This window comes from Numida meleagris, chromosome Z (genome assembly GCF_002078875.1).
Source record: "Numida meleagris isolate 19003 breed g44 Domestic line chromosome Z, NumMel1.0, whole genome shotgun sequence".
Taxonomy (NCBI): domain Eukaryota; kingdom Metazoa; phylum Chordata; class Aves; order Galliformes; family Numididae; genus Numida; species Numida meleagris.
The window spans coordinates 1,008,756-1,079,902 of record NC_034438.1 but is presented as its reverse complement, the minus strand read 5'-3'; the positions used below and the strand labels follow the sequence as shown (position 1 = coordinate 1,079,902).

The 71,147-nt window shown below is 44.3% G+C and overlaps 2 protein-coding genes and 2 long non-coding RNA genes across 8 annotated transcripts in view; 2 read left to right on the top strand and 2 right to left on the bottom strand.

Annotated features, from left to right (window-relative positions):
- ACAA2 (acetyl-CoA acyltransferase 2) lies at positions 19,222-31,803 on the bottom strand. Its single transcript, XM_021381229.1, has 10 exons — positions 31,712-31,803; positions 28,480-28,646; positions 27,472-27,600; positions 26,312-26,428; positions 25,585-25,732; positions 24,232-24,407; positions 23,436-23,565; positions 21,273-21,343; positions 20,590-20,744; positions 19,222-19,854 (listed from the first exon to the last, which is right to left on the bottom strand). The coding sequence occupies exons 1-10, from the start codon at positions 31,725-31,727 to the stop codon at positions 19,770-19,772; spliced, it is 1,194 nt and encodes a 397-aa protein (XP_021236904.1). The 5' UTR covers positions 31,728-31,803; the 3' UTR covers positions 19,222-19,769.
- LOC110389869 lies at positions 34,744-43,536 on the top strand. Of its 4 annotated transcripts, none has more exons than XR_002433423.1 (4): positions 34,744-35,286; positions 35,383-36,075; positions 38,220-38,322; positions 41,249-43,536. It is a non-coding gene; the product is annotated as an uncharacterized LOC110389869 (long non-coding RNA). The 4 variants fall into 4 exon arrangements; XR_002433422.1 differs by having other exon boundaries at positions 38,079-38,322; XR_002433421.1 differs by having other exon boundaries at positions 38,220-43,536.
- On the bottom strand, positions 42,605-47,357 carry LOC110389870. Its single transcript, XR_002433424.1, has 2 exons — positions 46,958-47,357; positions 42,605-42,904 (listed from the first exon to the last, which is right to left on the bottom strand). It is a non-coding gene; the product is annotated as an uncharacterized LOC110389870 (long non-coding RNA).
- Positions 59,260-71,147, top strand: part of LMAN1 (lectin, mannose binding 1) — a 19,289-nt gene continuing 7,401 nt past the window's right edge. For both annotated transcript variants that reach the window (XM_021380828.1, XM_021380827.1), the window contains exons 1-10: positions 59,260-59,480; positions 60,406-60,560; positions 60,645-60,752; positions 63,579-63,640; positions 64,353-64,452; positions 65,903-66,026; positions 66,401-66,459; positions 67,057-67,189; positions 67,477-67,670; positions 67,790-67,860. In XM_021380828.1, the coding sequence (XP_021236503.1) occupies positions 59,291-59,480; positions 60,406-60,560; positions 60,645-60,752; positions 63,579-63,640; positions 64,353-64,452; positions 65,903-66,026; positions 66,401-66,459; positions 67,057-67,189; positions 67,477-67,670; positions 67,790-67,860 (1,196 nt within the window). In that variant the 5' untranslated portion in view covers positions 59,260-59,290. The remainder of the gene's footprint in view (positions 59,481-60,405; positions 60,561-60,644; positions 60,753-63,578; positions 63,641-64,352; positions 64,453-65,902; positions 66,027-66,400; positions 66,460-67,056; positions 67,190-67,476; positions 67,671-67,789; positions 67,861-71,147) is intronic.

Here is a 71,147-nt window from a genome sequence, read left to right as displayed (position 1 = left end):
GTAAGTCAGATATCTCTTTGGTTAATTGGTCCCTGAGGCCACCGGCAGACAACAAGCATTTAGCCAGGGGGTCACGGAGAGGTGGGCAATGCTCCAGCAATACTCCAGCCAAGCTGTCAGGGCTAACGTGGTCCCCAACCTGGGCAGATGGGGACAGGACGTGGGGATGGGACTGCAGGAGCACTGAGCACAGAGCCAGGGGGAAACCCTCCTGCAAGCACTGCGGCTCTGGTTTGTAGCACCTGGCAATTTCATGCTAGCAGTGCCGAGCCCACTCAGCACTCACAGCCCTGTATCTCACCCAGGGCTGTAGGCTTGCGTTTCCAGCATGGCTAAGTCATTTTTTCCCCACCTTTTCTTTATTTCTCCCCCCACCCCGGTAGGCACTGCCCCATCTTCCATTTGCACACAGGCTGAACAGCACAGCACCATAGGCGCTGTAGTAATAACGCTCTTTTATGTGGGTTTAATCATTTCCCAGCATCTGCCAGACCGCAAACTTGAAAGTCTTCAGGAGTGTGACTCACTCCGAGAGCAGCGCTCATTGGTCGCCCAACTCTCCTGATTTCGCCCCGTAAAAGTCCCGTTCCCATTGGAAGAGAGGGCTGAGGTGTTCCCTCTGCAGTAATTGCAGGTCACCGACCCGCAGTAACCCCACACCGGTGTCACCCGATCTCATGCCCCGTACTCCGAATTGCCCATTCATCCCTGAGCAGCCCTGCAACAAACACAGAGCCCCGCCTGGAAAATTGCAGAAATTCCCCTCTGTAAGATGCGCTTCCCATTTTATGGCCGATACATTTTATAGGGTAAGACTATCTGCAGGGCTGGAAAAAAAAAAAAAAAAAAAAAAAAAAGCAATTCTCTTCAAGTGTATTAAGTGTCCAGATTGGCCACGGTGTGCTTAAAGGAAAGGGTTTTGATGAAAAGGCTCAATCTGTTCTGAATTAGCACAGGGTCCTGCTCAGGAGATTTGTCTGAGCTGGAGAGGAGCGCTGGAGATGAGTGCAGTGCAGACAGGGATGAATGGAGTTTAGGAACGTTTCTGGAGTCAGACATGGGCTTTGCGAGCCATTCATAAAGCAGAGAGCTGAGACGTGTGGGTGCTGTGTGGCTCAGCACCGCTCAGGCCAATGTCATTTCTGCACCTGTAAGCCATGGGGCGGATGAGAGACTCGTGGAAGAGATGACACTGTGATTTGTGCTTTCAGTTATATGCCACACGCCCCTCCTCTCACAGGAAAGGAGAAGGGAGAATGTTCCACGGTTACAAGGAACCAGGAAACGTCAAATTCAACAGAAGTGTCAAATTCCAGCCCAGGGCAAGGGTGATGGGCTCAGCTGCTGCAGAGCAAAATGCATTTTGGGGAAGGAGAGCCCCGTGCATGCGCAGCACAGAGCAATTCACGTTAAATTACAGACAGCCTGAGAGCTTCCTCCTGCCTCTGCACACATCCCTTCACCCTTCCTCCATCCACGGAGGCAGGTAATACAACGTTTGGGGGCAAGGCTGCATGCGAGAAGGATGTTTGCCTTTTAGAAAATAAATTAGCCAATGATTTTGCTCGTTAAAGCTTGACAGTCTCAATTACAGGGAGAAGAGAGGCATCGATTTCACTTCCTTCCCGAGCACCTGTTTCTCCAGCTCACTATGCACATGAGTCTGGAGAGGTCCCTCCTGTGTACGTTCATTCATCCACGGGCACTCATGGCCCAACAGGACCGGGCTCCTGTTCTGGTCACCTCTCAGGTCATCATTTCAGAACAACACAAACCAGCCCAAGAATTCTGGACCAATTCGCTTCAGTAACACATTTACACCAAGTGCCTTGTTAGAAAGCTCAGACCGAAGCAGGCATGAGAAGTCAAGGCATTCAGAAACCGCTTTTCCAAAGCGTAATAAAAGCCAACATCACCGCAGCCCGCCCTCCCCAGGCTGAGCATTGGCTCACACATTAAAGGAAGCTTCTTGGATGTCTCTGTGGAACATGGCCACTCACTGACAGCCCGCCATGAAGCTATGGACATGATTATTTTATCTCCCGATTAAATGTCCCCAGGGGGTTTGCTATATGAGGCTGTTGGATGATATCAGGCAACCTTACCTCCTCCTTTCATGGGCAGCTATTCTCTCCCCAGTTTATTCCAGGAATACACTGCTTAAGCAGGCTAAAATCTTAGAAGCATAACCTTGAGTTTACATGCTTCTCAAAGGCCTTCAATATCCTGCCGTATCGTGCGGGTTATGCTTGGTGATCTTGAAGGTCTCTTCCAACCTCAGTGATTCTGTGAGTGGGCATGGTGGGGATGAGCTGGGGGACCTGATGACCTCAGAGCTCTTCCCCGACCTTAGTGATTCTATGACTCTGTGCGTGGGGATGGTGGGGATGGGTTGACTTGCTGGTCTCAGAGGTCTTGTCCAACCTTAGTGATTCCGTGATTCTGCATTTTTTTCCCAGACATCTCCACTGAGTGGATTTCCTCCCTTTTCTCCAAACAGCGCTAGAAGAAAGCTGGTACCAGAGGAGAAGAGAATCCCAGAATGGATGGATGGATTGAGAATGAAAGCTGTCTCTTCTCCAGCTATCTGCTTCGGGCACAATAGTCCATTCACAATAAACTTTGTGTCTCATGGAAAAGGTCACTCACATCATTGTTTTTTCCATTCTGCATTTGCACAACACATTCAGCTTCCCAGTGAGCTGCGACGACGTCACTATTTGCAAACTACAATCCAATATTGACATCTTTTGCAAACATCCATTTCACTCCTCAAATGGCAATAAAAAATCATTACATTATTGGAGAGTTCAGTGGAGCTCGTATCACGCACATGGATATTTTCCAACGTACTCACAAACTGGAGAAAATTCTTAATTACCCCATAGTAGCAGACATCATCTGTTAACAGACTAAAAATAACCACTCCTAAATAGAAAACAAACACACTTATTTGATCATCATGACATTAAGGTCAGTCCCCATCCTGTCCAGCTCTTTGTCATCCAACCTTGCAGAAGACAAACGTGCCTACAAATTGTTCTGATTGCAGTCATCAACGTGCGGTCAGCAGTTGGGCAATGCTGGGAGGCACTGCTGCACGGCATCCAGAGCATGTTTCAAGGCCTTGAACCCTGGCCAATGTCCTCCATTGCCATCATTTTGAGCAGGAGATGGCACAGGGCAGCTCCTGAGCCTCGAAGTCCAAGTGCTTGCTTAGGAGATGACACAAGAAGAAGCGAGGTGCAGAGCTAGCGTGCACGGCTGACTTTCCTAGAAGCCTTCTCCAGGAATTTCGTTGTCAGCTCATCACTATTTATGGATGTTCGCAGAAGACAGATAGCAGCAGTCATTGCGGAGCAGGAAAGCACAGTCTGGATTCTATCCTGACCACAGCGGCTGCATAACCATCAGGTCCAGCTGTCTGCCTGCTGCTGCCCTCAGCAGTTAACTTCAGAGAGATCATTATGGAGAGATGTGCTACAATAGAGGCAGTGGTTTAATTTTATAAAAAGCAAATATTTTGGGAAACCTTCCAAAGCAGCTAGAAGCACTGAGCTGGACACGCCAAGACATGATGCGTGCTGGACACTGCTCTCCACCACAGCCTGCCAGCCGCATTCTCCAGCCAGCTGCTTTACGAGATGATGAGTTTTTCCATGCACCAGGACTGAATTTGGAAGCAATGATCGAAAAAGCAGTGAGGCTCACAGATGGTTTCTTTGTCAGGACAGCAGCCGTTACACAAACCCAGCCCACGGAGGCTCGGGGCTGTCTGCCCTCAGCTCTCTCCATTGACTCAGATCAACTGTTCTTTTTCCTAGGAAAACTTTAACAAAAGTCGATGGGATTCAAGATGGAAGAGCCAAACCCACCCCAGAACTTGAGCACAACTGCAAGTAAAGGCAGAAAGAACGAAAAACATCCCCCTATGGGGCTCTGCTTCTGGCTTAGGCACTCCTCTTCTGGCCTTCAGACAGTGGCAGCTCAGCAGAATGGGGGGAGCTCACCTCCACTGCAGGTTGGGCACGTTGGACAGCCCTTATTGCTCCCATCACGTGCACCTTCATCAGAAGATCCATATAAATATTTGCTCCACAGATGTTGCTGACTCCCATCCTCCTCGTAGAGCCACCACCTGCTCCGAGAGATATTAGTGACTGCTGGTTTCCAGTCATTATGCTCACAATAAAACCTGAGAAAGACCATAAAACCACAGGGAAAAATCCCACCCTATGCAGGTTCAGCCCTGGTTGAGACAAGAGTTACGATGGAGTTAGCTTGGAGGTGCTCAGAGCTCAGCTTGGCCTCATTGCCAGCTAGAGAAGTTCCTGGGGACCTGGTCTGGAGGTAGAGTGGTGTCGTGGCCTGACTTTGAGGCATCTTCATAGGCATTCCAGCAAGGCCTGTGGGTGATCTGCCTGGAGAAAGTGACAGACAGCAAAAAGTCTTCAGGGCCCAGCAGCCAGCTGCTTTGGGGCCCTTCAGCCAGGCAGCTGCTGGTGGCGGCTGAGACTTCTAGAACTAGAATCACAGAATCATTAAGATTGGAAAAGACCATCAATCCAACCACAGCCCACCCCATCATGCTCTCTGACCACGTCCCCAGGTGCCACATCTCCACAGTTATTGAGCATCTCCAGGGACGGTGACTCTGCCATTTCCCTGGGCAGCCTGTGCCAGTGCATCACCACTCTTTGGAGAAGAATCATAGAATCATGGAATGGTTTGGTTTGGAAGGGACCTTTAAGATCATCTAGTTCCAACCCTCACCGCTATAGGCAGAGAGACCTCCCACTAGGCCAGGTTGTTCAAGAAATGCTTCCTAATATCCCACCTGAATGTCATATGTGGGATCAAAGTATAATTGCAATGCAGTTATAACCATTTCCCGTAGTATTCTGGCTTCTTTCTCTCAGCTGAGAGCATTTTGTGTGGGTTTGTAGGAGATGGAGTGTCCCTACAAGAAGGCCTGCTCATGCCACCGCTGTTCCAGGACAGCTCACACAGCCTCCAAACACCATATTTCTTTCAGGAATGCAACAAAGAGTGTGGGAAGTGTGGAGGGTCCAACACACTGATCTACACCCTCAGAAAAACCCTGTCATGCTCGCTTCTTTTCCCTTGCCTCTGCTCCTTTGTAGTCATGACCTCTCCCTGGTGAGGCCAGTCTTCTCCTTGATGGTATTTCAGGGCGCTGCATGAAGAATTAGCCAGGACACAGGACTCTTTGTTCAAACACTTATTTTAACGTATGTAAATGGAGCAGGTTACTTCTCAGACCCTTACACCCATCAGCAGGTACAGACCTTTATGAGCAGCAGCAGTCAGAGCACAGCCAAGCACACATTTGTACGTAATGCAAGATGCATTCCTCCATCACAGCCTGCCCAGCAGGTATTTTGCAGGGCGACATCTCCATTTATCCCTCCCAAGAGGCACCACATTTTTCTATAGGATTTGCCCCGTGCTTGGGTCAACCCTTTCAATAAACACAAAGATCAGTGTTTAATGGAGGGATGTGGACCGTGCACACATGGTCTGAAACAGCGCACAGCCATTCGTGCCCTGGTGTTTCAGTGCCTGTCCCACAGCAGAAGGCAGCAGTAGAGCCACCAGAAGGAAAAGCAGGGTGGGATTTCGTTCTGCACATCCCCTGTTGCACTGAATACAGCCATTTTTTGCTTTCCGTAGCAAATTCTGGTGCTAAAAGGCAGCAAAGAAGAAAGCAAAGGGAAGAAAGGAGAACAGACAGAGGGGGAGGAGGATCAGAGGCCAAAGGGCACACAGAGCCTCGTACAAAGCACTGCTTTTGTTTTTTGATCTCGTTCTTCATCAAGAAGATCCTCCCCACTTTGTACAGTCATAAGCCATGTTATGATTTGCTTTCTTGACAGGAAGAAACATACCACCAGCAATCTGGAGAGGAACTTTCACATACAAACCTGAATAAGGGTCACGTTTTCAAAGAGAACCCAAAAGATCCGGGGGTCGCCTGCAGCTCTCCAATATGCTTTGTGTGAATGTAGATGAGCAGTTCTGGGCCCCTCTCCTCTCCATCGCATCTTGGCCTCCCTGTTCTTATCACAGTGCATATCCCTTCCTCCCAGAAAAGGTGTTTGCAAAATTTGTAACCAGAAGAGCTGCCCTTATCGCGTGTCCATCTGACACCTTCACGGTCCCATTCTCAGATGTGATCCTCTTCTCTGGTGGGGTTTTAACTGCAATACCAGCTGAGTTTAGGTTTTGAGCAAATTGCTCAAAGGATGATCTTGAACTAATTTTTCTACAAGGTTTCTGAACATTTGTGTTGGGGAGAAGAGAAAAAAAGATTCTCTGTGCGTGCATCCACTCAGATAAGAGTAAATCTGTGAGTCCATACCCTGTTAAATATTGGAGAGATGTGAACCAAAGTGCTCTGACCACCAGAAAGTTTTCAGTCAGAGCTCATACTTCCTTAAGCACCAAACTCAATCAGCTTCAAGACACAGAACCATAAGAAATCATGTTTCCCAGCTGCAATGCTGAAAGGAATGGTTCATCGTCTTCTCTTTTGGGCAAGATACAGGAAATACCTGGGAGGTGGGAGGTATCCCTGCCTATAGCAGGGGGGTTGGAACTAGTTGATCCTAAAGGTCTCTTGCAACCCAAACCATTCTATGATTCTATGAAATTAAAAGCGTATAAATCCAAAATGGGCAGAGATCTTAACTGGGAAAATACCCACAGCAAATTAGTAAGCTCATCTGGCAACCTCAGCATTAGGTGTATAGGACAGAAACTGAAGTTCTAATGGGAAGTCTCCAGTCCAAGCCCCTGCATGAAGCCAGGTCAGCTGTGCAGTCACACCAGGCTGCTCAGGACTTTATCAGTTGAGTCCCAAATGTGTCCAAGGATGGAGGCTGCGCAGCCTCCCTGGGCATTCAGTTCTCTCTCTCATCCATTAGTTGCAGTGTTTTTGGATGGCTGTGTATAGGTCAATGGCAAATGAATGAAAGAAATCTCACACTCAGGGTGCCGACCGATCTCTGTCTTGGGGTTCCTTATCAACTGGCACAGGTTGCCTAGAGAGGAGGGTTCCCCATCCCTGCAGACACCCAAGGTCGGGCTGGAGGGGCCCTGAGCACCTGATGGATCTGTGAGTGTCCCTGTTTATTGCAGAGAGTGGGATCAGATTGCTTTTAAGGGTCCTTTCCAACTCAAACGTTTCTATGATCACTACATTATCAGCAGAAGGAATAATGGTTTTGGTGGAGTCCAGAGTGCATCCTACTTAAAAAAAAAAAAAAAAAAAAACACACCACATCTCTACAAAGTTGTTCTCAAGGGAAAGTGCAGAGCACAGCCCTTTCTTCCTGCAGCTGCATGAAATGATTCCACACAATGATCTCAGCCTCTACGTTTGCACTAGGAAATAACTCCGCATTGACAGAGCACCATCGGTATTTTCAGCCTCCGACGAGCACGGCTCCTGACACAGCTCCATCGCAACAGCAGAGCTCTGGAGATGTGCACTGCCTTATGTGGGCATCTGGCCTCCAGGGAGCACACCGCACGAGCAGGTTCAGCTGGTGCGAGAGAAGAGAGGTGCAAGTCCTAGCCCATGCTGAGGCTTTCTACACATTCCATGCCATCCTGCAAGATGCCTAACCCCTAGAAAGGTTCTGGCAAGACCAAACACACCTTAGAGTGGTTACTAAAGCCAGAAGAAAATATTACAACCATAAACGCAGCTCCATGATCTCAGAGCCTATCAGAAACAAGGACTGGTCTCAGGGAGCCAAGAGGCTCTGCCAGCTGCAATATTTTTACATAGTATTTCCTTCATTGCATACATATTTGCATGCATATTTCCCTCATGAACAGAGCCTGCTTCCAGGAACTTGATGTACGCTTTGTGTGGAGTTAAGAGACAGCAAGAATGGAGGAGGGCAGGTCCTGATGCAGTGAGCATGGTGGGGATGGGTTGTGGTTGGACTTGATGGTCTTGGAGAGGTCTTTGCCAACTTGAATGATTCTATTTAGGGACATGGTTTAGCAGGCATAGTTGGGATGGGTTGTGGTTGGACTTGATGGTCTTAGAGATGGTCTTTGCCAACCTGAATGATTCTGTGATTCTATTTAGGAACATGGTTACTGGGCATGGCGGGGATTGGGTTGACGGTTGGACTTAATGATCTTAGATGCCCTTCCCAACTTTGATGATTCTATGAAACCAAAGTCAACCACACCATTACTGCAGCCCTGCTCTTGGCTGTCTCCTAGAACTTTCTGAACCCAGTGACAAGTTTCAGCCTTGAGCGACACAAAGCAGCCCATGTGCCAAAACTTGGATCTGATAAGGAAAATGAAAGCGTCTCGGTACAAGAAGCAACTTCTTCTCCCAGACATACAATTGCAATGCGCAACCGTATGGTTGGGAGAAGCAGGGCTAATTTTCATTCTTGTGTTATTCATGGGCTTGTTTCATGCCTCAAAGGCAGCAATGAAGACTGATACGTGGGATTATCCCCATTAATAAGTGAATGGGAAAATGACTCTTGGTTTCCAGATGGAGCTTTGGGGATTGGCACTCACAAAACCTATCTATTTATCTGCTATTTGAATTAGTTTTAGTTGAGGAATCTTGTTTGGGCTCAGCTTCATCTTGCCTGAGAGTTTCTTGGGATTAGCACACACATATTCACATGAGACCCAACTCCATAACGCTCTCACCCTTCCCTTCACACAGAAGTGCTGCTCTGGTGACACAAATCTAAGCACCAGGTATCCAGGACCACCTCACCATCGCAGAATGACAGAATGGCTTGGGCTGCAAGGGATCTCAAAGATCATCCAATACCAAAACTTCAACACCACCTCTCCACTTTGCCTGTAGCAATTTCCATGACACTTTCCTTCCCTCCTCTCTATTCATCGCTACTTCTTTCATCTCCAAATGCTCAAACTCAGGAGTTCCATGTGTCTACCCCCACAACTAAAATTCAAATTCCTCAGTACTCTCATAGACCTCATCACTCTTCCCCCACAAACACCACCCAACATCCAACAGCTTTCTTCTCCCTTTGCCGTCAGTACTGAGCTCTGCTCCACGCTTCCTGGTTCAAGAACAATGGTCAAAAGATCCATTATTATTTTTTTTTAATTTCAGGCAGGATTTCCGCAAGATCTTACTTAATTACCAATTGCTTGCGAAATTCAATTTTTTCCATTTGAAAACAGCACACGTAAGAAGTCATGAGCCACACTCAAGAAGCGATTGGAGGTCACGGGTTTGTAAGTACGTGGGAATATTTCAAATAACACATTGCAATATTAAATGTGTAATTTATTGGAGTTACTACATGCTTTAAAAAAAAAAATCTAGTTATTTATTTAGGAACCTAAAAGCTTTTTCTGGCAGAAGGAGGCAATCAGTTTTGGAATCTTGGTCCACAACTGGAACCTGCTGATAGAGTCATTGCCTGTCCTAACAAAATACCTTTCCCATCCATGAAGAGATTAAAAAGTATTTCTATAACAAAGCTGCGGATGCAACTTAACACAAAAACTGTTTAGAGATTATGGTAGAGCTGGGTACTTTTTTGCTACATCTCTTTCAGTCATTTCTTGCATTTTTTCTTCCAATAATCCCCTCCTGAAAGCCCAGGGGCAGAAATGTCTTTCTTTTCTATTAATTTCTTGAAACAAAGAGACTCCATACATCATTTGGCAGCTCAGTGCAAGCATTTTGTACTCAGATTTCCAAAAACATCATGTGGTATTTACACTGCCAGTTGCAACACTTCTTCTGTGCAAAAGATCCCTTAGGTTTCACCAATCATTGCCTTTTTTTGAATAAACAGTGATGGCAAGAACACTGCTGGATAGAGAGAAATCACAGCTGCTCTCAGAGATACAGACACTGGCCTGAGCTGAGAAACTTCTTGGAACTGGAATCGTAGTAAATCCCAAGTTGGGAGGGACCCGTAAGGATCACTGAGTCCAGCTCCTGGAATTCTGTGGTCAGCACCAAAAATCTCAGCTTCCCAGTGATGATGCACAAAATTCCTGTCTCCTGATAGATCGACATGGTATTTTCATAGAACCATGGAATGGTTGGGTTGGAAGGGGCCCCCCCCCCCCCCCCCCCCGCCCCACCCCCACTGTGGGCTGGCTGCCCCACCAGCTCAGGCTGCCCAGGGCCCATTCATGGCCTCAGGCACCTCCAGGGATGGGGCACCACAGCTCTGGGCAGAAGAGAATTTCCAGTGGGATGTGTTGATTATCCTTGTTTACAGATAGTATATAAATATAGATATTCTATATATAAATAGATACTATATATGTATCTATACTAGATAATGATATAGAGATATACAGATATTCTACATAGATATAGAAAAATACTGCTCACCGCTGGTTCCCTGCCTTGTGTTTTGTGATTCTCAGATGAGACAGCTGAATACAGAAACAGATCACATCAAATCCTGCAAGACACGACTTTGCAGAAATAAGATGCGATACCAGAAAAGTTCCCAGGAAGCTCATTTTTTTTTTCCCCCACTCTAGAACTTCACACTTCCAAAACCTCCCCTAGAGCAATACAAGAGCAGCACAGGTGGCAGCAGCCCAGTGGGGACAACGTGGCTCATCCCACTGCCCCAGCCCACACTCAGCAGCATCTGTATTCTGCAAGCAGCAGGTGCAAAGGGACCCATTTCCCTCAGCATAAGCTATGTAAAAAAGATTGGCATCAGTGGATGATGGTCATCTTGCCTTCTTTTCTAACACAGACTAAAGGAGGTGCCTTGTGGGGGTTTCTCTTTCCCTCCGTAGAAAGCACCCAGGCGCCAAACTTCAACAGGGGCTGAAATTCGAGCAGGGATATCCCACACAGCCCTGAATGCACGGGCTCAGCCAGAGCATGTCGAGTCCCTGGAGAAGTCCCAGGGTAATTCTGGATAGGATCTAACCCTCTCTCCTGCTGTTGCCCACGGGGTTGGGATGCATGGATGCCTTTTGCCCTTTATCAGTGCCACTTATTCTGCACGCAGCTGTGAGGGCAAGGTGCACGGCGAGCAGAGAACAGGCAGGAAGGAGCTCATTCGATTAAAATAATAAAAAAAATTAAAACTCGTGCAGATGCCGGTTTTCCACACGCCCTGCCAGCTCCACACAAGCTGATCTTACACGTTTCATTGAGAAACAAAGCTCCGACGGAAAGCCCTGCCCCGACGAGATGTGGGAAGGGCCATTGCTGGCCGCCGCTGAGTGCTGCCATTCATCTGACTGTGTACATGTGGGCTTGGCGGGTCTCAAGTTTCCCTCTAGCAAGACATGGGCTGACTCCTCGGCAGCCAATCTCCGATGCCGGAGGGAGGAGAGGGATGAGCACACCCCAACGCACACATCCCAAATGCGGGGCTGTGTAACGCGGCTCCGCTGGGGCTGACCTCAGCTGCACAATGCGTGGCACCGCTCCCGTCCTCCTGCACCTTCCGGGGGAGTTGTTCAGCCTCCAGATCTTCACTCTGTGTTTCCTCATTGTTTTGCTTCTCCTTCGCCCGTTTTACAAGATCAGCGTTTCCCGCTGCTGCACGGTTTGCAGCAAAAAAACTTGTTGCAATTACAAGAGCAGCACCGAATTTCCCAACTCAGGTGGAGCTTGGCACAATACAACCAGCAGCATAAAGGGAAATCCATTATGTTTTATGTTAAAAAAAAAAAAAAAAAAAAGCAATTAAATAGGAGCTGAAGTGATACCAAAAATGATGGCTCACTGAACTGGCCGAGTGGTGCAAGGAGGCTGAGCAAAAAAAAAAAAAAAAAAAGCAATTAAATAGGAGCTGAAGTGATACCAAAAATGATGGCTCACTGAACTGGCCGAGTGGTGCAAGGAGGCTGAGCAGGATTCCCAACTCAGACACAGAGAAGATCCAAGCCAGACACCAATCCCACAGTCCAGTCTTCTGGGAGGTGCAGACCACAAGAATTCCTGCTCCTGGTTGATGTGTCACTTTGATGTGTCACTGCCTGAGCACAGCGGGGCCAGCTGGGAGGAGCTGGCTGCAGCACGTTTTTCTTGGATGTCTAAAGCATTACGGACAGCTTGGTAGAGAAACCTCGTGGTATTGCAGAGATAAAGTCCTGTGAGCTTGACATGCCCTTTTCTTCGCCATATCCACATGTTTCCTTCTCCAAGATTTGGAATTAACTACAAACGTGGACTACCATAGCACAAATAACATGAATACCAAAATAAGTGACATCGTAGCGGTGGTTAAATGGTGGTTAATGGCCTTCTGAATGTGAGCTCTAAAGTCCTCTAGAAAATTTTAAACAAATTTCTAAATGCTGTTATTCAACGAATAAAAATCTTTTACTACCTTAGAATCACAGAATCATTAAAAAGTTGGAAAAGACTCCCAAAATCCCCGTCCCCAGACTGTAGGTGGTGGTGGCCTCAACCAAGGGCAGTTTTCTATATGGTCCCATAGCAGAGCCCTTCTGCTCTCTGCCAGCCCAGTGGAAACATCAGCAAAGCCTCAGGCAAAGCTCAGCCCAACACTGACCACACATCTTTGTAGGAGGAAATGCTGGAGACCTTTTAAGCAGGATCACCCTCGCTTCCACTTCTTAAGAAGAGTAGGCCAGCGACCATTCAAGGAGATAAAACTGAGATCTCACCCTTGCCACCCCACAGAACCCTGGTCACAAAAGTACCATGGCACATCCCGACCTCCCTTTGATTCTCTGCTTGACTGAAGGAAACAGCCCCAGAGCATTCAGCTCCTGAGGAACACCCCACAAGCTGTCATGTAAAGGATCTACAGGTGGTAGCCAAGCAGAGATGGAGGAGCAGGTATAACCAGAACTCAGCGACGGCTAAAAAGTTTGCTGCTGAGTAAGACCAGAGATTAAGCCCAAATCTCAGCCAAAATAAACAACAGAATTCACTTATCTGGGAAACAGTTTGTCTAAGTCACACTGCTGAAACCTTGAGAACATAACAGGAGTAACAGCTTCCAAGCAGGAACCTCTGCCTTCTGAAGGGCTGGTACTCATGAGTATCAAGCACAGCTACAGAACAGAATAAAGAGCTCAGACCCAGGAGAAAGGCCGTGCTGTATTAAATCAAAACTCATTGGGTCCTATTTGCTCTGATTGACTTCAGTGGTCACAGATCAGTGAGGGCAGACTACCTGCAGCTGTGGTGTAATTCTGTGTCTCCCAGGAGAGCAGTAACCTTTCTCCCTCCAGTTTCTCAGGAAGGGTACAAGATTTGTGCTTTTTTGGTCTGTACTGTTGGGGATGAGCAGGTTTAAGCCCAACTCGTAGGGACCCAGTGGGCTGGGAGAGCTTGCATCTGAAAGCACACTGCAGTGATCATCATCTCTGACATCTCTTTGGAAGATAAGAAAGGCTTCCCACTTGTTGGTCAGCCGGCCTTCAAAACCCCACATAAAGTTCCCTTATTCTGTCATTAAGCTGCACTCCTCTCATGTAACCCTTGGGCTGAGGCTGGATGAGTCCCATCACATTTAGCAAACAATTCCATGCACGTGCTCAAGTGTGCTGCCATTATCCAGGTGTTGGGAGAAGAAATGGGTGGAGAGGACATTCCTTCACTCCTCAGCATAAGGAGAACCTGGAGAACACAACCAAGAAGCCAGCTGGGTGACATCAAACTCTCAGAGCTGCAACAAACAGCCCTATAAACCACACAAAATACCTAAACATAGTCACTACCACTATAGCTCTGTTTTCCCCAAGAAGAGCCCTCCTTCTGTTTTTCAACCCAAATCTTATCAATAAAATGAGGCAGGGAGAATTTCAGTCGCAAGCTTTCTAGCAGCTGAGCAAACACCTTGAAAAACTTAGCCTAAAAACTTAGAAATAAACTTATTTATAGGGGCTGTTGACCTAAGGGGTTTCATTAGTATCAAAATAGCTGGTGGTCACTTCAAAATACACCATGCTGACCCTTGTCCTGGCCTCAAGCAGCCTCAGTAAATTTATGTAAGAAACAAAGTTTCCCCCAGGACAAACAGCAGACTACACAAATCTATTTGCTCAGCAAGTGCTGAGAACATTCATTTCTTCAGCCTTTGTGAGCGTGGCACACACCACCATAGTCTTGCCTTCCCTCATCTAGCGTTCAGACTACAGCACGCAGTGGTCGTGCTATGCAAAGAAGAGCTCAAGCAACAGGTAGCATGAACCAAGCATCTGCACAAAATTAAGAGTCTGCACTCACTGTTAAACCTGCAGCCTTTTCACGTGACAATAGCCATGTCACTTACTCTGAGAATTGGAGGATCCTGGGCCTTATGCACCTCCTTCCATCACCTGAATCCATTTATCAAAGAGATCAGCAGCTGGCGGTGTTGCTTGGGAGTGATGTGAGCATCGGGTGTTGGATCACGCCACCCAGCTCCCACCTGCAGCCTGCTCTTGGCTAACCTCAGCAGCAATCCTCAATTGCTCTGTCATTGGGAAACAGGCATCCAGCAATCCAAGTGCCAGGAAGAGCTGAAAAGCTGGAATGGAAAACGAGATTGGGGCCATGAATGTGAAATTCAGATGTTGATTAATTATTTTTTGGAACAGCGGTTGAAATACAGTGGATTCTGACAGTAGGGGCCCACTCACACCATCAGTGTGAATCAGAGAATCTCCTGACACAAAAGGTCTGCTGTTGTTAGCCCTTGAGAATTATGCTGAGGTGGGAGAGTACATTCTGGTGGAGTCACCAACACTCCTTCCTTCCCAGGAGAGCCTCAGTCCAACCCTTCCCACCCCAAGACCAGTGATCCAGACTGGAATCACACAGGTGGTAGCAGCATGCCACAGATTCTTCAGGTTTGATTGAATCAGGGCAGCTATTTTTGGGCCTGCAATTGCAATTTTCCAAGAGCACTCGAGGGCAGCCACTGATGGCCAAAGAGAGACCAGCCCAGCCTGGGAAACATCAACAGATGAGAGTCCAACGTTGAGATAGCAGGGGGCCATTTCTGGGGAGGACCAGCTTGCGCAAGACGAAAGGTGAAGCAACACAAAGTTCTTGAGAACCTGACAGATCACAGAAGCACACCACGGTTGGGGTGGGCAGGACCTCAAGATCCCACTGGTTCCCACCTTGCCCAGGCAGGGCCACCAGAGCTGTGCCCAGCCCCATGTCCAGCTTTGTGTAGGTGGGGAACTTCAGCCTTCTGACCTTGCTATTTGTGTAATGGTCAATTTAATGACCAAACGTCCAATAAATCCGACTTCTGAGCACTCTGCCATCTCCTCCTTACAGTTTTCTCTGTTCAAACTACACTGTCTTCTGCTTCTCACATTTTCTCGCCCTTGCAAATCCCCTTCTAAGACCTGAAGAAGAATTTCTGTTTATAAACAACCACAGCAGAGGACATAAACATTGTGGTGTAAAACATTCTTACAAACTGAGCAAATAAAACAGTGAATTTATCATGTGGAGGTTTTGGTGCAGCATCTTGTGCCAGAGATAAATATTTGTGAGGAAGGTATTCAGATTTTTTTTCTCCCTGACAACAGCTATAATAAATACACTGCTGGAAAAGACGAGGGAAATAGATTTTCACTGAACACCAATAAAACATGTTTGGACAGAGTACTTGCAGAAGAATCTTAACTATAAGAATTTGGAGCTCCAGCTTGCTGCCTGTGTTAAAATCACAGAACAGAACACCCTGGGTGAGTCCTCCTTTGAGATGCAGTCAGGTGGAGTTTCCAGGCTCCATACTCAGCAATAAAAGGGAGAGAAAAGGGTTTAGGGAGGCTGGTCCTCAGCTCAGGAGCTGTCTGGGCATCACTCTACCTATGGGAGGTGGTGAGTGATTGTTCTCTTTCACTCTTCTTCCACTTCTCCTTTGCTTATTAAGCAATTTTTACCTCAACCCACAGTGCATTTCGTCTTCCCTCTTCCTTTCCTATTCCCAGTGAAGAGCAATTGGGGAGCAAGTGAGGGTAACGTGGTGCTCAGCCCTCTTCCAGAGTTAACCAACAACGTCCATCCCTACACTGAGGGACAGCAATTCTGTCTGCCTGTTGCAGATGTCTAGTTTAGGTACCTCCAGTTTAGACAATCTCCTCATGAACTGGTATAGTAGCTGGCTAGTCACTTTCAACCTCCGTGCAGCAGCTCACCATCACACTGATCTTCCAAGAGATCAAAGCTGTGGTTTCACAATCATTCGTGCCACATTTGGGTAACTCCTGCTCTCCCAGCAAACAACAACTTCAGTCCAGGTAGGGTGAGAACACGCAGCTCTACTTCTGCTGGATCACTGAACAAGCACAAACGCTTGAGGATAAATAGTAGCTGCTCTGCCATAGCACCTGCCAGGATGAAAGTATCACACTGGCATTTGCACAAAGCTGTGGATTAGCTATTTGAGTTTACACCTGACCCACCGTGCAATTCTAAGGCCACAGCATCCTGACCTGGCGTTACTATTTGTTATCAAATGGCAGCCTTAAATGTGTTAAAAACGTTATGTTTTCTTAACGTCCGTTCCACGAGAAATATTTACCCACTAAAAACAACAAACACACATGAAATTCAAATTTAACTCGTGGTCTAATCTACCCATACATTTCAATTCATGTTTCATGTGAAAGTCCTTCAGTCAGCAGAGGTATTGTTAGAACTGTTTCATAATAGAAGAGGGAAATAGCACCCTTGTTATTAAACCCTGAGCCTGTGATCTCCAAGAAGGATTCACTTCCTCCACTGATCTCCCTCCAGCTACTCTATCAAGTCTCCACACCTTCTCCCTCTCTCTTACATGGGAACAAGTCTTAATAGCTTCTTTCAGGACACAGGAATCATATGATCTCTTCAGCTTGGGTCAGATATGGCACTTCAGTTACCATCGTGTTAAATAAGTCTCAAACCACAGCTGGAACTCACTCTAAAGCAAATATTATCCAATTACTTCAAAATCCAGAGGTACAGGCATCATGGCACCTGTCTCCAAGACCCAGGAGAACCAGGACCTGAAAGTTTGGATTATTCACTTTCAAGGTTAACCGAGACTTGGAAGAAAAGCATTGCTACTCGATGGAGGAGAAATGCCTCAGCAATCCATCGAGGTCTCTACAGTGTCCAAAACGCACCACCGAGTGGCAGAGAGCTGCATCTGCACCGATCAGGAAATGCTGCACAGCACTCCAGCAGCATCGAGTGCTTTCCACAAGTGCTTCCTTTTCCCACACTTTTCGAGACGGATAAAAATCCCTGTTTTTGCTATCCGGTGTCATGCAGACTAATCACACAAAAATGATGAATACTTCAGAGCCTAAGAAGAAAAAAAAAAGATGTATGCAATTGGTACAATCAACATAAATAATATTTCCCCTAAGACCAAATCTCCTGCTCCTTCTCGGACGCTACAGAATTCCCCTAATCCAGACTGCTGTCAGTAAGATGTCTTCATTTCCCAAAGGCAAGAGAACAGTTCCGTTATTGCTGTATCTGGGAAACAGAGCACACTTTGAAAAGCGTGCAAGGATCAGATATTACCGCTGTTCTTCTGTTTGGAAGTGCAACATATTAAGCTCCAGTAACCTCATGGGAAGGGATTTCACAATTTCATTTTGGTTTGACAAAGCCCCTCGTTAGAGGCCCTTACAGGAAATGAACAGGATGAAGATGGAATGATGTGGGAATAAATAGTTGACTTACGCAGCAAAGTAAGGCTTCTGGCAGGATGTACAGTGACCTGTGCTGATAACATAAGTTGCCTGTAAAAAGGAGTGAATATCATAATGCATTCTGCAGAAAACACGTTATTATTCAGAATGACCAAGTGCAACTCTCCCAGCAAGAACTACGCATGGATTTCAGATGCTTGAGTGATGGAAGATGGGAATGAGACATTATGTGCAAAATAAAGTGTGTGAAGGGGATTATTCTTTACTATATAGAATCATAGAATGGTTTGGGTTGGAACGGACCTTTAAGATCATCTAGTTCCAACTCCCCTGCTATAGGCAGGGACACCTCCCTCTAGACCAGGTTGCTCACGGCCCCATCCAGCCTGGATGGGGGCTGTATCTACAAAATGAAGAGTTCTGAAGCAACTGGAACTCCAAACAGAAGAGACCTTGGAAAAATTGGCCAGATTCCTGAAAATAAGAGTTCAATGATAATCCACAGTCAGAAATGTAAGAATAATTAGTTACTGTGGAAGAAGCCATGAATCCTGATTTATAAAATCCATGTGGCAACTCTATCTTGAATAATGAAACCCTGGCAACCCTAACTTATTGAAATACAGTAGAAAAAGAAGGGACTGTGTTAGATGAACATCTAGTTTGCTGCCTTATAGCAGCTAGGTTTTTAATGCACATAAACAGCACTATCATCATTACAGACACCAAACCCACAGGAAACACCAGGAGTAGCAATCAGCACACTTCAACAGTTATCCATCCATTCCCACAATAGTTGCCTTGACCTGAACTTCTTGTTTATCTGGACATTCTGGTTTTGAATGGCCTCCCTTCTTTCACAATCAGCACAGCTCATGGCAGTAACAATTCATAGATGAGCAACATTTCAAGAATAGACTGAAGACTGAAACCTTTGCTACTATTTTAATGTATGTAGCACAGAAGATGCTACAGAGAAGCACGTTCTGTCTCTGACTAGGGGTCTGCCCAACTCACTGTGAGCATCCAGTGTAGACACCTACACTGATGGATTGGTGGTTGGACTAGATGATCTTGGTCTTTTCCCACCTTAATGATTCTATTCTATGATTCTGAGGAAGCTCCAAGTTGCTCGACTGAGAAGTGAGCCTAGTGGACTTCAGAGACTACATTCAGCAGAGATCTCACTTCAAACAAATATATCCAACATGATTCACAACCTGAACTCTGCTCCCTGTGAGTGTCAAGGGAACTTGCTCAGATGTGGAATTCTCAGACAAGTTGAGAACAGCCCCACATGAGGTTGCTCAAGAGATGATACTATCAAAGGAAGTTACAAAATGGGCTGCAGTAGGTACACAGTAACATGTAACACCACTGCTGGATGCAGTGTCACCTTCTTGGAAGGCTGGCAGACTTGCTAGAGTTTTCTAGAAACTGCTCAGTAAGTACCAGTGACTCTGCAGCTACAAAAAAAGCAGCATTTCCAGTAATAAACACTGATGTACCAAGACTAAAAATTCTCACAGTGGTTTAGTTCTAAATGAAACCAACACCAAGCTTTTTTTATCAGTTCAATTTATTGTTCTGGAGAGGCACAAAAAAATTTCAACTTTTCCTCATTTCCATTTGCCTTGCAAAATAGCAGAGTACAATTCAGAGCCATCAATCTACAATTAACACATACTTCAGATAGTCTCCAAGGACATTTTCACACTTGCTGATGATAAAAGAGGCACATGTGCCAGACAGCAGCTGAAATTAGAAAAGTTGAAGCAGTACTTGCTTGAAAAGTTGCATTGCTATTTAAGGCAGGTTTGGTGAAAGTTTGACAGGCAATTTCCTCAGGAAATGATAAGAATTTTGCCTACAGCAATACATTAAACATGATTGAAAAGAGGCTTTTAGAAAATACTTCATCAGTGTGAAATTACATTGGTATTAGACATTACCGCATCTTCTTGTTTAGAATTCAGACCTCTCAGCCATTCCTTTACCTTGCAGGAATGGTACTACGTGAAGGGAGGCAGTGATGCTTTACTATCACAAAAAGCTGAAGTTTTTCAGAGAACTGGTAATTCAGGCAACACTGCCAGCTTCAGAACCTCTCAAGCTGTGTTCTCGATGAGAAGAGCAATACCTTGTCCACCTCCAATGCAAGCTGACCCAACTGCATATTTCCCACCACGGCGCCTGTACCAAAAAAGTAACAGTGAAAATGACTTGTATTAATAAATCCATAGTAGTAGTAGCCCTGATTTTATAAACAGAAACTAGCTATCAGCTTTTCATAGGTACTATTAATGATGAGGCTTTGGAATGTGTATGTTCTTCTTTTTCTAGAAAAATATCACAAAGCCTACACTGCTGTTGAAGTATTTCTGTAGAAAAAACAAAGAGTTCTAGGTCTGGGTCTTGGACCATCTAAAAGATGGCATATCCTATTGTTCTTAGAAGAACAAAACGGCAAGGAATGACACAAGGAATTCTTACTGCTTTAACACATATTAAAAATGGCATAATTCAAGTATAATTTTATTGCCATGGGAGTTTTTAAAAGCTGCATTTTCTACAGCCACACACACATTTTTTTCCAAGTTGCAAATTAATTAAAGCTTTATGGCTGAACTCTTGTATTGTGAATGTTGTGAGTACCACCAAAATATTCAGGGATCTCTGCCCTGAAGATAATGGAAGAGGGAAAGGGAAAGAAAAAAAATGGGAAAATTCAGACTAAAATTGTGCTAAGCATACCAAGCAAGTCAAAGCAATCAACATTTCTGAAAATGGACTAAAGGAGAAAGGTAATGACAAAGTCAGTGGACTGGAAGATTTCTGGCCACACAGTATATATGTTAAAACTCCTTTGCAGGTGTAAATACAGCAGTGCTGCATTCACTACCAGCAGCTATTAAGCTATGAATGTACCTTAATTCATGAACCAGATGAGCTGTGATCCGTGATCCTGAAGCACCCAGAGGATGACCCACAGCAATGGCACCTCCATTGACATTGGTTTTTTCAGGGTCCAGGCCCAACACTTTTTCAACAGCCAGATACTGAGGTGCAAATGCCTCATTCACCTGAAACATTGGAGAAACAACAGATACAACTGTTCACACTGACTTCCCACAAAAGCTGTCAGCAGCATGCGTCCACACAAGATTAAATGGGATGCACTTCTCCAAGTCATTTTGATTGAGAAAATATTAAACGTTGTGTTATGACATGTATTCAGATAACATATACATCATCAGGTCAACAAAACAAATTCAAATTCTTCTGGCATACATGATACAAAGCAAATATGCATTATCCTTTTTTAAAAGAAATGTTCTGATGCATGTGTTCATGACATACAGCCAACAGAAGAGCCTCATGTTGTGTTTTTTTCCCTACAGAACGCTATCAAGCCATTTTCAGTCTTCACATGTCTGAGACTCAGCACCTGTGTGGCTGAAACTAGCTGGACAAAGGTCAGACAGGCAAGCAAGGATAGGTGGGCTGCAGGCATGCAGAAACACCTACCTCGTGGCAACTGGAAACACACTGAGTGTAGTGTTTCCCCTAAAAAGACCAGTAACCCCACTGTCCATATTAAACCTTCTTACCTCTACCAAATCCATGTCCTTCAAAGTCAGTCCTGCTTTCTTCAGAACCTCAGTAATTGCAGGTACAGGGCCTGTTTGGAAAATGGTATGCACAATTGGTTAAATGAAAAATAAATAAAGCTTTATAAACATGCTATACATAGGATATCTTCATAAAGCCTCATCAGACTGCCTCTCAGAAGGTCCTGTGGAGGCAGTGAACTCTGAATGTGTCACTCACCTGCTCTATTATTGTGGTAAAAGAACTCAAAAATCTAAAAACTATTTGGCGGCCTCATCCACAAACTGCTGAGGAAAGAAAGGAGTGCCATTACTACTGCAGAGCTACGCTGGTAAACACACACATACGTTTCAAGTCAAGAAGATAGCTGCTAGACAAATAAGACCTCAAGGCCATTTTGAGGCAACTCCTCCTCTGCAGTAATCTTGGCTTCAGCTTATTCTTTCCTCATCACTTGCAGCCTCCAGATATATATAAAAAGGAAACGGCAGGTGTTCGCAGGTCTGACGGTCATGTGTTTAGTTATGGGTATTGATGTTTTGGTGTTGTTGGTAAAACTTAACTATAAAACTTCTGGTTAAAGAATAAATTTAAAAAAATTAAAATAAAATAAAAAACACCACACAACAAAACGTTGCCTCGAACCCAGTCTGAAACAGCCAGCTGAAGAACAAAAACAAATAGGAGTTTTGTGGATAATATTACAGAATTTGGCAATAAAACTGTCTCTAGAAGAAAGCTGACAGCTATAACCCAGTATAGCTCAGCAGGGGAGATGAATCTCAAAGCACAGCTACTTAAGGAAAGAGACATTCAAAGAGAATTTGAAAGGGCTATTTAGATTATGTGCCTGTAAGTCAAAGACTGTGATATTAGATGGGAGCTGATGGCTAGATGAACAGAAACAATCCTAAAACATGACTTCAGCATCTCACTACCAAGAAATGGTAATGACAACACATAGCTCAAAGAATAAAAAACATAAAAATGAGCAAATGACCCAAGAGACAGAAACATTAATAGAAGAAAGGGTTCAGGTCAAAGCTCAGTGGATCATTAGAAAGGCTCAGGCTTAATACTAGACCCTAAATGTTTCTCTTTATAGACTGATTTTAGTATGCTCGTTATGTGTGAGAGTAATGGGAAGGTCTCATGTGGACAATACAAAGACCATCAATGACAGCCAAGGGGACTTCCCTCCCCAGCCTCTTTTTCTAAATAACGTATTCTATCACTTAGACATTGTCTGCCCAACACTATCAGTACGTGAAAGGGCAGTGGCTCCGTCTGAGCTCCTCTGTTCTCAGATCTGTTGCTGTCATGTCTATGAATCTAATCTGTTTTTTTTTCAGTTGCTGTGGAGTTAAGGACTGAAAATGCCGTTTCTCCATATGATTTATGAAGTTTTTAAACAGGCTAAAAGAGTTGCCTGACCTGCAGACAATGGTCTGGTTTACAAAGCACAATGAGAGCATGAAGCCCAGCGAAAGAAACCCTCCCTCTGCATTTGCTTTGAAGGTTGGCTTAGTCAGATAGCCTGAGCAAGAAAGCAAGTCTGACAATGCTTCATTTGCATTTGTACTGACACACGAAACCAGCAAACAATGACTTCTCTGAAGAAAACAGCAGAAGGGAAAAGTAATGCTAGGGTACAATGCTGTCTGCAAACTCAACAGAAGGGAAAAATCCTGGCATGTCTGGATCAGCTTTGAAGGTTTGTTTGCATTAAGCTTACTTGATTAGAAAACATAAAATATGAGACTAGGAAAAAAATGATTAGTGGGCTTACCAGAATAATGTCTGATTAGATACTGGAACTCAGCCTTAACTTAAGCAATGGAGTAAATGCTGAAAGAGGTACACAGAGCCAGTATTCCTTCAGCAAAACAACTCATAATTATACAATAATGGGAATCTAAGGCAAATTTCAGGAGAAGATCTGTTGGGTTTTTTTGTTTGTTTGTTTTAAATGAAAGCATACCTATTTTCCTGACTTACTAACACACAGAATAAAAAAAAGGGGGGAAAAGTGGCTGCATGGAATGTGTGTCAGTGCTAATACTGTAGATCAGGCACTGCACATACTCCCTAGAATGCCCAAGAGAAGAACAACTTAACTCTGCTTAATGCTGTAAAAGAAAACGTGCTTTCTTGCAACTTACCAATGCCCATTATGGAAGGGTCACAGCCAGATGAGTGGTAGGCAACTATTCTTGCCAGAGGAGTGAGGCTGTGCTTTTTAAGTGCTGATTCGCTGGCAATGATGACTGCGCCAGCTCCATCACACACCCCCTTGCAACAACAGAGGAAAGTATTCTTAGTGGAGAAAAGTACAGACAAAAAAGTCGCTTTTTAAACTAAGAATGTCCCTCAACAAAAAACTTGAGTTCATGACGCTGTTCTTAAAACGTTATAAACTGTTGTACTGGTATTTACTTAAAACATACTGTGTTGTTTCACTATTCTGTGGACTACGAAAGAAATATAGATGATTAGATGATTAATTTTAATGTTTCAGAAAAGTAAAATACATTTTTGTCACTTGAGTCTCCCTTACATTGGAAACATAATTCTGTACATTTGCAGGGACCCTATTAATATCAGGTAACAGATGTACAATTAATCATAAAAGATATGTTCCAGACACTCATACTATGGTTATGATCTATTTTAGGCAGGAATTTGGATTATATAATCACAACAGTCATTCCGGCCCAAAGAATATTAATCAATTAAATAAGATAAGGACTGTAAGAGGAACTGTCTCTAATGACATGCTGCTAAGCTCTCAGCCTGCTCTGAGCAAAAGCAAAATGCAGTTTGGACTACAGAGGATACCAACTGTGCTACAAAGCCAAGCAGCAGCATGCCCGACAAGGAAATGCATGATAATACAGGGACAACAAATTAGAAGAACATTGAAGGTGACACTATAATCCAAGGCTGTAACGTACTCACTGAAGCATTCCCTGCAGTGACTGTCCCATCCTTTTTAAAGACGGGTGGGAGTTTTGCCAGCTGTTCCAGAGTGGTCTGGGGTTTCGGGTGCTCGTCTTTTTGCATACTTTCTTTCCCCTTTTTTGTTTTCACTTCAATTGGCGCCATCTCAGCATTAAAATGACCGGCATCTTGAGCTGTAACCACAAAAGGGAAATTAAAAGGTCTCTTACAAAAATAGCAGGAGATGACTGCCCAGCATGACTAATAATCCCATTTCCATGTGCACACGGCCTTTGATCTGTTTTAGCTACAACTTCAGAGACAGTACTGTTTATGCTTTATTTTGTTTAAATAAGCCATTTGGGGGTTTACTGTTTGTTTAATTTTTAGGACACAACAAAAACTGTGCAAATACATTCCAAAACTTCTCCAAATAAAGCCTCCGATATTGACGTGTTATTTCAGGTTTAAATAACTACACTCTTCCCCCCTCCTTAAACCATTAGATTTATTTTCTGTATACATACATGCATTGTTGCTTTATTCTGCAACTCTCAAGTTTATCAGAGGACCAGAAAGCTCCAGCTCTCAAAAGCTGACATATTTGATGTTGTTTGTCTACCTCTGGCATTTTTTAACAAGTTTTACATGATCCTTTTCTTTCCAGAGAAGCCATAGGGACTGTCTCTTTAGTGTAAATGCACAAACAGAAATAAAACCAGCAAGCTGGAGTCTTACACATCATACATAAAACAAGAAAGAAGCAAAAGCCTCTTCAATGGCACAATTGGTAGTGAAGGCTCCAGGAATTCGCTTAGATCAGCATGGAGGGATAAAAACAGCACTTCTACACCCACTAAAAAAAATTAAATCTACCTTCAAGAGTAGCAGCTGTTAAAATCAACATTATTGCAATCTAAAAGTATGCTCAGATCTTTTCTTCTTGTGGATTGCAATGTGTGTTGAAATCCACAAAGACCACTACACATCCTACTTTCTTTTACACTACGATCCTGTTTACACTAACCATCAACTCTGTAATAACTCAGTGTCCCTGAATTATGGCTTTGGCCATATAAAGTGTCCAACAAAGAGTTTAAATGCAAGTCCTGGGCAAATATACCCTCTTCAGATATATCTTCAGATTCTGTTTACTGTAGCTGTTGAATATATTCCAAATCAACCCTGCTAGAGTGGGCTCCTTGTATCACAGAGCAAAGTAAAGCATGAATTAGAGTCTCTTCAAATCAAAAGACAAATGACGCTAACATGCATGAGCTACATAAAACTTAAAAATAATTTGAGTTGTTGCTAAAAACAAGATTTGAAACTGGTCTCATATAAAACACTTCAATTCCTACATTTACTAACCAGCTTTGCACCTCTGTTGTGTTTTGAATGCATATCGGTCGCAGTCCTCTCGCGTGATGTTGTGTTTTGCAGCCAGATTTTCAGCTGTAATTGCCATTGGGATTTTAACATACGTGTCAGTTAGACCTTCCCACAATGTGTCTTCCAACTGCATGAAACATTATTAGAAGAAAATGTTAAAGCAGAGCAATATTAACATTTATTATTGTTAACTTCTCATGCCACCAGCCTCTTGGGAACTAATGTCACCTTGTAAAGTTAACCCAAGTTACCTACAGATACTTTACATAAATTAGAACAAACACACCACAAAGCAGCATGCAAGTTCTCATCTGCTATTTTAGTTTATACCACACCCTAGAGCGGTTCTTTCCACTCACATATGGCCCTGAGATGTTTGGGAAAAGCCTTTATATTATAGACAGTACTCCGATGGGATGCACCAAACGAATTACATTTTGGCTCTAAGAGTTTACTAATGTACTTATCTTGGAAAAGGAATTCAAACATTTCTTTGGAAACGGGAGAGAATTGGCATTCTTAATAAAATTATGTGAACCTACTATTTCAGTGATGTTTGAATACTGGGTATATGCTTTGAGCCTCTAAATCTGCATCTAATATTCAATGATTTCACTTCCAAGAGTGTAATGCCTATATGCCTGACACCGTATGTTCCTCTGCAAAATATTTACACAATAAAAGTTTAAAAAAAAAAGGATCAGACCTTGAGTTCTGCTCCTAATCTGGTTCCAAATCGGATGTTTCGAACTGCATAAGGCGCCTGGCTCATGCTTTCAGCTCCTCCACACAGAACCACTTCTGAGTCATTAAGGCAAATTTCCTGTTAGCAGCAACAACAACAAAAAAAAAAAACAACAGTAAACCCAAAGACCTAGGATGTAAGGCTTGCTTTTGTAAGGTAGTAACAACTGTTTCAGAGAAACACATTGTCACCTATAAAGCCACACACCCAATGAACTCCTGCTTGATTGCATATATTTACAAAGGTTTACCGTTCCAGAAGGACTGGGGCCTGTCTCTGTCTTACACACTCCTCCCTTGACCCGTAAGTGAGGAGTGGACATAACAGTGAGGAGGAAGAGAATTTGGGCTCACCTATGTGACAGGACTGAGAACCTGACGGCATCCCCATGGTTGCGTGGTTAGGTTAACAGATGTTTGAGCATGTGGTTTTGTTTTGGCTTGGTTTTAAATATCTCTGCCACAAAACCAAAACAACTTTAAAAAAAAAATTCAGAAAACATTAGCCAAGTAAACTGCCAAAAGAAACCCCAACCACACTAATTCATCACTGGTATAGTCTGCAGAGCCTGAAAGTCCTAAACTGCAAACAGACAATCTGACCACTAAAAAATTCTTTAAATGATTCACCTAGTTGCTATAAATTATCAAACCCATGAAAGAGTTTGGGTCTTTGAAGGAAGAAACACTTGAAAAGCACAGATTGCTGCTTACATAGCCAACTAGGTGGGAATATAAACAATGGGCAAAAGATAAAAGCCTTCATTTGTGGTTCTGATGCCCAGTAATTTTAATTCATGCCAAGAGGATCACAGAACACAACCACTGCACAGCTGAACTCTCTCTCTCTGACTAACACTTGTTGCATTCCTTACATTGAACTCAAAATAGCTACAATGGTGATTTTTAAAACCAGCCATTAAAAATGGCATTGTGGAGGCTGAACTCTTGCGTGCAACCATGCACACACAATGTGAAGCCTCTACTAGTGGTAGCTAAAAACCCATGCTAAGACTAATCTCAAACACACAGTATACGCTTCTACACATCTCTTCTCTGATGTCAAAGATGCAATAGAAGTTACAACTAATACAGAAATTCGGGGAAAAAAGAGCTTAGTACCTGGCATCCATTAGCAATGGACTGGAAACCAGAGCCACAGAGCCTGTTGACAGTGAGGGCTGGAACTGGGACAGGGACTCCCACACGTAAACCAACATGTCTTGCAATGTAAATAGCATCCGGAGAGCTCTGCGGGCAGAACAAACGGCAGGTTGTATTACACTCATTCTTTTTGAGAGTAAAAGTTTTTATCGAAAGTCAAAATGTTGTAATTGGATTACTGGTAAAAGATAGGTGGATATATTCAACAGAAGTCCTGCTAGTTGCAGGGGTTCTGATTCACTTCAAAAAAATAAACTCCTATGATCAAAAAGGACTAATGTCTGAACATGCAGAGATCGTGACATAAGAGTGAGGCACCATGACAAAAATGATGCCACAGATATTAAGGCTCTGAAGTCACCAGCTTTAAAAGTCTTGTGTTGTCTCTTCTTGCTTATTTTCCAGCATACACACCAGTGACTGACACGACACCAGAACCTGGCCAGGAACCAGCAGTTACTTCAAGGTAAATCAGAATTGCTGAGATTGACAGGGGGAAAAAAAAACCCAAAACAGTGTGAAAAATGCAGAGATATGACTGCTGCTTTGCATTCAATGAACCATGAAATGTTGTAAGTGTGATGCTCTAATTGGACACAGGCCTGTTCTAGCGACAAGATTTCATTCCAGCTCAAGGCATGAAAACAGGAAAAACGTGCTGGGGAATAGCAACTAGCCACTAAATGAATCTGTATGGTTGCAGTGATCGGCCTCTCCTACTTTAAACTATCTCTGCGGTCCTAAAAAAAGGAAAGCTAAGCCTTGCTCCCAGTAATGTCCAAAATCATGCAGGGTATGTCCCTTAGACACGAACAGGAAACACTACACTATGAATGCTACTCACCCATTCCATCTCCACCCCTCTGGTTTATTCTTGGCTGCAAAGCAGAGGTAACTATCTATAGGACCACTGTGCAGGAGATGACTGAAACATTCACCCACCGGCAAAATTTCCATGCTACCAACCTGCATGACATTGCCAACGATCACACTGTCAATGATCTCAGGAGGGACCTTGCCAGCAGCCAGCGCAGCCCGAGCAGCATGTTCTGTCAGATCAGTGGCTGACAAGCCCTTCAGCAGCCCTCCATAGGTGCCAAAAGGAGTCCGCTTTGCTGCGACGATGAATACACCTGTGAGAGAAGCAAGAATTATGCAGCTGGACCAAGCAGGGAATAGTTGGTCTGCCTTGTATATCTTTCTATGAGATAACAGATATATATGAGATACCAAACAGAATAATAACATAATAACATTAAAAAAAAATGGTACAGATCAACAGAATGTACTAAAGAGAAAATGAGCAAACAAGCACTCAACTGAGTAACATCCTAAATTTGCAAGAACCCAAGTAGTTCAAGACAAGGGTTGTAGGATGCAGCAATACTTTGGGTGGGGAAGGTATGCCAGGATTAATAGTCAGAAGGAAGAGTTGGGAAGACTCCAGGAGTATCCCTTTTCCACGGGAAGGTTTGGAAAAAGGAGATAGTTTGGCTATGGAGCAGACACACTACATCAGCCGTTAGTGACAGTGTACTAAAAGCAGAAAAGGAACATCTGTAAGATCCCACAGTGGACACACCCGTGAAATAATTTGTTGTTGTGTTGTTGTCAATGTCTTGACCAGAGGAAGCCCATGGGGATTTCAGCTCAAGCAAAGCTCTGCCCTAGGCAGAACACCTCCTGCCTGCTGCTCACAACAGCTCCATGTTGTGTGCCAGCACAAGTGGGAACAGGCTCTGAACTTTCCCCCAGTTGAACAACAGAGCTCATGCACCCGCTCCGCAGCTGCCATGGAATGCCTGCTGGTATTTTAAGTAATGCAGGAGAGATACATGCAGACAGAAGAATAATTGCAAATGGAAATGCCTGCGTATTAAGCTGCTGGTGAACACTGCTCTGACTGCTTCCAAGGTTTCTCATCCACTGCCTTTGTTAACAGAGCGAGGGTGCTCCTCCACCTCTCATACATTCAGATCCCAGACTGCATGCTCTACAGGAAAGGATTATCCAAACTGCTGAAGGTCAGCCCTGCTGCACTGACAGGGACTCAGCACTGCAATGGTTACGCTCAGAAGACGATTTGGGAAATCCCCTAGTGCAGACTAAGCAAGAATTGCAGTTTCAAGGACAAGGATGAATGCAAAAAAAAATGTGGATTTTTAAAACCATAAAAATAGCAAAATTAAGTGATTCCTCACAGCTAGGTGCTGCCCATGGGCTTATTCCTACAGTACCCAGAAGACCTCAAAAATAAGCCTTTGCTAAGCACACTACTGCTGCTTCCTTAAAGCACTGACATGCTGGCTATTCAAAAACAGTAAGATCCAGCATTTATTTTCTCCAAGGAATGATTATAGAGCCATTGAATGACTTGAGGTGGAAGTGACCTTAAAGATAACGCATCCAAAAAGCCCACTCTTCAGGTTTTTAGCCACTAAAACATGTATCCCTAAAGAAGTTCCTGTGTGTTCAGAACTCAAAAAGGAATGAAGGCAGTGCTGCAGGGAAGGTGCTGTACCAGACTTGAAACAAACAGTACAAACCTACCCTCCACATGCACACAGCTGGAGCAAAATGAGGCTGCCTGCTATATCCATTGTTGTTTATAACTCATTTAATCATCACCCAAACCCTCCTTTAAGGGCTTGCTGATGTTCCTAAGCCTGCTCTCCCAGCAGCACAGCCCTGACTGTGCCTCTTGTCCACCGCTCCACTGATTTCTGCCCATCTCCTCCACAACTGTGCCCACACAGCTGCTGCCAGCACAGAGTCCTGACCAAGTCAGCTGAATTTTTCTCTCCTGTTGACCAACAGGTTGGGTATCTGCATTATCTGCTGAATCACACAGCGTGGTTTTACAAACAGTCCGGGGTTGGGGACTTTGCCCTTCAGCCTTTGTTTTACAACACCTCTCTTTCTACCCCACTGCCCACATCTCCCGGCTGCTATGGGGCAGCTCTGTAAAACTAATTCCAGGCAAAGGGAGAAGGCAGGGATGAACTAGCAAGGAAAGAAGGAAACTACAACCTCACCAGGCAGGCAAATTATGCCAAATTGATCCAATCACAGTAGGTGTTGGAGTAGAATTACTCTGATTTTGCGTGATGGGAGAGACAGCTCCTACAGATGTTCCTGAACTTCAAGAGGAAGCAAGGGGCAGATGAGTCCTGCGTGAGGAAGGACCTGGGCCTGTGGCAGCAATTACCAAGTGCCCTTCAATTAGCACTGCCCTACCTTACCACGGCTGCCCCTGAGGTGATACACACTGCGCAAGAGCAGACATTACCACATGCATACGGAGCTGCAAAGCAGAGGTCACCCTGAACCTGTATCAAAAGCTCAACTGGAAAAGTATTTGAATGTGGTTTTAAGCACTCACTGCCTAAATTGGATCACAGAATCATAGAATGGCTTCGGTTGGGAGGGACCTCAAAGATCATCTAGTTCCAACACCCCTGCCAGCATGCTTGCAAGTGGGTTGATACCAAAGGCAGACTTCACAGATCCTCTACGCAACTGCTATTCTAGAGGAAGAGGGATAGTTCTGGGCCTGGAAGCAGGAAGGGAAGGTAATAAATTCTGTTTTACATCTGTTCAACCTTTTATTATTTTTTTTTTCTGTTCAGCCCAAGAGTTGGACTCGATGACCCGTATGGGTCCCTTCCAAACCGGGGTACGCTGCGAGTCTATGGAAAAAAAAAAAAAAAAGCACTCGGCATGAAAACATTTCTTCGCTATTCTGACTAAAAGCAATCATCGGCCCCGTGAGAAACGAACAGGGAAGAACGGTGTGGGGACAGTCGCGTGCCAGCAGCTGAGCGCGCATCCCGGGGTAGACACAGAAAGGCCACAACCAACACCCACAGCCAGCCCAGCTCCGCACAGCGGCACCGAAACGTCCACGCAAACCGCTTCAGGAGCTGCCGGAGCTCCCCGCAGCGCTCAGCCTGCGCTGTCACTACGACCACGGGCAGAAATTCCATCACGGACGCTCCGAGGCCCGCGCCCCAGCCGCGCTCCCCGGCCTGCCCTCACCGGGATCCCCCGGCCCGGGCCGTGCTGAGGAACCCAAAGACGGCAGGGAGCCGCCCGACAGGGTCCAAGAGCTGCCGAAAGGGGCTGGAAGGTGCCGAGAACAGCCGGAAGGTGCCGAGAACAGCCGAAAGGGGCCGAACAGCACCAGCAGAACGCTCACCTCTCAGCAGCGCCATGGCCCCGCCGTTCCCCTCCGCCGCCTGCACTGCCCACCCCGCCCCTCCGCCCCGCCTCGCCGCACATTCGCCACGCTGCGAGCGAGGGAGGCACTGATTGATCGGCGCCCGGAAGCCGCTTTAAATTTGATTTTATTTATTCGTTTTCGTTTTTATTTAAATCTGATTTGATTTTTCTCCTTCCTCCCAGCCCGCAAGTGCCCGGGGGCGAATCGGCTGTGGGGAAACGGCGGCTCGCAGCGCGTTGCCTAGCAACGGCGGTGGCGGGGGGATAGGCCTGCGGGGCGCCTGAGAGCCGCGGGGCGGGGCAGGGCGGTCTCGGGGTTCTGTCAGCCGCCTCTACCCGCACAGCCCAGGCTTCAGCTGGCAGAGCTGATTGATGAACCGCTCTCTATCATCTTTGAGAAGTCTTGGAGAATGGGAGAGGTGCCTGAAGGCTGGAGGATAGCCAGTGTCACCCCGGTCTTCAAAAAAGGGCAAGGAGGAGGATCCGGGAAAGTACAAGCCAGTCAGCCTCACCTCCGTCCCTGGGAAGGTGATGGATCAGCTTGTTCTGGATGCCACCTCCAGGCAATTGGTAGAGAAGAAGGTTGTCAGGAGTAGTCAGCATGGGTTCACCAGGGGAAGGTCACCACTGGCTGGGTGGATGGGGGGAGAGCAGTAAATGTAGTCTACCTTGATTTCAGCAAGGCGTTTGACACTGTCTCCCACAACATCCTTATAACGAAGGCTAGAAAGTGTGGAGTAGATGAGTGGGGGTGGGTTGAGAACTGGCTGACTGGCAGAGCTCAGAGGGTTGTGACTGGCAGTGCAAAGTCCAGTTGGAGGCCTGTATTTAGTGGTGTTCCTCAGGAGTTGGTGCTGGGTCCGGTCTTGTTCAACATCTTCATCAGTGACCTTAATGAGGGGATAATGTCCACCTTCAGCGAGTTTGCTGATTATATGAAGCTGGGAGGAGTGGCTGACACACCAGAAGGCTGTGCTGCCGTTCAGTGAGACCTGGACAGGCTGAAGAGTTGGGCAGGGAGGAACCAGATGAGGTTTAACAAGAGCAAATGTAGAGACTTGCACCCAGGGAGAAATACCTGCATGCAGCAGTACAGGTTGGGGGATGACCTGCTGGAGAGGAGCTCTGCAGAGAGGGTTCTGGGGATCCTGGTGGACGACAGGTTAGCTATGAGCCAGCAGTGTGCCCTTGTGCCCAAGAAGGCGAATGGCATCCTGGGGTGCATTGAAAAGAGTGTGGCCAGTAGGTGGAGGGAGGTGATCCTGTCTCTTTACTCTGTCCTGATCCGGCTTCACTTGGGGTATTGTGTCCAGTTCTCATCTCCCCTGTACAAAAAAGACAGGGGTCTCCTGGAAAGAGTCCAGTGGAGGGCCACAAAGATGATAAAGGGCCTGGAGCACCTCCCCTATGAGGAAAGGCTGAGCAACCTGGGTCTGTTCCGCCTTGAGAAAAGACGACTCATAGGGGATCTGATTAACATTTATAAATATCTAAGGAGTGGGATGCAAAGGGATGAGGCCAGACTCTTTTCAGCGGTGCGTGGTGATAGGACAAGGAGAAATGGCCACAAACTGAAGGATAGAAAGTTCTGCACAAATGTGCATAAGAACTTCTTCACAGTGAGGTGACGGAGTGCTGGAACAGGCTGCCCAGAGAGGTTGTGGAGTCTCTTTCCCTGGAGATGTTCAAGACCCGCCTGGATGCCTACCTGTGCAACCTGGTCTAGGGTGCCTGCTTTGGCAGGGGGGTGACTGGGTGATCTCTAGAGGTCCCTTCCAGCCGCTACAATTCTGTGGTTCTGTGATTCAGTCACCATGGAGAGCTGCGGGGGTCTCCACACGGCTTTCCTGTGCCCCACTCCTGCTTTGGGTGAGGGATGTCCCCCCCCAGAACACCTCTCAGAGCTTTGATGTTTGAGGAAAGGTAGCATCTGTGTGAGTAAAAAATGTTGGCGGAGCAGTTCCGGCTGCCATAAAAAGGAAGATGGGTAAAAACACTTTATTACGTGTATTGCTGTGTGGCTTTGGTGAAAGAATTTGAGTTTTAAAATATGTATTTGAGGTTTGTCCTCAAATTGTTGTTTTTTTTTTTTTAAATCTACTGTTTTGCTTGTGTAATTTCATTGATTTCATAAATCTGGGTACAGTGTCATATAACAACCTTAAGGAGAAGGGGAGGGGGAAAGGCAAAAAGAAGATATTCTGTATTTTCTCTCTTTGTCACCAATTTACCTCAGATCACTTCAGCCCACGATCTGCACCAGCTCCATTCAGTGATGAGACCATCATACCTAATGCTCACTTCTATTTGTAATTTGGAAATAGAATGTTTCCAAAATATAAATACTGAAATGTTTGTTGATTGCATTCCCAGTTTTAACCAAAAGTCACTATTTCTTCAAAAGTGTTTATTTCACAATTATTTATCCACGGCAGGACATTACAGTGACTATCACAGCATTTTCCTGTTAACAAGTGTACAGGTGTGTAAAAAAATTGAAAAGTATTTAATAAAAAATATCTCATCACCAGCATTCACTTGTATAGATAGATCATCCTGCTTCTGCTGAGAAGGGGAGTTCTGCAGCTTCTCCAACTCCCAGTGAGGAAATTGTGAAGAAATGTTCCAAGCAATGTTCCCAGTGTGAAGAACTACCATGCAGCGGAGTGCAGCACCGCACATGAACATCATTACAGAAATTACTTTGTTTGCAATTCTCACAGCTAAAGGAAAACAAAACAATCTTTCAGGTCTGGGTGGTTTTTTTTGTTTGTTTGTTTTGCTGTGCATCTTGTTTAAAACAAACACAATCTCAGCATTTTAATCCAACCTACGAGACTTCTTGCAGCGATGATGCCTCTTTCATTTTGCCACAACCTGCAACATTTGGCATCCACAACACCTCTGAACGAGTCTGAATAAAATATAGAGGTTGATGTGAAGACCTAACTCTGAAAAAGCACCTCCTCCTGCAACTCACTTGGAGGATTTTCTGTGTTGTGTAACGCATTTTTCTGTCCACTGTATTTTTTGTAAGGTCTGGATGGTATAGAAGTTCTGTCACACAGAAATAAACGCAATGGTCGGCTCTTCCGCAACAAGGAAGCTCAGCGAAATACAGCTTTATGAAATGTAATTTGCAAACTCAAATGCTCTGGCCGAGAATCGCTGCGATTAGTGTCCCGTTCCAGATTTGGGGATGATGATGAATCTCTCAGAGCCGCTTCCTCGCCTTCCGGAAAAGCCCCTCGAGCGGAGCAGCGGCTGCAGTACCTCATTGGATCCGGATGGCGGCGCTGTTGCGCACGGACGGCGGTGGGGCGGGCGCATGCAAATCTACCGCAGCGATCAGCCAATCGGCTGCCACCGGGCTTGGAGCGGGGGCAGCTGGGAGCCACAGCGATCCGTTCCCGAGGTTCGCTCGGGAGCGCGTACGGGGAAAGAAGTAAGAAAGAGCGGAGAGTCGACGAGGGAAGAGCGTCGAGAGCTGCTGGTCTGATACCGCTTCTCGCTCTGACCGCAGAGATGGCTCGAGATGCCAAGGTGGAACAGGTAACGGAGGCGTAGAAATGACATAGTGTATGTGGACCACGCAGTTGCTGTTTTTTATTGCTGTGTGTTTCCGGTTGGCTATCTCTATGGTAATAGGTCCTCCCGGCTCTGCTACACGTCCGCCTGTATTCCCGGAAGTACCGTCTAATTGTCGTGAACTCCTACGCCGCCGCTCCGCTATTATCTATGGTCTTCAGTCCTCCAGAAAGTAAGACGCATGCGCCCGGCAACACGGAAGTAGCGTCTTTCTGCAGGAACAGCTGTACGCCAGCAGTTCACTGGTCCCTATTGTAGCAGGCCCTCCTGACTGTACTACGCATGCGCACGGCAAAGTGGCCGTAGTGCCGTTTCGGTACGTGTAGTGCCGCATCGCAGTGAGCGGGGGGCAGCAGAGAGCCGCTGCGCATGCGGGGTGCGTGACCTTTAGGAGGGGTTTAGCACGCGTGCGCGATTCACATGGAGGACCGATGACCATAGAGCCTGCTGGAACCCGGAGCCTAGCGCGGCTTGCAGGAAGTCGCTTTGTTTACTTCCTGCTGCGTTGGGTCGCGGGTACGTGGCGGCGCGGCGATCTCCGTGTGGATTGTGACGTCCATCAGCAGCACGGGCCCCGGACGCCAGCGATGCCCCGTTCGCGCCCAGTTTAACCCTTCGAGCTCTGCCTCGCGCTCTTTTTCTCAGGGTGGTGCTGCAGCCGAGGCCCTTTGAGCGACAGTTGCACTGCAGCACCCCTGCTACCCACAACAGCCTTCCAGTTAACCCCTCACTGTATTCTTGAAACGCTTCTTAGTAAGTCCTTCTAAGGAAGATGATCAAGTCACTTTTAAACTAACAAGTTCAACCACACCACATAACTTCAACAGAAACATGTTGGATAGCATATTACTCCCCACCACAGGTACACCTCACCTCCCTGCTCTTATGTTGAAGCAAGTCTTCCTACCACCGACAACACTTATTAGTCCCTCACATCTCCCCTCTCTCCCTCTATGGACACCAAGGTCCCCTGTTGTCCCCGTGCTCTCCTGTGCATTCCCATAGGGCATGACGGGCCCCTCCCACCCCATGTCCCCATCAGCTCCACAGCGTGCTGCACGGCACCCTAGAGACCTCCCAGTGCACTCTTAAGTGCACTCTAGGGAACTTTCCCAGGGAATCACCTTCCTGCCAATCAGATCCCACCACTTCAATCCTCTCTCACATTTAGGGCAGCAAATAGCCTTCCTAGATTTCTCAAGAAGTCTCCTGGGGCCCTAGTGTGCTTTAAGGCATCCTACAATAGTCCTATGGACCCCAGGGCCCTCTGTTGTGACCTAGAGGTCTCTCAGGGCCCCACAGTGAACTCTAGGGCAGCCTAGATGCATTCCGGAGCTACTGAGTGCGGTCCCAGGTGCTCTAGCATATGTACATTACAAGTTACCACTGAATTCCAGCTGGCGAAGCAAGTATATACTTCATGATCCTTTATCTGTTTGTGTGCCTGTATATATATATATATATATGGATATGTGTGTGTAGAGCTATATCCATATACATGGCACTACCAGCATTAATACTCACCAAGCCATTCCCAAGAGCAGGGTTAATCAGTGCAGCAAGTGTTTCACACCAGAGATGGTCCACATTAAGGAGTCTGGAGTGTGCTGGGCATCCCATGTGAGGCCCCTGTGTGTCCAGAAGATCTGCAGAGGGGCTTTCTTCTATCTCTTATAAAGAAAGGTTGAGGGAGTTGGGCTTGCTTAGCCTGGAGGAGAGAAGGCTCAGGGGAGACCTCACTGTGGTCTTCCAGTACTGAGGGGAGCTTACAAGCAGGAGGGGGACTGATTTTTTATACGGTCTGATAGTGATAGAAAAAGGGGAATGGCTTTACACCAAAAGAGGGGAGATTTAGGTGAAACGTTAGGAAGAAATTTTTTACTCTGAGGGTGGCAAGGTACTGGCGCAGGCTGCCCAGAGGGCTTGTGGGTGCCCCATCTCTGGAGGTGCTCAAGGCCAGGCTGGATGGGGCCCTGGGCAGCCTGAGGTGGTGGTTGGCAATCAGCCCACGGCAGGGGGTTGGAACTGGGTGATCTTTAAGCTTCCCTCCCACCTAAGCCACTCTGTGATTCTGTGATTTTGTACAGGGGTTCATTTTTGGCTGAAAGTGAGTAGCTGTTTATACCTTTCTGAGGTACATATGTAAATGGACATAGGACACCAATTACTGTCTTTGCTCTTCATCATGGTTTCTTGCTTCTGCCCAATGTACCTTATCAGAGATATCTCAGGCTCCTCTGGAGATCTCCAGCGCATAGAGCTCATTCAGAATGCCCTGGAAACTGCTGGCTATGGAGATATCCATCTCTGTCTGTAAATTTACTGGACTGTCTTTTTGGCTGTTCTCTGCAACTACCACAGCGCAGCCAGGGATACAGCTTCTCCTCTGCAGGACAGCTCCCAAAAGGCAGTTCATAGGGCCCTTAGTATCAGCCAAAACATCTAAGCAGCTACTGAGAGATGCTCTAGAATGGGTGCTGCAAACAGTAACTGTTAACTACCTTTGCTCTTTTTGTCTTTACTCAGTGGCACAGAAAATTCAGTACTGCCTTGCAGCCCAGTAGATATTTCTAGTTATATGCTACTTACTTTTCCTTCATCTGTTCCTTTTCTTTGCCATATGCACAAAAACTGCAGACAGAACCTCTTAAAAAAAAAATTGTTTTGCAGGTGAATTACCATGGTTGGAGGGTTGAGTTAAGAACTAAAGGCCTTTATAGATAAACCAAATAGTTAACCATTTAATCTAATTTCAGGTGAAGCCATATTTCTCTTGATGGGAAAGATGAGCCTGCTGTTACTGACTGTGATTACAAACATAGTGTGTACCTGCATCCCTTCTAGTGAGGACTATAAGCAGTTACCACAATAGGTCAGTGAGAATATCTGTGTTTCAGGTTGCCTGGAACAGCGCTGCATCCCTCAGTGGTTTTTGTTCTCACAGCCATGAACTCTGCATGAGGAAGAGCTGACCAGCCTGCTCCGGTGGCATAGTCGTGGGTATGCATTATCCCCACTCAGACCTTCATATGCACAAACAAATCTCTCCACCCTCAGCAACTTCAGTCACTCAGAGCACTTATGTCTTCCCTCTCTCCCAAAACTTTCCTTTCTTGTCCCTACAACTCCTAAGACTCTTTTGTTCATTCTTCTTTAAACAATTTGACTGCAATCAACAATATCGGTCAAAAAGCTGCTCTTCAAGTTGTTGGATGTCAGGAGATTATCCTACAAGTGAATCAAACTACTAAAGTCATTGGATGATTCTAGTTTAATAGCATTTTTCCTAAGCTTTGACCATGGTTCCCTGTTAGGTTTTGTGATAAAAACTTTGTCTCCATAAGCTCAAAGCATAAAGGCATTACAGCTGGTGGAGAAAGCCCCTTTTTAACTCAAAGTGGTAAGGCCATGTAACAGCTTAATCAGATAGCTCTTTGCTGCTCATTTTCTTCATTGGTGTTGCTCTGCTTCTTCAAGGTATATCTTCAAAAGCAGTATGCATTGAGTATTTTCAAAACAGGAACCATCATCTTATTGCCTGCTAGTTTCCACTAATGTCACTGCTGTTGCTGTCTGGAGAACAATTCCTTTCACTTGCTGCCTCTTCTAACTCCTCTATATTTCACATGCCAATACACAATCTACTGACCTGGGTGGCATGCAAACCCTCCCCATCAATCACTAATTGCATTAATCACCATTGCATTAATCTCTAGCTTTCTTCTCCTGCAGTCACTCAGCCTACCAGTCCTGGGTGGTTATGCCACGTTCACCAGTATGTGACGTGAATTTCAGCCTGCTTTCGCCATAACCACCTTATTGTTGGAGATGGGGGGACGAGGCAGAATATCAGTGTCTGCATGTTGCTGGCTCTGTGTGGAACAGCTGACCTGCTTACAAAATGCAGGTCTTCATATCCTAACCTAGCTATACAAAGCAACTTTTCCTCTTCTTTCATCCACCTTCAGTTCCCACGGGCCTTCATTATGAAGATTTCGATTGATTGCTGCTAACATACACTTGAGTCCAAATATCTGTGCTATTCATAGCAAAGCACTCATTCAGCCAAATGCTTGGCTGTGTCAGCACTCCTTTGATCAAACTGAATAAAAGACTTAACCAGGTGTTCCTCATAGCCCCAGGTCATCGGAAGGAATTCACCAGTGCAGGGATGATGTGCAGAAATAAAATCTCTCTGAAGTATGGAGGGTAAATGATGTCCAGAGTTCCACCAAACAGGAGGAAAGATTTTGCCAAAGCAGGACTTTATCTGCCTTTAGAAGCCTTTCAAAGGTATCCTGCTAAGTGGAAGGCAGAGAGAGGTACTTACATGTGCCTAAGTTAGACTGTTCCTGTGCTGCAGGGAGCAAAGAGCATGGTGCACACAGACACGTTAGTTCATGGTGGTATTTCTCATACTCTTATACGATGTGGCAGAGATCTTCCACCTCTTCTCAGATTCCTTGATATGCCTGAGCAATGTGTGATCTTACAGCCATGTTTTTGCCAGAGTAATAAGAGGTTCTGCCCTGTGGGTGCACATGCCTCTTGGTTCTCTTTGTGCTGTTCTGGTGCTTTGTCACACGCCCTCCTGGCTTTGCCAGCTTCCCACTACATGCCATTTTCCCCACTGCAAAAGTCCCCTTTCAACGCTGTGAAGCCTTTCTGCCGTGCATGACTGATTCCCGTACAAGTCTCATCGGAGCAACAGGGGGCACTCTCGCACTGCAGTCTGCACGGCCGCATTCGTTCCGCGAACGCTGCCTGGAGTCTATCAGCACTGACAAGCAATCATATGTCACCGTGTGGTTAATTCTCCAGTTTGCAACCGACTGTCAGTGCAAAGAATACTCCTTGAAAACGGATAGCAAAGATGTGCTCCTCAGCTGTATGAGCTTCCCTACAGTTGCTTTATGCTGTCTCCTACTCAAGGTCAGACTAGCTGAGACCCTTCCATCCCATCTCATCCTTCTCTGCTGCTCTTTCTGCTTCCTCCTGCACAGCAGCACTAGTAACAGGAGGGCACAGCACAAAGAATTTCATCAGGGAACTTGAAAGTAACCTGTCAAAGCAGTAGGGAGCGTTGTTTTCAGTCTGTCTCAGTTCCTTCACATACAACATTGCTTGGTATCACTGCCCACTCTGCTGCCTCAGGGTGCTCACTGTGGGCCACCAAGGACAGAACCAGGCTGACCCTGCTGTGCTTCCTTCTCTTAGAGGAGCACAAGCTTCCCTGGAGAACCCCGTGCCCGGCCCATTGCTGGAAAGCTCTGCCAGCCTTCTGCCCTTCGTACACCTTTCCCTTGCTTCTCTCCTTACATCAGCTCTGTAGACACAAGTTCTGCCTTTTTTGCTACATACTTGCTGAGGAAATAAATGGTGTGTCACATCAGTTGATCCCTGTAGTGTTTTTCAGTTCTGATTCTTGCTGATCATGCCTGTGCTTCCCTTCCTGTGCCTTCTGCCTGAGCGTAGGCACCCATCAGAGGTTACATGTGTGTCCTACTATCTGTAGCCATGCAGTTTTATTTCGGGGCTTGCCATTTGCAGCTAGCTCATTTGGTGAACAGGCTCCTTAGCTATTCTCCCTGTCTGATACTCCCTAGACCAGAGGGAGAAGAAGCTGAGCTCTTTAGGTGACTCCTACAATCATGATATCCTACAGAAAGGCCATGAACCTTGGAGAAAAGGCTCCCAGCCTCTGTTCCTAGCACTGTATTTCACACAGACATGAAATACAGGGACTGTTTTTGGAGCAGAGATCAAATGCAGCTCCCAGCTGAAGGGTCCTGTCTGCCCTCTCTGACTGTTGCTGCACAAGACTGATGCACAAGACTGATGCTGCACAACAATGCCAGAACCATTCCTTACTCTTTCTCCTGGAAAGACATAGTGTGGTGATTTGAAATGTGTATACTTCCTACAGATGAAGAGAACTGGACAGGTTATCTTGAGCATATGCTTCAGTCACTGGACTAACGGAGACCCGGGAGCGAATGCTGCTGGATGCTAAGAAACACAAATTGGGCAGTATATATTACACTGAGAAAAATACCTGGACTGCGGCCTTCGTGTGGCTCAGAGGAACACTTAGTATCTGCACAATGACTGGACTTCAACTCACTTTTTGTAAACCACCCACACCATTGTGAGCTGACCTAGAACAGGAACTGGACTTTATGGCAAGTTCTTACTGCAAAATAAGCCAATGCCAGAGAACTAAGCTCTGCTTTTGGACCTGTAACAAATACTGCACAACATTTGGACCCTGCTAAATAGCAATTTATGAGAGAGATCTGGTGCACCACAGAGCTGGCAATGGACTGTGCAAATGAGACTGTGTCCGAACTGGTTCCCCAAACTCTTTGTGGCCGCCTTCTTCAGGTTTTATACTTCAAACCACATTGTACACCCTAATGCCACACTGCAGCAGGCAATGTATGCTGTCCAGGGATATAGCACTTGCTCTCTCTCAGGCACTATGAACTGGAAAAGCACACATGCAGAAAAACCCCATGTGTTATGAGAGAGCTCTCATGCAGCCCAGCTGAAACCCAGAGTTAGAAGTCAGATAATGGGGAGATATCTAGTTCTAAGTATTCCTGTGAGCGAACTGAAAGCCTGCAGCAGGAATTACTTGCATCTATAAAAATATGGATTAAAGCACTGTCATATTTTGAGCCTTAAAGGAGAGCTGTAGGTAAAGCCAGACTGAAATTTTACACCGAATCCTAACTGAAGAAAGAAAATCTCTCCCTAAAGATGCTGTAGTTCCCTTGCGTGCTTCAGAGGGCAAACCCAGTATTTTGGAAACATCCAAAAACCCAAAGACTTCTATTTGCTCGAGGATTCTCCTTCATTCCTTCCTGGGGTGAAACAAACAGATAATCCTCATTGTTAGAGAAACATTACACTTCACACAGGTTTATCAGTACATAAACACAATTCATTAAAAAATATATATATAAGGATGAGGCTTAATTTAAATCTACTACAGTTAATGAAAGCCCTCGGTAGCCCGAGATCTAGCTTCTCATAACCCAGAAGAGAGGAAACATTAGCATCGTCACACTTCTGCCCTTAGCAATGACCCCTTTGGCACAAGGTTGAAACGCAGAGGGAGGGCAAGCTGCACTGCAGCAACGCAGGGTACAGATTGCTGGTGCAGATGCAGGACAACCAATGCACACCGCCTTCTGTATAAACCTCACTACATTTTGTGTACAGAAAATCGTTACTGTGGAAATACATTCTTCTTTTTTTTTTTTTTTTTTTTTTTTTTCCCACGCTGCAACAGAAGTTTTCCAATACCTCTCTTCTTTTCTTCTGTCATTCAGTTCCGTTCCGGGTGAAGTTGTCCCCGTCTCTGTAAAATGTTATGAGTTTAGCAGTCCTCAATACTGGGAAGTACTGCACAGGTATGGAGGAAGGGGAAAATGTGGTCATGTGTGGATGGGGTGGTTTCTTCCTGACAGCATTAAGAACCCGGTAGTTCTTGCAAGTGAAAGGCTCCATCTTCCTGGCCATACATAAATAGGTCTCCAGCTAGACTTTGCGTGACTGTGACGTACAGGATGAGACCCTGCGTTAGCAAAAGTAACCAAGCGATGAGGTCAGTACAGGACAATGGGAAAAACTGAACTCCGTTACGACCGACCGTCACATTGATAAATGCAGCTTCGTTGTTTTTTATAAACAAAATTAAACTTAATTTGCTTCACAGAGGCTAAGGTGCCGTTAATTCAAAACCCACCAAATTACTCGCTGGACACAGTTAATAGTCAGCAGACCACATAGACCAGGCTTTGAAAGCATTTAATATTCACTGAAGTGCTGCTTGTATCCAATTATAACTCACTACTTGCCATCTTAATAATTTAAATCTGTCCACTCTTTAGAGAGGGGGAAAAAAAGCACTAATCAAAGACATGAATGCACCTTTTGCTTTTGACAGCATTAAATTAAAACTAAATGGTAGATCTTGAATGAGTTACTCTGCAAGAATAAAGGCATTAATGAGGTAATTTCATTATAGAGGCTCATCCAAGCCTATGTGAAAACAAGGGAAGTAAATGGAGAGGAAAGCCACCGAGGAAATTAGGGTTCCTTCCACACTAATTAATGTTTTGGGGCATTTAGTATAGGCACCAAATTAACTGCTCCAAAGAACTCCATTGAAGAAAAAAAATACATTGTTGCCCTGCCATGTAATTAGAAGACAGTACAAGGAGAACACTTAATGAGTATAAAGCCAGCCTTTAACTTATTCTGCCCAGCTTCTGAAAACATGCCATTGTGGAGGCCTAAGTTTAAGGAAGCAACAGGCGTACAATATAGGATTGTTTAGGTCCTTCTGTTCGGTGAGCTGTAAACAGGTAGCCCTGAATGAGAGACTCTGGGACTCCTGGGAGGCCCGGCTTCCCAGCAAAAAAAGACTTAAATGCATCCAGAGGGAAGGAAAAAAGGTGAATAGGCCCAGAGCAGCTCGCCCAGTGAATGCTCACTGCTGTCTTAAAAGATTACATGATGTTGTGCCACCCCCTCTCATTGAGTTATCTTTACACTGCTTTTGTCTCCTCTAATTGGAGCTGATGAGGTGCTAATTGGTTGCTTTTTAAAAAAAGCACTGCTTAAGCACTGGCAAGCAGAGTAAGACAGCGTGAGTGGAGTTAATGAGGGCTTAGCACCCCACAGACCTCAAGCAGCCCCAGCGCCATGTATAGGCATGCCTTCCTGTCGGCGTAAACGAGCACGTGAAGGGACATGACTGAATTTAGGTAAATGTCCGCGAGAGGGTTGTGAGAAAAGGGGCAGTGCCGGGCAGAGCCCCGCTGCATGGCAGGCACCCCTGGCACGGCCGTGCTGCGGACGCCTTTTTCCAACATACTTCGCGTGGTTTTTGTTTTTGGAGGGCTGACGGTTTTGTGCGAGGTGTTTTGATGTGAGGAGATGGAGCTCAACCTCTTGCAAGAGGCAGCGGTTGTTCCTACAACAGCCCCTTGGTCCTGGTTTTGCCATACCCGGACATGCTTGCTAAAGAAGGCTCTGAGTGATGCCGGCTAGTCTGCACCTTACACCGATGGTGGAGGGCTGATCTTGCCTCCTTCATTTCATAAAATCATAGGATGGCTTTGGTTGGAAGGGACCTCCAGGATCATCAAGCCCCAACCCCCTGCTGCAGGCAGGGCCGACAACCTCCACATCTGATACCAGACCAGGCTGCCCAGAGCCCCATCCAACCTGGCCTTGAACACCTCCAGGGACGGGGCATCCACAGCCTCTCTGGGCAGCCTGTTCAGCACTTCATTTCTACACCGATTCTGAAGTTCCCTGCTATTGAAAGTATTCCCAGTCCTAAATGGAGAATACAAGAACTATCCGGTCTGTTGCTGATGTCGCCCAGCAATAGGCAAAAATAATCCTGCAGGTTTACTGAATGTGACACTGCAAATGTATGTGGTGAGCACAATCTTCTGTCATGTCTGAATCTGAATCTGCTTATATGTTGTCTACACAGACGTGTGGCACGGAGTGATCTTTCAGTATCCATAAAGCTGTGTTTTTTACACGTAGGTGATACTTTGGGGCTCCAGGAAGGAGTTGGCCAACCACAGAACCATCTGGGTTGGAAAAGACCTTCAAGGTCAAGTCCAACCATCATCCTGACCTGAGTCCCTTCATTAGACTGTGTCCCTTAGTGCTACAGCCATGCGTCTCTTAAACTCCCCCCCAGAGGAAAGGGGACTTCCCTGGGCAGCTCTAAATATGTTACGTCTTGAATGAAAATTCTGCCAACTGTGCTAAAGCACTTACTTAACTGAAGTTCAGCTAAGCTACTGCACTGCTTGGCGCTCCCTGCTTTTACCTACACGAACCTAAACAATAAAAAAGGACTTTTCATGCAGCACTTTAAATTCTGTGCTTGGTGACTGTAAGACTTTAAATACAAGCGGTTGTCATAAAGACACGCAGTAAATAAATATCACAGAATCATAGAATGGCTGGGTTGGAGGGGACCTTGAAGCTCACCCAGTTCCAACCCCTGCCAGGGGCTGGTTGCCCCCACCAGGTCAGGCTGCCCAGGGCCCCTTCCAGCCTCGCCTTGAATATGACATCATAATTAAATATGATATCATAATTAGACTGAATGATAACTGATGTTCACTATCCTATGTTAGGAATAGTCCTAAATACAATTTCTTTAGACTTCGTTGGACTGAGAAGTCTTGTCTGGAAAAGAGAGTTATATGCAGCTATGACTTTATGATATAAAAGATGCACCAAGGTTAGGCTCTTTATGGCTCAAATACTATGGAAGTATGTCTGACACAGTAATTCAGAAGATGGATTTTGCATGCCTCTGTGACCTGTGGATTATCCTTTTTTAGCCAGCACTTTCACTGCTGTGTGGTAAAACCATACATCAATGTATGAACTCCAGCAGAGGAGCTGATACTGACATTGCAAACTCTTCTCCCCTCTTTCACAGCCTCTAAACCCTTCAAAATTCCTGGGGGGGGGAAGGGGGGAAGAGGCTGAAGCAGTTAAAATTATAAAACATACGGTCAGATCAAGAACATTATGTATCTCTTATTAAGACAATTCAGATGGTCTGTTTATGCTGAAGAGAAAATAATAGTGAAGGCTCCCCTTTCATCACTTTTTTCTTTTTTTTTTTTTGCCTATGTGTAACCACAATTAGAAAAACCAATTAGTTTGCAAACAGACAGTTACTTGGATATGTGTTTATGCTTGGTAATTTGTACTCCTATTCACATTCTAAACAGGATTCTGTTCACTCTTATGCATGGGCACTTGCTTTTCTTTCTGTTGTCATGAAAACCGGGGATTTCTTGCAGGCTGCTAGAAAGAAACTTCCTAGTGGATGAAGTTAGGATTAATTCCTCTAAACATTTGTTCCAGGAGCTATCCATCTATAGAAGCTCAGCAAAGCAGAGCTCTTTGCTTTAGGGGGTCCCAAAAGATGCAGAGCTAAAAAATCTTTCGGTTCCCTTTAAGTCTAATTGAACAAATGTCTTATCTTCCTCCTGCCCCCAATTTATGCACTTAAAAATCTTCATGTGTTTTCCATGGTAGGTATAATTGTGCCTGCAGAGATCTGCACTCTCATCACGGTTACCTGCTGAGTTCTCACAGAATCCTTGCAGGAGGTAGTACCTTGGGTTTCCTTTGTTTCCCATGGGATTAATAGCTGCTGATTTACCCCTAGCCAGTGTGACTTGGGTTGTAAAATCACATGCTGTGCATGCAAGATGTAATCCTTACATATATTCTACCCTCTTTCCATTTCCTCCTCCAGTTCATTTTTTGCCTTGCTCCTGTTGGGCAAGGTGCTTCCCGGACCCCCTCCCTTCCTAATGAGCATGGCCACAAATTGGTACACAATGTGGCCAATTTAAATAGAAATTACCTTCATTTTCTGAAGGTGATCCTACTCTCAAGAAGCAAAGACAAGCAGGCTGGGGTACTTCCCCAGCTCCTAGTGTTCCCAGCCTACAAGGTGGTAGCTTCATTGCTCTGACTGCTGCTTCATCAGCTGCAGCTTAGGGATGCATACAGAGGATGAATGCAGCCCTACCACACCAAAGAAGGAAGAAAAGTAGGAGCCACTTACCTTAGCCCATAGGATGGCAAACCTCACCTTCTGCTAATGAGCAGTCTAAAAATGCCTTAAACCACCCCCCTCTTTTGGTAGATTTGGGTCTGGAAGCCTTATCTTTTCCTCCGGAAGTGGTGAGCAGTTTAGTGGTTGCAAATAGTAGATGTCACATGGCAAAGGCAAAATCACATTTGCCATTAGTGTTGCACCTGCTAGAGCAGAAGTGTCTTTCTGTTTCTGCCGAGAGTTGTTGCTTGGGGTACTTTCAGGTCAGATCACGTGTGAGTCCAAACCAGTGGCTCCTACCTCCAACTGACGATAAATCTCCCATCTCTGACCTCAGAGGGGATTTATCAGCCATCCCTTCATATTCCCAATACAGTGGCATAGCACCTGCTGTAGAAAAAAACACTTTCCCATGTGTTAGTTAGGCTGTTAGTAATGCCTGCAGGGAATGCGAGCAGCAGAAGGGAGCTGGGTGAGTGAAAGGAGAGCTGGGTGGGCTCTGGAACCCTTCTGCAGCAACCCAGTGCTGTGACGGGGGCTTGCTGCTGTTGGGAGCCCTGACATCCTAGGTCCCTGGGTCCCGTGAGTCAGTCCAGTGACCAGGATGCTGTCAGCATGTCTCAGGGTATGAGCGTATGTTTTCCTCTGAATTCTGAGCGTTGCCTCCGCTTCAGGCAGTAGTCTCAATGAAACTAAATTGAACAGAGCTTTTATCTGACTAGTTATCCCTTTGGGTACCAGCATTGCTGAGAATTCCTTCCTGCTTGCATATAAGAATAAAAGCATGCAGAGCACATGCTTATGCTGAAAATGATTTGGATGGTCTTCCATCCAACAAGTAATGCTTTAGAGACTGATCATTCCTTAAATTATCTTCTCCATTACAGTTGATGGCTGTATTGCATTAGAGAAACAATGAGGTAACTAAAAACGTGCCCAGCTCTTGTTGTCAGGAGGCAGACAAATATAATGGGGAAAGGAGAGAGGTTAAGTAAAACAAATGAGTTAACAGGAGCGTAACGAAGGTGAGATCAAAAGTATGGGGCAGACATCTGACAGGTGAAAAGGGCTCACTAAGCAGAAGAGAAGAAGGAGTAGGAGGAGTGGGTGGTTCCGGTTGTGCAGCGCTGAGCATCACACGAGCTCAGGAAGCCAGAGTCCAAAGCTGGGGATGCTACCGTGTTTTTCATGATTCACTTCCCGGTCATTTGCTTTAGAAGATTCTAAATTTGATGACTTCTGATGCTCAAAGCAGTTTAAGTGTTCCCAAATCAGTTCTGCTCATCCCTGCTTGAGATAAATGTGAATGGGTCAATTTCTCCTTTTAATAAAATACAGCTCACAACCAGGGTGGCTGGAGAGGTGTTAGAAGGCGGATCTCACTGAAGTTCTGCTCAGTATTTAAAATGCTCAATAAAATCAAGGAAGAGCTGACTGAACATCATTACTTTGCGGTCCTAAAATAAAGCACAAAGGGAGGAGAGTATGCAAGAGGCTGAACTGCTGTGCCACTGTGCCCCTCCACTTGCCCCTTGGGGACCAAAAAGGATTCTCACGTGGTGAGATGCACCCACCAGTTTCCAGCGGATGTTTATGAAAGCTAAAACTATAATTAATTACTACCATGGGGTTTCTGCAGCTTTAGGCCGCACTTAGGTTAAGTCATTTGACTTTTGAAACACGTTAAGCCCTCGGCAGTTCATTAATTCTTGTGTCTGTGGATTTAGCCACCCAATTTATGCATCTTTTTGAAATCTAGCCTCTTCTGCTAAGCAGGTCATAGTTGATGACTGAGCATTATTTCTAAGGTTTAGTCTTGATCTGGGAGTAGTAATTAGCAAATGATGTCTTCTGTTTTGTTTTGTTTTTTTTTTTAATCTGTGATAGCATCCCTGGAACTGGTGCCTTGCCTTTACCTCATCTCCATAACTTTGCTAACTATCGTACTATTTATTGTGAGAATTTGAGTAAATAGGAACCTAAATGCTTCTGAACAGTGAAAAGCATTTGCTTCCTTTTCTTGGATTTTCTTTTTTCTGTATCATTAACAGTGAGTATTTCCTTAACAGAAGTGCTGAAAAGAAAAGGCCTGCGGTCACTTTGGAAGTCAAGGGCTTGCTGAAGAGTATCTGATACCCACTGTGGAAGCTACAAAGCTTCATCATAACCTTGTTTGCATGTTTCCCACCTCTTAATCTGTGGAACATCTCAATTAACCCCAGGGTTCATTTGTTACCCTTGGTGAAATTTTGGCTGGTACATCTGCCAGATCAGATGCTGACTGGAGAATCAGGTTAATCTAAATGTTTTCCTGATATCTCTGTGTTCCAGTGGGGCTGGGATTCTGAGACTGCCTAAAACCACCAGCATGAATAAGAAGATAAGCACCAATGTTACTTTGCAGCCTGAGCTCTATTCTGTCAGGCAGGATGTTTTTGTTTGTTTCACACCAAGAAGAAATAATACCAGTGAACCTCCAAGTCATTTTTGGCACATCTGAAAGCTTCCCAGCTTGCAGTCACATGCAGTAGGGCACTATGCACCACAGCACTGTGTGGGAGACACGCAGCCAAGAGCAACACCACAGAACACCTTCTGGAACAAAATGGCCTCAGCATAATGTTTGAACCAGGATATGCTATTCCAGAGGCTTTGATGTTAGTCCAGGCCAGGGGATCCAAAAACACAGTGTGATTGCTGGGTTTTCCAGATGAACTTAATGAATTTATTTAAGTATCTTATAGTTACTTTTTATTCTTTACGATTCAAATAACCAGAGAAAGAACCTTCTTTGTTCCTATCTCGGTCTGTATGGCATTTTCACATGCAGACCAAGTATCACAACACCACTCATGTCCTTTTTCCCTCCTGGAAAAAAAAACACTTGAGGAGTAAGATCCTATTGTGATTCTTTCAGTTGGAACTGTGAAATATGAAGAATAAAGCAAAGCAAGGGTTATCACAGGAAGCAGGCAGAAACAAAGGGATTCTGAGGGGTGATCTGTCCTGCTCAGAGCTAGGCAGGCACTCCAGCACGAATGCTGCTCCCAAAAATGTTTGTGCAGATACTATGGCCTTGTCAGCATTCCCTTTAGGTACTCAGCAGTTGCAACAAACACAGCATTTCTTGTAATGTTTTGCATAAATTCTCTCTGCGACTGTTTAACCCAGTACTTTTTTAAAGACGATTACCCTTTTTGCCAATTATCTGTTGACACAGAAGGTAAATTCCTTTCTGTTTTGTTTGTTTGTTCTGTGGTTTCTGGTTTTGTTTCTTTTAGAACCACTTTTATGTTTGATGGGCTGTGGTGTGCTCCTTCAGCTAATCTCTGCCGGTGTAAGAAGTCTGCCTTTTCTGACAGAGTGTTTTCCAGCTCCTTCCTCATTCTCGTGCTCTCCTTTGATCGTGGTTTTCTCTGAGGAGCAATATACATAATGCACGTTGGAGACTTGCTTGGGCCACTTGGCATGAACTGTCCTGAATAGCCGTCATCGCAGGCTGACAGCTCACATTCCACACAACTGGCTTTTTATGGCAGGTTCTGCAGTGCCTGTGGGAGAGAGTGTAGTGTGTAACTATCCGCTGTGCCGGCAATGGTGGTCTGATGCAGAACAGCCTGCCTTTATGCAAAGACTGCACATGAAAATAGCAGAGGGAAGGTGGAATCAAAAATCACTTACACATCCACAGTGGACGAGCATTTCCAACAAGCATGGCATAAAGTTAGGTGTACGTGCATTCCAGATGCAAGGATGGCCCAACTGTTAAAATACATCGTATGACAATGTCACCTGATTGTAGCAAACAGTAGAGAAAACTTGTTTGTTCCAAAGAAAGCTTTGAGAAACACCCATGACTGTTTCTCTCAGAGAGCGTAAGAAATAGATAAAGTACAAAATGAACTGAGAAAGCATTTCGTGTCTAATAGGCCACTCCTATTCAGGCTGGATATTAGGAAAATGTTCTTCTCAGAAAGAGAAGTGCCCAGGGAAGCGGTGGAATTGCCATCCCTGGAAGTGCTCAAGAAGAGCGCAGATGTGGCTCTGAAGGACATGGTCCGGAGCAGTCGCAGGCATGGGCTGATGGTTGGACCAGATGCTCTTTGTGTTCTTTCCTACCGTAATGATTCTGATGATTCTGTGGTTCTACTCTTCAGATTTTCTAATATTTCTGTAGTGCTGCTTTACAGAACAACAGTCTGATCCCCTAATATTTCTTACCTTCAGCGATGCCAGCAAGTTAACAGAAAACGTTAAATTATTTACTTGTTATAAAGCCTCTTCCACTGGAAAGCCTGTATATTTTTATAGAAATAAAGGATGGCGAGAAGAAGGAATTTCTGAAGCTAGAGAGCTTAACTTTAAATCAGAAATCTGAAAAATTCTCTGGAGGGAAAAGAAAAACGCCGCTTTCCCTTCACAGTTCCCAAGTGAAAAACGAAAGCTGCGTGTGTCCAGCCAAGCGGCTGGGATCTCTTGGCCGTGCCCGTGACGTTAACGCTCTGCGCTCGCTGTGTGAGGAGAGCTCCCTGAGCGCAGTGTTACGCCCGAGCACGGTGTGCAGCCCAGGCTGCCCGGCTGGCATCGCCCCGGCCCAGCAGGGCCCACGCGGGGAGACGCGAGCATCCCAGTGCGGAGGGCATGCGGCAGTTGCACGGACACCGGCAGCCTCACAGTGAGAGCGTCGCAAAATCCCTCGATGACGACTGAAGTAATTTTGGCTTAAAAAAAATATACGGGCTTTGTCAAGCGTCATTGTTTTGGACTTCTCTTGACCTCGCTCAGCAGCACGCTCCCGCTGGCCGCAGCTTTCTGCCCAGCATCCCGGCGATGACCAGTTTTGCAGGCGTTTGCTTCTCGCGCCGATTCGCGGGGGGGAAGCGCGGCCTGCCCCCCCCACCCCAGCTCCGGCAGCCCTCTGCTCGGGTTGCCCTGGAGACAAAGCTTCCTGTGCGTAATCCAAGCTTATCCAGCTCCTTATCCTACATGTGACCCTTAATTACTTGCTAAATTAGAATGGTTTTCTGAAAATCACAAGGGGAGGTTAATATGTTCTTCCAGAGCTGGTCAAGCTAAGATGACACTAAATTCACAGGGAATTCAAATTACATGATCCCTGAAGGCGTCTCTTTCAGAAGGAAGATGAACTTTCCCAATAGGAGGCAGTGTGCCATGATAATGCTTCTGTCACTCACTTTCCTTGTCCTGCTTGTCTAGCTACAGCTTAATCTGGAATGAACAATGTAGTAAGTAAATATCAGCTTGATTAATTATGGTGCAAGATTCAGTAGCTGCTTGTCTTCTATAATTAACATGGTCATTGAAATTAAGTAACACGCTTCATACATGGATTCCTGGACTAAAAGAAAGAACACAGGAGAATCCTCAAGGCTGTCACAGGGAAAGAAAGGAAATAATAACAGAGGGTCAGAATATTAATTATCTCTTTTGAACGATGGTACATTTTAAGATATTCTTCACACAAGAAGAAAAGTGATTTTACTACTATCTGCATGTCCTCAAAGAGACAAAGCAGAGTTGGTCTGTAAAAATATTGCTTCAACTTTCTGACAGTACACCTTTCTTTCACCAGCTTGATGAATGGAAGTTGTAAGAAAAGGTGCGCATTATGCAGATATGTTCACCTACCTTCCTGCTCAGAATTTCTAGGTACAAGACAACGTATTTGAGAATTTCACCACTAGCATGATAAGCAGTGGTTCCCTCAGCACTTTTTACAAAGGCAACACTATGACCTCATTTTTTTTTCTCATTTTCTTTCTTCTGTTTCCCAGGAATGTGGTCTTTTCAGCATGTCCCAGGGCTCACAGGATTGGAGGCTGAAGGATACGTTCAGGGGCACTGTGTAGCCAGAGGGCCTTTGATTTTCCTGCTGAGACTTCTGAGAAATATGATGGTGTTCTCCTGAAAATAATGACAGAGAAACCTATGCTATCTATTGCTTGGCAGGATCTGAGGCAGTTGTGTGATTCAACAAGGAGTTCAGGATCCTTCCAATGGATCCTTGCCCAAAGAGGTATCTTAAAAAGGTGCATTTCTAGATGTATGAGGGAGCTCACAAAGTGCCATATATTCACGCTTCCTTTGGTGTTTCTGCCAAAACTTCCAGCGACTATGATCACATTTTTCTGAGTGAGCATCTGTGCACTGGTAGCTGGACTGATCATGGCTAATATTTTCTCCAATGAAAAAGATGTTAGTCCTGTTAATCCTAGAAGGTTTCAGGACAGTAAACCATTTACTTATTTTTCTTTGCTGAATCACTGCTTCTCTGTTTCTGTATTTGAATTCACGTATTATTTGCAGGACGGTACTGAAGAAAGTTCTTGCAGTTAAGAAACAATTATATTTCCTTAGCAGGAAGGAACTCTGAGCTCAGCAGTGAGCTCATGTAGTCAAAACAGCTTGAAGGGGTAGCTCCCTTTCTCAGCTGCTGATTTGTATGATTTGGAAGTCCCTGAATGGTTTCCTGTCTGTCACAGTGGACCGCAGGGCAACTTTCTGTGCCTGGAAAGACTGTCTTTAAAGGAATGAGTTTCCATTTTCAAATGAGGTGTTAAAAACCCTCCATGCACAATTGTTAAAACAGCCTAGTAACCATGATAAAATCTTTGGATGCCATCCAGATTCTTGAAAGCCACCCAGGTATCAAACTTCATACATCAGGTCTCACTGAGAAACTTCCTTATTATCAGGGGCAGGTGAACCCTATGACATTTGGGGTGGAAGAAAGCTTTCGAAGCATTTTGAACCCTTCTTCTGAAAGTTTTGATTTTCACAGAAGCATAGAATTTTAAGACACTTTCTAAAATATAGATAAATAAGAGATATATAAGTATATATTTTACATATATGTTGTAAAAAAAGAAAGCATTTTCTAAAGAAATCCATGCTTCCCTTCTTTCAGTTTCTACATTCAAACTATGAGGAATTAAAGGGATGGAAAACAAGATTACTGACATTCAGTAATTTCCCCCTGCTCTCAAGTCCCCCACAACACATTAGGAAAAAGCCAGGGACCTTCCTGGTGCCACTGCCATCTTTAGAGAAGGGTCAGTTCAGAAATGTAGGACAGATCTTCACACTCATTGTAGGAACCTTGTGGCTGCCATGAGAAAACAGACTAAATACATGAATAAATGAATGGAGACCACAGGGTATGGTGGCACAGATTCCCCTGGGGACAAAGGAAGGAGACAATTACCTTTCTCTCTCAGTCTAGAGAGAACATGTAGAGGAACCAGCAAAGCGACATGTCCTCTGCTATCCCTCTGTGTAGACCAGAGGAGAGAAGTGTAGAAAGAAAGAATATGCTACCAGTGAAAATAATCTTTTTAAGTGCTAGGCTACAAGGTTGCAGCAAGCTGTGACCGGTTTCTCTCATAGCAAAACCAACAGGGGAATGAAGGTATCTGAATAAGAGATCACTTCTAAAAATACTGATTCTCTTGCACCTTTGGATTGATATCACTACCAGGAATGAAGATAATCAAATTGAGGGGGAAAAAAAGAAGGATATCCTAAACACTTGAGATTGTGTCCAGCTGCTCTTAAGCTAGCTGCATTCCTTGATTATTTCTTTGTTTTATATCCTTTTGATCTCTAGCTTAGAAAAAGAACAGAAAATAGTTGTGCAATAATGCCTTGTAGACTATGGCATATTCCATTTCAGGATCCCAGGTAAGCAGACATATATAGGAATAGTTTCAGTCTAAGTTTAGTTCAGTCTGGAAAAGCTTTTCAGTTCCCTGTGACAGAATGGGGCAAATTAGTTTTAAAAAGAAAGAATGGCATAACAAAGAGTGCTTGAGGGATCCATGGAGGCAGGCAGCAAGATCCTTCATTTAGCTCAGTCTGGCAATTAACTCACCTACAAAAAAGACTTACGGGTTTCATGGTGACTGAGAGTCCCTGTCAATGGGGTCTCCTAGATTGCAAGGTATGGCAGGTAAGCTTTGGGGAATCTTGCTGGGGCATTTCAACCCATGGTGGTCACAGGATTTCTCTGGGCCTTCTGTGATCACTACTGCCTCAGCAGGGAGCAGCAAGGGCTGTGTGCTGGCATGTCAGCTGCTCCAGTTCATAGCCCAGCATGTAATTCCAAATGTGGCTTTGTCAGCAGTTTCCACTAAGAAACTTATCTGAGCTGGAGTACACCCTCTTTCTGGTCAGCTCGCCTAGCACCATTATTACCTTTCCAAGCACCAGAGCGGAGGGCTGGAATTTCTCCTTTGTTTCAAGGCTGAAACAGACCACAGACCATGGAATATTTCTGTTTTCTAAAACGTGCAACTTGGGTTCACTGCTTTCCTTCACTGCTTTCTTCAAGTCAGCAGCAAAAAAAAAAAAAAAATCCACAGATTTTACTGAAAGCATGGTCTGGTCCATAGTAATTTTTTATGTTTCTGCAAAGTACTGATGATAGAAAGTTGCTGGAAGGTAAGTGGGTTAGTGCTGTAATTAATGTCAAGAGCTGCATGTTGACAGTTTTTAGTCTGAAGAACTCTTTTCCTCTGGTGTTTAAGGAGGCTGCTAGTGATCTAACTTACGCATAAGGAAGGATGTGCAAGCCACAAATTGCAAGAGCACTGCCCTGCTTAGGATGAGGAAAGAATATAAATTGTTATTATGTAGATGGTAGAGAGGAAAAATCATCTCCCCTGATGTGCTAGTGATGGTCTTCCATTAGGGTGCTGTTGGACACCTTTGCTTCAAGGGAGCTATTGCTGTTCTGTGTCCAATTTGTTGTCCACCAGGACCTGAAGGTCCTTCTCAGCAGGGCTGCCTTCCATCTGGTTGCTCTGCAGCCTCTCCTGGTGCATGCAGTTGTTCCACCCCAGATGAAGGACTTTGCATTTCCCTTTGTTGAACTTTAGGAGATTCTCCTGGCCCATTTCTGCAGCCTGCCCAGGTCTCTCTAGAAACAGGCCCATGGCTACAAGCCAGGCCTAAGAAACAGACAGACTTTCTTCTTCTATATAGAATAGGGCTAAGAATGTTGATGGGAGTGTGTATGGATTAAGTAGAGAAAAACTGCTTGTTCATGATACTCCACATTCTGAACATTTAAAGCCTTAGCTGTGCTGTTTTAACTGTTGCTTTTTGATTATGTATGCTTAGGGGACTGTTTCTGTTTTTGGACTGGGTAGACAAAAACTTTACTTTGGGAGAAAAGCCGGAAAGGGCCATGAGGGCAAAGCTCATATAAAAATGCAGTCTGTGATTCTCTTTTTTCTTGAAAATTGTAAATAACCATAGCAATTCTGATCTGCCTTTGCACAGCTATGTGTAAAAAGCCCACTGGAACCACTCACATCATTTTCAGTCATTACCATAGCCAGTGGCAGAGAGAAACTGAAACGTACATGCTTTGCAATGTCTTCAAATGTAGGCATCTGTAAACAGAGATTCCCTTTTGGAAAGCTGGTACGTGATTAAAACATAGCTGTTGGAATGTCTTTGACTGCTTTAAAGTGATCTAAAGGCTCATCTAATGGATAAAACAGATTCCTTTTGTGTTTGAACAAATACAGACAATGTTGACAAGCATTTTCCTGACTGCTCTAGAGTGCAACAAGCAGGGAACTCTGCAGAGAGATAAACAGGTGATGTTGCTGAAGGACGGTGAGAAGAAGGAGAGGAAGGAGATCAGCTACCAAGCCATACAATGTGAGCATCAGGTTAAATGAAGGCATGTGTCATAGAGATGTCTACTGCAAACCTAGCTTTCTCTACCACTGATATGAGGAAAATTGTACTTCTAAGGTACACTTTGATGTTGTATAGGCATCTCAGATGAGAAGTCCCTTGCTCACTTCACCATACTCACTATACAAGGAGTCCAGAATGGTCACAGCAGAAGTAAATGCTTATCTTGTAAGTGTAGATGTGCAAGAAGTAAAGTTAGATTAATGTACTATGTAACCACAGACAAGCCAATGACTATCTTAGGCTAGGGCCGCATTCCAAAATTTTGCCTGTGTTAATGACAGGAAGCACTACTTTACTGTCCCTGGAGACAGAGACCTGGGTACCCTGCTCTGAGTGGCACTGAAGGGGCAGAGGTTGGACGGACCAGATGGACCAGAGGTGCTTCCAACCTCAGCCAGTCTGTGATTCAGTGACAAATGTGATGTGGTTGTGTCCTTAACTAAATGACGCCAGCCAACTTTGCCATGTATGCGCAATTCTAAAGTGCAAAATACTTGCAAAATTTACTGACAGTTTATGCTGTTGAAGAAGATGCCTTACATGTATCAGTAAAAGAGTCCATTGCGTTGGTATAAACTGTGCATAGCACTGTGCTTTCTGTAGAAAAACTTGGATATCAACACCTTTGCAGAGCTGGTATGATGATAAATAAGTTCATGTTAATGGAACATTATGTGAAGCACAATGTATATTTGCAGAACTAAGGATCTTCAGCAAAGGAGATATTTTCTGGGATATGACTGAGACCACGGAGATCTCCACAGTAGTTTTTGCCACCAGCATGGCCTTTCATGAAGACTTTTCCGGCAGTTTGCTCTGATGGGGCCTTCGCAGAAGAGCAACATTAGTACACACATGTTCCTGTGAAAGGGTAAATCTTCAAGGCATTAAACAAACCTCCTTGGCACTGCAGGGCTGAGTTTCACAGTGTAAATGCCAAGGCCACAAAGGGAAGCTATCAAGAAAATGCATCATTCACTATTTTTTTAAATAAAATATTTTGAAGTTTGATGTCCCTGAGGCTTATGCCACTTAGCTAACACATGTAAAGCACACATTTATGTGTATGTATGCAAGTTTGTTTGTATGCTTACGTATGTATGTACGTACAGTTTGGTTACTTCATTTCTTCATCAGTCAAGGGAAAGGAGCAGCTGAACTGTGGCAGTTATTGTAGCGTAGAGAAACTTTCAGAACAGAGTGGTTATACAAGCTAAGTGGAGCTTTCCTTTTTGACAGTGTGGTAATTAAGAAATACCCATATGGTGATCTGGGAAATCCTATTCCCTGACTATAAACTGCTGCGAAGCAGTCTGGAGTTTCACATGTTCTGCGACAATTATGAAACAACTATGAATTACTATATAAAATAAAGGGACACAATCAGTCAAACGACAGATGAGTTGACCACAGTGATGATATCTGCAAAAGCAGCTGCATAATGTTCTATTTCACCTACCAGTACGCTGAAAAAATTTAATGTAATGTCACGAACTCTTGCAGTGCTGTGTCTGTTCTCTTAAACTATGAATTGCTTGTGCCTTTAAGCTGTAGGATTTCAGATATGCATATGTATGGGGGTAATAAAGAGATTCATTTCAAGGCTAGTGCTTTTGGCTTCTTTATCCTTTCCCTGTGGCTCAATTATTTTATTGGCATTGTAAATTCCAACATTACTGCCAAGCACACAGTGTGTACAGGACAGGGCTTCACGCTGCTCTATTCAGATCTCTGACGTGTACGACATTTTAGCCCCCTGAAGTAATTCCCGCACGTTCTATTGTCAGAATGTTCTAGATTCTACTGGGAGGATGCCCCATCCCTGGAGACCTTCAAGGCCAGGCTGGATCAGGCCCTGGGCAACGCGATCAAACTGTGCATGTCCCCATGCATTGCAGGGGAGTTGGACGAGATGGCCTTCAGAGCAACCTTCCAACCCTAAGGATTCTATGGTTCTATAAATCCCCTTCTAGTTCTTTGTGCAGCAGAGGACATCAGCTGAGTTTTGTTGAGGAGGAAAAACCCAATTCCCTTCATATCCCCTATTCCCTTAATATTTCCCTTAATTCCCCAATTCCCTTAATACCTTGGTACCCAAAATACAGCCTGAAGTTATTTAGAGATATTTTATAATATAGCCAGATGCTATACAAAAACAAAAATCAAGCACTTCCTTCTCAGCTGACACTCATCAAGAACACAAAGGGAATTTTAAGTTCTTCCAACATTCAGCTCAGAAGTACTTTGCTACCATACATCATCTGAGTAACTTGTAAGCTCCGTATAATTAAGACTGCACCGTTCCCAGATAACACAGACGGTTCCAACTTCATATATTTAAAAAAAAAAAACGGCCGAGAACACCGCTGCCCAGCTCAAGCCTCAGCAAACGGAGGCGGAAGCAAAGGTGCGGCGCGCCCGGAAGCCCCGCCCTCCGCGCCCGGAAGCCCCGCCCTCCGCGCCCGGAAGCCCCGCCCTCTCCGTCCGGAAGCCCCGCCCTCTCCGTCCGGAAGCCCCGCCCTCCCGCCGTGTCCTCAGCCCGGCCCCCTCGCTCGGCCAATCACGTGGCGCCCTGTTGGCGGCGCGCGCCGTCTCGCAGCACGGTGCAAGATGGCGGCGCGCGCGGAGCGGGGCGGGCTGGCGGCGGCGCTGGTGGCCGGGGTGCTGCTGGCCCTCGGGCGGGCGGCGGCGGCGGAGGGCTCTGCAGGGCCGCACCGCCGCTTCGAGTACAAGTACAGCTTCAAAGGGCCGCACCTGGTGCAGGCGGACGGCACGGTGCCGTTCTGGGCGCACACGGGCAGTAAGTGGCGGGCGGGGGAGCGGGTTGCGGGCGGAGCGGCCGTGCCGGGACGGCGGTGCGGGGCGGCGGTGCGGGGCGGCGAGGCCCTGCGGGGCACTGCGGGGCCCTGTGGTGCCCTGTGGTGACGGTCCCCCCTCCTGCCGGCGTGGCAGGGCCCCGGGCCGTCCCCGCGCGAAGTGCTGATGTGTCACTGCGGGCAGCGGGGGTTGCCCCTGCTTGGTGTGGAGCGCTGCCCTGATGTACTGTTTCTGAAGTCGTCTTTTCTGCCTTTTTTTTTTTTATTTCTTTATGTTTTTTAAATTTGAACCGGGCTCGTTGCGGTCCGTCCGTGGGTGCTGGGTTCTGACTCAGAAAGTTATGTGGCGTTGTGCTACACGTGTCCCAAAGGAAGCGCTCGGTGGGTGAGCTGCCTGCCTCGCTCCCTTCGGCTCTCAAAACTTCGGCCCGTTTTTCTTTTAAACCACCAAACAGGAGATGGGACAGTCTGTTTACAAACAGCAGCCAGGAGAGCGGTGATTTACAGTAAAACAAGTGAAAAAAAAAATAACAACACATTTCAGCAAACAAAACTTCTGAATGATATTCATATTTTAACCATCAGGTCTGTGTTCTGTTTTAGGTCCACATTGTTGTACCAAACAGAAGGTGAAGGAATGCTTTGTAAAGCAATAGTAATTACCCTGTTAAAAGTAACAGTCCTTTCTGTTCTCACGTTTTGGCTTTTTAGGTTTTTTTTCATGGCTTTTTTTTTCCCCCTAGTTTTCAAGAGATTGAAAATTGAGCTTTGTATTTAGTTAAAAATCGCTTTGGCAACCATTCTCTAGCTGAGGTGACCAAATCATTGTGTGCATTTGGAGGATTTATTACGTGACTGTAGTCAGGCACTCACTATACTTTGATATATTCTGTGTTTGTTCCTTTCCAGATGCCATACCCAGCGCGGATCAGATTCGTATAACAACGTCTTTGAAAAGCCAAAAAGGATCGGTGTGGACAAAAAACAAGTCAATATTTGAATATTGGGAAGTCGAGGTGACCTTTCGAGTTACAGGCAGAGGCCGCATTGGAGCCGATGGACTGGTATTGAGTTTGATCTAATTAAAAAAGAGACGTACTTGAAGAAGTGGACCTAGACTTACAGTTCTTCTTTGCTTTCTGGAATAGGCAATCTGGTTTACGGAGGAGCAAGGCATGGAAGGTCCCGTTTTTGGGGCAGCTGACAAGTGGAATGGTGTTGGAATTTTCTTTGATTCCTTTGACAATGATGGAAAGGTTAGTTGGAAGCAAAATCTTCAAGAAAAAATTAATTTCCTGCTTGTTTGGCACATAGAGCCATAGGGAAAAAAACAGAACATCACTTTTCTATTTCCCCCCACCTCTTGCTTAAAGGGCTATATTAAAATAATCATATTTCTCTAATACAATTTCATCTAAACCTTTTCCACATGCTCTTTCTGGGGGGGCTGAGGAATGGCAAAGGGGTTCAGGCTTCAAAGTTGAAGCATAACTCATAACTAGAATACTGAGTTTTGGTTCATCTGTTAGGTTTGGAGGGGAAACGATTTGAACGTATGTAGAAGCTGAAACTGGGGATTTCCATATGCAGTTAAAAATGCTGATAAATCTGAAGATTTATGCTTTGGAAGCGACATATTGTACAGAATATGTGTCGGGGGAACAGGTTTCCATGTCTTTCTCTGGAAGTGCTCTTTTTCTTGGAACAAATCTGACGTGAGCGGTTCAACAGCAAAAAGTCAGTGGCAGTGAGGATGGCAGCATTTTGGTTTTTTTTCTGCCCTCCCCCAAAATTTGCTGTACCTACCTCCTTTTCAGTTTTCATTTTCCTGTTCCAGAATGATTTGAAGATCCTCAGGAACCATAGTCCGTCTGCTTTGCTTTTTTTCTGGTTCTGCTTTTGCTTTATTTTTTTTCAGGGTTCTAGCTCTGTTTTTGTAGGTGTAACAATTTAGGCGGTTTGGTTTGGTTTTTTTTTTTTCCTACAAATGGGTTTTAAAATACGGTCAACTTCATCATACATAGAAGTTGACAGCCTGGAGATGGCGTTCATATTTCTGATCTTAAAAAGACTAGAAACTGAGTATTGTTCAACCTGCTGAGAAGTTTGAAATCCTGTTTTCTATTTTTTCCCCTCTTCTGACTTCTGGCAGGGACATGGATCCCAGTGTAGGTTGGCTCAATAAAGGTGCCATCTGTCCAAAACTGCATCTAAACAACGCTGTTTGCCAGGACTTCAGAACTGCATGTCCAGTCATGAGTTTAGTCAGTGTGATGTGAATTTATTTATTTTTATTCTTTTTAAGAAAGTGATGTCATCCAGTTAAAAGAAAAGCTTTTGCCGTGCCTGCGTTGGTCTGACATGGCTTAAATACTGGAGTTGTGAGAGTTTTTTTGTTTTTTTTTTTAATGATAGCCTGTTATTTTCTTCCAACCCAGTGTGGAGAAATTAATTCTTCTTGATACTGTTCTTAGTGTGTTCACTTAAAAGGAGTTTGGGCTGTGGGTGGACGTCAGCCTAATACGTTAGCATCCAGAAGCAAACTTCATCTAGTACTGCCAACTCAGAGCACCGTAGTTAGGATCTTGCTGTTAAAAATTGCAAAGCTTTTTTTTTTCTTGCACTTCTGAAGAAAGCTGTAGGCTGTGCTGGAATTGAGTTTTTGTTCCTCTGTAGACACGGTGACAAGGTTTTTAAAAGGAGGGGAAAAAAAACCATAATGCTTTTGTAGCTGTGAACAGCTGGAATAGTTAGACTCGTGCTAAATGTCCCAAGAGTTCGCAGCGCATCTTTTCAGTGACCTTCAGAGGCAAAAAAAACGTTGAGAATTTACTCCCTGCTTTGCATTCTGTACTTTCAGAACCTCTTATGTGCTCACATCCAGGTGTGACCCACTGCAGAACTTGAACAACGCGCTGACCAGTAGCACTGGATGTTTTTTTTTTTTTTTTTTAAATATCTGCCTACTGTGCCCTAAAGGAGGTTAGGACTGGGTCACGTTCATTAATGTTTTGAAATTGAGCTGATTTTACACACTTTGTGCAGAATATATGCAAGTGTGTTCTGAACTAATGCATTATTACTGTGGTTAACTAAAACAAACTGTAAGAAGATGGCATTAAAGTATTTGGATGCTACTGAGCGTGTAATGCTGATTTGAAGCAATTTATCTAACCAGATCCCATGGCTGAGAAGTAGAAACTGATGTATTTCTCTGTGTTGTTTGCAGTTCCATTGTTGTCACAATACACATGGTGAAGTAAAGCAGTCGCTTATCAGTTGTGCTGATTTCTTACGATACTAAAGGACCACCCTCCCTAACACCGTGAATGGAGAATTATGTTTTTCTTGAACTCTTGAATGCAAGGCTTGTCTTATTTTCTTTAGAGCTGCAAGACTGCCTTGTTGGACAGTATATTCCTTCTGGCGATGATGAATGGAAATGCTGAAGGGAGATTATCTCTGAAAACTTGTGCTCCTATAAAAAGAAGAGTTAACTTTCTAAACTCAACTAGAAGAGCACTAAATCTGTTCTGCTCTTAATTCAGCTTGTTCTCATTTTTTCCAGCGGTCTAACTAACTAAGGATGTGTTTGGCAGATAGTTTAGTCTCTGGCAGATAGCTGTCGTGGTTTTTTTAATGACTGGGAAGGTCAGTGGGATGCCAGCATAACTTTCTGCTGGGATGATTTTCCAAGTTATGTAGCCAGAGTCAGATGTAGTAGTCATCTATGCCTTTTAAGATCTGTATACTTGCTACACATACATTTCTTCTATCTACAGATTTTATATTTATCTTTGTGAAGTGATGCTAATTGGTAGTATAGCCAAGAAGTCTTTTTTTTCCCCACTCCCAGCAGCACAAAGAATGTAGCAGTCTCTTGTAAAGCGTGCAGCGTGACACACTGCTTCAGTCATCTTGCTTTCTGTACTTCAAGATGAAATCAGAATAAAACCAGCTGTTGTGGTTTTGTAGCCTGTGTGCTTTATCACTGAAAGGCCATCGGTGTTGTTACGTATATTTCACTTTGAATTAACGCATTCCATTTGTTTGCTAGTTGTATTTTTGTTTGTTTTTTTTAGAAAAATAATCCTGGCGTGGTTATTGTGGGCAACAACGGAAAGCTTCTGTATGACCATCAGAAGTAAGTTTATTTTCAGTGTTGGCTTAGTCATGAATCTCTTCTTTTGAATGGTGAAATGTTGCATGAAACTCTGAGAAATGTTTTAAAGGTTCATTTCAATATGAAACTTCTTTTTCCACCTCTCATCTTACGTTTGGGTTTTTCTGTTTGTTAAAATGCTGTTTTGGCAGTAAAAGCACAGAGACAGGCAATGGATATTTAAGTGATATGTGGCCTTGGGGAGGGGTGAGCTCAGATGAAAGGGTGTATGGACTTTTTACCTCTTTATTGCTTATAGACATATTCCACACACAGCTAATAACTGAAAGAAGTGACTAGCTGAAAACTGATTGCTCCTAAATTGATAGGTTTGGTTTTGATTTCTGATAGTTTATTGTCAGCAGTAAAATTAACGTTTTTGGGGCTTTTCTGAGAAGAGAGCTATTTAGCTTAGCTGGAGTTGGTCCAGACTATAGTTAATTTACAAGTGTGGGAATGTCTTAAGGCAAACAGACTTCCCCATTACTGTTTTTTATCTGTCCTATGCTGTGCAAAATATCTAGCACCATTGAGCCCAGACATAAGTTAAGTCAGCTCAATGGAAACATATTTTGCTACAGCTTTTACATTTTGGAAAAAATAGTGTGATGGTTCTTAGTGATATGCTGATGCTTTTTTGCCTTAGTTGATAAGTCATAAGAAACAGTTTTATGCAAGTTGTCTCCTTGCATAGTGATGGTTCCACACAAGCATTGGCCTCCTGTCAGAGGGACTTCCGCAATAAGCCTTATCCTGTTCGAGCAAAAATCACATACTACCAAAAAACACTGACTGTAAGTACTCTGAAACAACATAATTACTCATGTTTCTCAGCTTTGTAAGTGTGAGATGGTTGCAACTTTTTGAACACCTTCCAACCCCCCCTCCCCTCCCTTCTTACACTAAATGTTGAACTCAGCAACTCAGAAGCTGGAATGAGGTGCTGTATGTTCAAATACTAGACAAGTGCTTATAGGGCATCTGAAGCTTCCTGAGCTGACTCAGGAAGTATTGCTGATTTTTCTGATGTTGCTTAGAGGTCAGTCACACTAGTGTACTCATACCTGCCCAGTATCCCAAAGCCAACATGTGTGCCTCATCTTCCAAGTGGTTGAGCAGCCGTTGAGCTTGAACAGTGTTTCTCAAGCTGATCGTTGAGCTGCAGAGGTTTTTCCAGCTGATTGTTTGAAGATTATTGAAATGTGATTAATTAAAAAAAAAAACTCTGACTGCACGCTTAGATTTGCTGCTTGAGGCTTCCCATCTCCAAGAAGTTGTAGGGCTTTGAACGTTAAAGAAAATAGAAACCTGTTGGTGTAAGGGAGTGCTAAAGACTTCTTAAATGCTATTCAGATGGTTATGAACACCTAGGAAAGGAGAGAAAAATACAAACATGCTGATTTGAGACAGCCATGAGGTTGGTTTTCCTTCTAGTTTCTACTAAAAAAATACTCCTAGTAGTTCAGACCCTATTTATACCATTAGCCAGTTAAAACATACATCTGTCATTTAGTAAAAGTTTCTCCACAAAATAAACATGAGGGCACCAAAAAGAAAGTGGACCTTGTACTGTGTGGTGATGTTAAAGGCTGTGCAGTTGTCTTCAATGAAGATTAAATTTTGGACTCTGAGGCTACTCTTTCTTAATGTGCCTGGTCCCTGACACTTCTGTAGGAGCTCCTGACCCAAGTGGTGCTGCTAACCTTAGCAGTTCTGGGAATGCATCTGTGGAGGAAAAGAGAATCTCTCTAAGGTTCAGTTAACTGAAAAACAATAAGGGTGCCTCTGCTAGACTGGAGAAAATATGTGTTGCCCAGAATCATAATGGGATGTGTACTTGAGGGTCTAGTCTTTAGTGATCTCTGGGTCAGGAGTTTCATGAACAAGAGTTAATATTTTTAGATCTTGATGAGTATTTTCATACATTATTTTGTTTTACTGCTTTTTGTAACTGAGATGAATGTATTTTAATATAAATCTGGTTTCTGTACGGTATGTTCTCTTAAGTGATGAAGAGAAAATGTGGAGTTTTGTTCATGTTGAAGTTTGAATTAGCTTATGCATTTCCCTAGTGGAAACTTCTACAGAGATTAAATAGTCTTTGGATTCTGATAACAGCTCCAGGTTTATCTGTTGAGTTGTATTTGTGAATAAACTAACAGCCAGATGCAGAAGTTCCTCAAGCAAAGCTACTGGCACAAGTAAATTTTTGTGGTTAAAAACCATAGGTGTATTTCTTTCTAGGTATTAATTAACAATGGATTTACTCCGGATAAGGAAGACTATGAATTTTGTGCGAAAGTGGAAGACATGGTGTTGCCTTCACAAGGATATTTTGGAATATCTGCAGCAACGGGGGGACTTGCAGGTAGCAAATGTTAAGCATTGTGGTGGACAGTTTGGAGACTTGCAAGGCTTACGAGAGCTTTTTTTTCCTACTGCTAGCATTGATCCATTATACCAATTTTGGATCATGATAAAGTAACTAATGCCCTCCAGCTCCCAGATTTCTGATACACTTAGGCCTCTTTCTAGCTAGAGCAGAAATACCTCCAGTTTTTCCTGAGAAAGGTGTTAATCAGTCTCATTCACTACTGGGTAAACTTTTGGGAGGACAGTTGGAGGATACTTTTAGCTGAAGATCCTTGGCAAGTGCAAGGTTGACCTGGGAAGTTGCAGGATGTGTCATGATGCGTGACAGTATCAATTCACAGTATTGATTTTTGGTTTTGTTTTACCCAGATGACCATGATGTCCTATCTTTCCTGACCTTCCAGTTGACTGAGCCCGGGAAGGAAGTAGTAAGTGTTTTTATGCATAATTTGTAAAATATGCTAGTGTATCTTATATATAATCATCAGATCTTGGCATTTATTACATAGTCGTATGTAGCATCTTCTTTTCTGAATTTTTGCATGTAGCTATGCTGTTGCCTGTTTTGGAAAAATGAGATAAATACTGCAATGTTTCAGTAGCATTTTACTTATGCTTAAGACCAAAACTCTTGAAACAAGACTGAATGAACAAAAGTAGTGATACTAAAACAAAACATGCAAAGAAACTAAAAGTACACTGTCTTGGGAACGTGGACAGATAATCTGGTTTTGCTTTCAGCTTCCCATTCCTGTAGAACGCTTCTGTGCTGTTGGACAGCATCTATCCTTGTAAAACTTGACTCTATAATTTTAGAAAGTGTACTTCTCAGGAAAAAGCTAGGAGTTTCCGTGGGAATGTCTGATTCCTTCAGCTTCAGCTTTAATGTGCTTCACTAATTGTGTCATGTCATCAAATCTGAAGCCTAGACAGCGTTTGCTGCACAATGAGTCGTGTATGGGTGGTAGAGAACATTAAAATCCTCTTCTCTCTCCTTCCTTCTTACCTTTGGTAATGTATTAAAGCCCACACCAGATGCAGAAATTCCTGAAAAAGATAAAGAGAAGTATCAAGAAGAATTTGAACACTTTCAACAAGAATTGGATAAAAAGAAAGAAGAATTTCAAAAGGAACATCCTGATGTGCAAGGACAACCAGGCAAGTTATTTGAGCAGTTTTTCAGTCGTCAAGGAAAATGTTTGCTTTCAAGGATAGTCAGAACTGATCCTGTGACATACTGACAGAATGAGTTTATTGGAGGGAGTTGGGGGATAGCCCTTTTTTACGTACTGGTAGTATGCATCTGCAGCTCTCAGCAAGTATTGGTTTAAAGAGTTTCTCCACTGATTTCAAATGGAAAGTTGAACAGTACAAGAATGACATGATCCAACAAATGAGGAGTGCATATGGGTAACAGCTACCTGGGCTTTGTTTTTTCTTGCCAGCGGATGATCCTTTTGAAACTGTAAGTGATCGTGAGCTGAGGCAAATCTTTGAAGGGCAGAATCGAATTCACCTTGAAATCAAACAGCTTAATAGGCAGTTGGACATGATTCTTGATGAGCAGAGGAGATATGTCTCTGCAGTCACAGAGGAGATTGCTAAAAGAGGAGCGGCTGTTTCAGGTCAACAAGGACAGGTACGTTCAAAAAATACACTACAGGTGATACCTCAGCCTAACTTCAAAAGCACAATTGCTTTTTCCAAGGTACGTTGATCTGTTTTTCTCACCCTTCCCTCCCCAACTTCTGACACCAGGTTTCCCAGCAAGAGATTGATACAGTTGTGAAAACTCAAGAAGAGGTCATTAAACAAGTAAACGAAATGAAGTAAGTGCTTTCTAAATATGTTTTGAATTTTACATTTCCACTTCTTAAATCGTGTTTATTATTTCAGTTGGAGAATATTGGCCAAACTGAAATTTCTGAATGTTAATTCCTTAGTGGTGGCTGTTTCATTTCTGTGATAAATGTGAAGTGAGTTTGTGTCTGTAGGGTGATTAAGTCTCCTTAATGGGCTTCACTTTATCATGAGATTTCACTGCAGTGATAAGGTAAGTACAGTGCCTTTGAAAACAGTCTGTTTCCATAGACTGGCTAGTTTGATAACCTGCTACCTCATGGAAACTTGTTGCTCTGATTTTTAGGGCATTGATAGCAATATGTAAATGCCATCAACTTATAGCTGGTGAAACTTAAGTGAAAATATTGCAGTGGAGTACTTGTCCATATACTCCTGATATAGTGGCTGTATGAGTTATGTAGTGTTGGGAGAAATTAAGGTTTTGGCTTGGTGTAAACAAAACCAATCAAGATGGATAAGTCTTATTTCTTAGAACAGGTCTGTATGAATTAACATGCCTCTGAATGTAATAAGAATTAAGGTTTATTGCTTGTTTTCTTAACATTTCTCATTTTAAAGAAATTCTCTTCTTACTTCAGTGGAGATGCCTAAATAAAATGTTGGGTTGTTTTTGACATTGTGTTTTTTCCTAATTTTGCTGCAGATGCCTAAAGCTTATATATTGGTTATTGCTTCGTAACTGTCTAGCATTGAGTTGGATATCACAAACTATTTCCTTATTTTGTTTTTTTTTTTTTGTATGTTAATAGTCTTTAGGAATGCCAGTGTGTACAAGCCGTGGAGTGGTTTGTTTTTCTGTTTGTTGTTTCTTTCCCTTCCTCACTTCCATTGTAGGCTAACCATTTTTAATCAGCTGAAGTAGGGTTAGGCCTTCGGAAAGCATTGTCTGTTCATGGCACTTGAGACATGCTGGAAGCTGTCCAATGAATGAGCACAAAAATGATTAAGGGCTTGAATCTGTCATACAAAGAAAAGTGAGGGAGCTGGGATTGTAAAGCCTGGAGAAAAGGCTCAGGGGAGTGTTACCAATGGGAATAAAATACCTGAATTTGACATTGGTGGAGGCGAGGGTGACTTGGGGTACAGTTGGTCAGAGAAGGAGTGCAGCCAGACAGACCCACTGCATGGCAGAATTGGAGGCAATGGGCACAAACTGAAATGCAGGAGATTCTGTTCAGACACAAAACAAACAAACAAAAAAAGCCAAAACCAAACAAAACCGAGTTGGTTGGTTGTCAGGAGGCTTTACAGCCTCCACCTCTGGAGGTGCTGGAAACCTGACTATGACTGAAGATACCTCGATTCATCTGGTGCTCAGAAATATTTCCAGAAAACCTCTCCACCCTGTGTATTGTCGCTTAAAATGTGTAAGGATGGCAAAGATTTATTTTTTTTTAATGGACGTTGTGTTGTGTCAGCTACTTCAATAATGTTATCCTCATTTCTTGTGGGTTAGGGGAGAGACAAGAAAATATTTTTAAACGTTTTCAAACACCACTGCGATAAAAGTGCATGCTCTTTGTATATGGGCTGCATGCTGTCATTTGAAAGTATTTTGGATATTCTAGTGGTGTAAATGTTCGTGTTCTAGTGTATGTTTACTGTGTGAAGACAGTGCCTTTCAGCTGATACATCAGTATCCTTTGCTACTAAAGGTCCTCACAGTAATGGAGACATTGACAGTTGGAGCTCTTTCCTTGCCTGGTTGAGTTCAGTTGTGTGACAGTTTGATGGGGCTTGGCCAACTCAAACATGAAGACTCTCAGTCTTATGTTGGTCTTGCTTTGTCTTTAATCAGCCATTGACTCTAACCAAACATTGTCTCTTGCCAGTTAATGTTCTTAGGAAACCTCTGTATCTACAGGGACGCTTGCAAAGTCCCCGCATGATCAATAGTTCTGCTCTTTAAGGTGAAGTCTTCATGAGAAGTATGCTTTTCAAACGGAGTTACCAAATGAAGCAGAAATCTTTGTCTTGAAGGTGCTGTGCTGCTAAAATGGATTTGTGAAAATTCCCGTTTGATGGTGATGTTTGTATACTTGCTTCCAAGATGTTCAATGGTTGCTGTTGTTAGCCAGAATGTCTTTAAGTTGGTTTAACACTTCATTTACAGTAGTGAAAACACTTATTATCTTCAGCTTTAAAAAACAAAACAAGAAAACAAAACAAACAAAAAAACCCCAAACAGAAACAATTCCAACAACTTGATGTTGCGGTGCATAAGCAACTGTGGGTTTCTTGTTTTGCTTTGTTGTTTTTGTTGTTGCTGTTGCTTTTTCCAGTATTAGTTCAAGGGCAGATCTTGTAATTCATCTAAGTAGGTCAGCTTCTTGTAGAATAAAGATTAGTGCTTCCATTTTTTTTTTGCACTTGTTCTTCCACGAAAGCTTTTGTTAATATTCTTGACAAATCTTTATACCTTGCAAGCAAATTAGATTTTCTTGTTAACGTTGGCAGTCTGCCCTTTCAGTGACTGCTTACGAGGTATGAGTTTGTGTAACGCCATCTTAATATTTTTCTTAGATTAAAAAAAAAAAAAGGATGTTATAGATAGAAATGAACAGCCTGCTGTTGTATTGCTGGCCATCCCGGAGGAAAAGGACTTACGGTCTAAGTAATTTTCTTGTCAAGATTTGTGGATTTCTTAATCATCTGATTACAGAAGATTCTTGTATGTTCATACAGTAGAAACTTAACAGCATGATCTTGTCTGTGCAGAAGTAATGTAAATTAAATTTGATACAGGCCGTGTCTGTTTAGGGAAGTTATGTTGCTTTATCAGAGAAAGTGGATCAGCCTGGGGGAAGGCGGCTGTGCCCGATTCTGATCGCTGCCCAGGGATGGTGGAATGAGGAGGGAGATGTCCCCAGCCACTCTCCCTTGTGTCTTAGCACTGAGAACAGTGGCCCAGGATAGCAGAGCTGTGGATGTGGATGGACAGAATTGCTGTCAGTGTTTATTAGGCAGTGTTCCTGCTGGGGTTTGCGTGGGTCATTGAAGAAAGCCTTCCAGTGAAGAACTTCTAAAATTAAGTTGTTACAACACTAATTCCAAGCACGGGTAAATGTGAACCAGTGGCCTTTAATATATGCCATAATATAAGAACGTGAAATAATTGCTGGGGTATATGCTAATGCTATTCAGGCTGTGTTAATTAATTCATGGCAGATGGTGGCTTTTTTTTTTTTTGCATTCATTTTGTGTGAGTTAAGTAGTAGTGGTTCAAAGCTAGACACGTAGAATGAGAGAAAGT

Bases quoted from the DNA above. Each gene is read 5' to 3' on its own strand.
- ACAA2 (XM_021381229.1), bottom strand. The intron at 24,408-25,584 runs GTTAGTAAATGT...TTGTGGTTACAG, and splicing joins ACAACAGAGGTGCAAAGCTG to CTCAAGATGCCGGTCATTTT. The intron at 20,745-21,272 runs GTAAGAAGGTTT...CCAATGTTTCAG, and splicing joins AGGACATGGATTTGGTAGAG to GTGAATGAGGCATTTGCACC.